Below are 72,089 nucleotides of genomic sequence, written 5' to 3'. Positions count from 1 at the left end.
TAATATGATGATTGAAATTAATTTTCTTTTTTTACTTCTCTTTTGCTGTTTCTTTTTCTTTTTTGCCTTCTTTTGATTTTTGAGTATGTCTTTTATTCTAATTTATCTCCTTAGTTGGTTTATTATATTGAACTGTTTATTTTATTAGTTGTTTTAAGTTTATAATATGTTTCTATCTCAACAAATCTACCTTTAAGTAGCATCATACCACTTTACACATAGTATATGAATCTTAAATACTATATGTACTTTTCTCCTTTCCAAGCATTTGTGTATTATTGCATATTTCACTTCTTCATATGTTCAACTTCTACATTACGTTGTTACTCTTGCTGCTTTAAATTTTCAATTATAATTTAGAAAAGTTGAAAATATATAAAGTTTTATGTTTGCCCTCATATTAGTCCAGTATTCTTTATTGTATATTGTAAATCCAGACTTCTATAAATGATGTCATTTTATTTCCTTCAAGGATTTCCTTTAAAATTTCTTGTACTGTATGTCTAATATAATTTTTCAATTTTGATATTTCTGCAAAGGTCTTTATTTTGCTTTTAGAATATTTTTGATGCATATAGGATGCTAAGAGGGTAATTCTTTTTGTTTATAATTCTTTAAATATACTCCTTGACCGTCTTCTGCTTGCATTACTTCCAACAAGAAATCAGTTACCATTTCTAAATTTGCTTTTCTACACATATGTTTTTTTCCTCCATCTGCTTTTAAGATTTTCTGTTTATCATTGGTCTTAAGAAATTTTATTATGTATGTTGATGTGGGGTTTTTTTCGTGATCCTTGTGCTTTATTTCTATATTCTTGGATCTTTTGGTGTAGAATGTTCATAAAATTTGGAAAATAATCAGGCATTATTTCTTAAGTTTTTTTTCTTTACCTCAGCCAATTGCTAATATACTAGGCCATTTAAAAATGCTCCACATATCACTAATAATCTAGTGTTTGTGGTTTACACCCTTCTTTTCCTGTGCTTTATGTTGGCTAGTTGCTATGGTCATACGTTTAAGTTCTTTTTTTTTTCTTGTTTAGTGTCTAATCTGATAGTAAGCCCATCTACTATATTTTTCATCTTAGCCATGATATTTTTCAGCTCTAGAGGTTGGTATTTTTAAAATATCTTCTATGTCTCTGATACTCTACATAGAAAACCCAAAAGTCTCCACCCCAAGATTGCTAGAACTCATACAGCAATTCGGTAGCGTGGCAGGATACAAAATCAATGCCCAGAAATCAGGGGCATTTCTATACACTAACAATGAGACTGAAGAAAGAGAAATTAAGGAGTCAATCCCATTTACAATTGCACCCAAAAGCATAAGATACCTAGGAATAAACCTAACCAAAGATGTAAAGGATCTATACCCTCAAAACTATAGAACACTTCTGAAAGAAATTGAGGAAGACGCAAAGAGATGGAAAAATATTCCATGCTCATGGATTGGCAGAATTAATATTGTGAAAATGTCAATGTTACCCAGGGCAATATACACGTTTAATGCAATCCCTATCAAAATACCATGGACTTTCTTCAGAGAGTTAGAACTAGGGGTGGTGGAAGGGGAGAAGGGCGGGGGGTGGGAATGAATGGGTGACGGGCACTGGGGGTTATTCTGTATGTTAGTAAATTGAACACCAATAAAAAATAAAAAAAATAAAAAAAATAAAAGAAACAAATTATTTTAAGATTTGTGTGGAATCAGAAAAGATCCCGAATAGCCAGGGGAATTTTAAAAAAGAAAACCATATCTAGGGGCATCACAATGCCAGACTTCAGGTTGTACTACAAAGCTGTGGTCATCAAGACAGTGTGGTACTGGCACAAAAACAGACACATAGATCAGTGGAACAGAATAGAGAATCCAGAAGTGGACCCTGAACTTTATGGTCAACTAATATTCGATAAAGGAGGAAAGACTATCCACTGGAAGAAAGACAGTCTCTTCAATAAATGGCGCTTTGAAAATTGGACATCCACATGCAGAAGAATGAAACTAGACCACTCTCTTTCACCATACACAAAGATAAACTCAAAATGGATGAAAGATCTAAATGTGAGGCAAGATTCCATCAAAATCCTAGAGGAGAACACAGGCAACACCCTTTTTGAACTCGGCCACAGTAACTTCTTGCAAGATACATGCACGAAGGCAAAAGAAACAAAAGCAAAAATGAACTATTGGGACTTCATCAAGATAAGAAGCTTTTGCACAGCAAAGGATACAGTCAACAAAACTAAAAGACAACCTACAGAATGGGAGAAGATATTTGCAAATGACGTATCAGATAAAGGGCTAGTTTCCAAGATCTATAAAGAACTTATTAAACTCAACACCAAAGAAACAAACAATCCAATCATGAAATGGGCAAAAGACATGAACAGAAATCTCACAGAGGAAGACATAGACATGGCCAACATGCATATGAGAAAATGCTCTGCATCACTTGCCATCAGGGAAATACAAATCAAAACCACAGTGAGATACCACCTCACACCAGTGAGAATGGGGCAAATTAACAAGGCAGGAAACAACAAATGTTGGAGAGGATGCGGAGAAAAGGGAACCCTCTTACACTGTTGGTGGGAATGTGAACTGGTGCAGCCACTCTGGAAAACTGTGTGGAGGTTCCTCAAAGAGTTAAAAATAGACCTGCCCTACGACCCAGCAATTGCACTGTTGGGGATTTACCCCAAAGATACAGATGCAGTGAAACGCCGGGACACCTGCACCCCGATGTTTCTAGCAGCAATGGCCACGATAGCCAAACTGTGGAAGGAGCCTCGGTGTCCAACGAAAGATGAATGGATAAAGAAGATGTGGTTTATGTATACAATGGAATATTACTCAGCTATTAGAAATGACAAATACCCACCATTTGCTTCAACGTGGATGGAACTGGAGGGTATTATGCTGAGTGAAGTAAGTCAGTCGGAGAAGGACAAACATTATATGTTCTCATTCATTTGGGGAATATAAATAATAGTGAAAGGGAATATAAGGGAAGGGAGAAGAAATGTGTGGGAAATATCAGAAAGGGAGACAGAACGTAAAGACTGCTAACTCTGGGAAACGAACTAGGGGTGGTAGAAGGGGAGGAGGGCGGGGGGTGGGAGTGAATGGGTGACGGGCACTGGGGGTTATTCTGTATGTTAGTAAATTGAACACCAATAAAAAATAAATTAAAAAAATAAAAATAAATAAAATATCTTCTATGTCTCTATTTAATTTTTATGTACATTCTTATTTATATGAAATCTCTAACAATTGTTTAAATGTACATGTGCAAAAATTCCATCTCATCTTTTTCATTTCTGTTGTTTCATTTTTCTCATTACAGGTTGAATTTTTCTGCTTCTTTGCATCCTGGTAGTCTTTTATTGGAAGGCAGGTATTGTGAATTTTAGTTGTTAGTTATTATCTATTGCTTATATTCCTACACGTATTCTTGAGTTTTGAAAACTATTTTATTTTTCCAGACTAGCTCTCAAAATGCTTTGTTAGGTGGTGTCAGGGTAGTCTATGATGTATTTTGCTATTGTTGCAATAGTAATCTGAGTTATTTTGCAATGTCACATAAATTATGAGGTTTTCCACTCTGGCTGCTGGTATCACAGATATTTCCTGATTTTGTGTGAAGTCTCATGATTTTTTCCTTCTGCTTCTCCTTGGGTATTATTTTCCCCACACTAGGTACTTTCCTCACACACAGACCCTATTTGGAAATTACATGAAAACTCAAAAGTGATCCTATATTGTTTTCTGAAGTTCTCTTTCTCTGTGCAGTTCTCTCCTCTTCAGTATTCTGTACTTAAACAATAGCCATATTGACGTCTTCAAACTTCTGTCTTGCTGTCTCAAACTAATGGAAATTGCTGGGCTTTGTCTGTATTTCTCATCCTTGACCCATAGACTAGAAAATAAGCCTTTAGGCAGTAAGTTAGGGATATCCATGGTCTCAGATTGTTTGTTTTCCCTCTTGCAGGAGTCAATTTTGTGCATTACCTGGAAATATATAGAAAGTGTTATTTTGGAGTGCTTCAGTGGTTTTTTTGGTAAACCTTGACTCTTGTTCTCAACTCATGTCATGATCTCAGGGTCATGGGGTCAAGCCCAGTTTTGGGCTCCATGTTCAGTGCAAAGTCTGCATGGGATCCTGTCTCTCTCTCTGCACCCCCCAAAATAAATAAATAAATAGATAAATAAATAAATAAATAAAATCTGTTTTAAAAAGTGTTATTTCATATATTGTTTAGTTTTTTGTTTGTTTTAGGCAAGATATTAGATCTTACTACTTATTATTCCAATGTGTCTGGAAATTTTAGTCCAATTATCTTTTTAAAAATTTAAAAATTAGGAAAATGTCATTTAAATTTCTCTACATATTTATCCTTTTCAGTTACTTTTATTCTTTTTCTATACAAGTGAATTTCTCTTTTTTTTTTTCATTCCATATTATGGACTTTATCTTTTTGTTTTTGTAGTGGAAGTTTACCAACCATAAATTTGCTCAATTTTTATTTGTTTAAACAGACCTTCTTGAACCTTAATTTTTGAAGGATTTGTTTCCTACATCTACAGTTTAGTGCTTCTAGACTTTTAGTCATACTCCTCCTTTTTTAAAAGATTTTATGTATTTATTCATGAGGGACAAAGAGAGAGAGAGAGAGGCAGAGACACAGGCAGAGGGAGAAGCAGGCTCCATGCAGAGAGTCTGATGTGGGACTCGATCCCGGGACTCCAGGATCATGCCCTGAGCTGAAGGCAAATGCTCAACTGCTGAGCCAATCAGGTGTCCCTAGCCATTCTCTTCTTTTGTCTTCTTATCTTCAGTTATTTTTACTCTAGTTCCTCAGTCCATGATCTCTCTTTTATCTATGGCTACTGTAAGACTTTTTTCTATGACAGATTTCCAGTATGGATTATGATATATCTTCTTGTGGTTTTCTCTTGAGTTACTTTGTTTGAGGTTTGCTGGGCTTCTTTACTATTATATATGTTAAATTTTTTAAATCGAAGTGGAAAAATTTGGTCACTAATTTGGTTTAAAATATAATTTTTCTATAACTTTATTTTCTCCTTTCTTACTAGAACTTTAACTTCATATACCTTATACCAGTTGATATTATCCTACATATCACTGTGACTCTTAGTTTTTGTGTCTGTACTTCTGTTTAGAGAATTTCTCTTGCTATGCTTTTACTGATTGATCATTGTTTGTAGTATCTAACCCACAGTAATAGTCCAATAATAATTTTTACTTATACTCCATCTAATATATTTTTAATCTCTGGGAGTTCCATTTTGTTATTTTAAATATATTACATTTCTCTTTGTTATGTTCATATTCTTCTTTATATACTTCAGCATACTTATACTAGTTCTTTTAGGGTTATTTTTATCCATTTCCATCATCTGGTACTTTCTGAACCTATTTCTATTCAGATTCTGTTGTTGTGATTCAAATTTTTGTGTTTCTTCATATTTCTAATTGTCTTTGAATGGTAGATATTTAAAATTTATATTTCTGAGTATTGGATTGTTTTTCTTTCTTTCTACAAAATACATGGTCTTTGTTTAGTCAATCAGTGAAGTTACAAGTGGATCAGGTAAATTATTTCAAGATTTGTTATTAAATATTTTAGACTCATTTTGTTTTGCTGTTGTTGTTAGTCATTTTCTTAGTTAACTTCTAAAATACTTCTGCATTAGATCTGCTATGAATACCACTTCTCTCTACCCCACGTTTACATTTTTAAAGGTCTTATTGATATAGGTTTTCCCTTCTGGATTGGCATTTCAAATCTATAGAAAAGGTAACATTGTTATTTCTAGTACTATTCTCTGCTTTGTGCCACATATTGAAGTTTTTCAGCTGTAGACATTTTTCTATTCCTAGTTTTTGAAAGTTTTTTCTAACAATGATAGTTAACTATTATTAAACACATATTTGCATGTAGTAAGTTAATCACATGTTCATTTTCTTTTATTTACTTTTAATACAGTGAAGTATATTCAGTGATGGTCAAATGTTAAGTCAGCTTTCCATTTCTAGGTAATCTTAGCTAGATCATTACCTTTTTTTTCTGCTTTTATGAACTCCTGGATTCATATTGTAACATTTTTTAAAAGGAATTTGGCTTTTTATCTTTTTTTTCCAAAAGATATTATTAATTAATTTGAGAAAGCGAGAAAGGGCACGTGTGTATGAGAGAGAGAGAATGAGAATGCACAAGCCAGGGAAGAAGGAGAAGCAGACTCCCTGCTGAGCAGGGGGCCTGATATGGTGCTCCATCTTAGGACCTGAGATCATGACCTGAGTCAGAGGAAGAAGCTTAATGGACTGAGCTACCCAGGTGCTCCTGTATCCTTGAGAGTTTTAAATTAATTTAAAAACTTCAAATAATTAACGTGAGCATTATATTAGTATCAAGTGTATAATATGATTCAAAAATTCTGTATATTACTAATAGCTCATGATGATAATCCCCTTCACCTAGTTCATGCATTCCCCCCATTCACCCATCTCAGGTAATCATCAGTTTGTACTCTGTATTCAAGACTCTGTTTTCTCATTTATCTCTTTTTTATCCATTTGTTTTATTTATTAAATTCCCCATATAAATTAAATCATATGGTATTTTACTTTCTCTGACCTATTTCATTTAGCATTATACTCTCTAGGTCCATCTATGTCATTGCAAATGGAAGATTTTATTCTTTTTATAGCTGAGGAATGTTCCATGTACACACACACACCCACACACACACACACACACCCTACATCTTCTTCACATCCTCTTTGGCCATTTGTCAGTCAATAGACATTTGGGCTCTTTCCATAATTTGACTATTGTTGATAATACTGCTATAGACATCAAGGTGCATATGCTCCTTTGAATTAGAATTTTTGTATTCCTTGGGTAAGTACCTAGTAGTGCAATTGCTGGATCATAGGGTCGTTATGTTATTTATTTATTATTCATTCATTAATTTGTTTGCTTAGATATGAGAGTGACAGAGAACAGACATGTGTGGAAGTGCTCCCTCATGGGGGGACAGAGAGAGGAGGACAAGCAGAATCCACACTGAGCACAGAGCCCAGTGTGGGACCCTGAGACCATGACCTGAGCTGAAACCAAGAGTCAGATGCTTAACTGAGCCACCAGGCACCTAGAGTGGTTTAATTTTTAACTTTTTAAGGAATCTCCATACTGTTTTCCACATTGGCTGCACTATTCGCATTCCCACCAACAGTGTAAGAGGGTTCGCCTTTCTCTGCATTCTCACCAACACCTGTTGTTCCTTGTGTTGTGAATTTTCACCATTCTGACTAATGTGAGGTGATATCTCACTGTGGTTTGATTTATATTTCCGTGATGATGAGTAATGCCGAGCATTGTTTCAAGTGTCAGCCATCTGTATGTCTTCTTTGGAAAAATATCTGTCCATGTTTTCTGCCTATTTCTTAATGGAATTATTTGTTTCTTGGGTGTGGAGTTTGATACGTTCATTAAAGATTTTGGATATTACCCCTTATTAGGAATGACATTTGCAAATATCTTCTCACATTCTGTCGGTTGTGTTTTAGCTTTCTTGAAAGTTTTCTTCACTGTGCAGAAACATTTTATTTTGATGAAGTCCCATTAATTCCTTTTTCCTTTTGTTTCTCTTACCTCTGGAGACATGTCTAGCAAGAAGTTGCTATGGCCAATATCAAAGAGCTTACTGCCTTGTTCTCTAGGATTTTTATGACTTCCCTTCTCACATTTAGGGTTTCATCCATTTTGAGTTTTTGTTTTTGTTTGTATAATGTAAGAAACTGATCCAGTTTCATTCTTTTGGATGTGGCTGTCCAATTTTCCCAACACCATTTGTTAAAGAGACTTTTCCCCCCCCCCACTGGATATTCATTTCTGCTTTGTTAAAGATTAGTTGACCATAGAGTCGTGGGTCCATTTCTGGGTTCTGCATTCTGTACCATTGATCTATGTCTTTTTTTGTGTGTCAGTACCGTACTGTCTTGATGATAACAGCTTTTTAATACAGCTTGAAGTCTGGAATCATGATACCTCCAGGGTTGGTTTTCTTTATCATCATTATTTTTGACAATTTACACATAGCTTGCTTTTGGGCATTATGGAAAGATATCTCAGAGAAGGAGAAGGGCTGAAAAGTCTCCAGAGAACAGCTGACAGAGAGAAAATAGTTAATGTTGAAACACAGAGTAAGTGCCCAGAAAATTTGGTGAGTCTAATAGAAGCCCAGGCTTCTCTGAGTTCTTGACTGGTAGACCAAATCCTTCTCAACATCTCTTTGTATCATTGACATTTCACTTCTACTGTTTCCAAACCTATTTATCCTTTACTCTGACCCATCCCAGCTAATGGCATTTCTGTGTCCTGTGGTTTTGGCCAGAAATTTAGCTCCTTCCTTTTCCTCTATTCCTTTCCAAACCTGCTTTACCTCCTTCTCCAAATATTCCCCATTTATCAAATTACTTCCATTTTCACTCCCTGTTTAAACCTTTATTATGTCTCCCTCTTAACTGTCTCAAAGGCCTTTTTATGGTCTCTACCTTGTAACATTGCTGTTTTCCAATCAGTTCCTCCAGAAAGATGTTTAAAAATAAAAATCAGAATTGGTCAAACAACTGTATTTATTTATTTTTTTAAAAAAGATTTTATTTCTTTATTAATGAGACACACACACACACACAGAGGCAGAGACATAGGCAGAGGGAGAAGCAGGCTCCACGCAGGGATCCCAATGTGGGACTCGATCTCAGGACTCCAGGATCACGCCCTGGGCCAAAGGCAGGCGCTAAACTGCTGAACTATCCAGGGATCCCCAGAATTGGTCAAATAACTTTTAAATGGTGAATACATTACATTGCTCTAGAAATAAAATCAATAGTCTTGCCCAGTGCTTGTCATTTTATATTCCACATGTTAACCTTCACCTCACCTCTTCTCACTCTACTCAGACACTAAACTCCTGCTTTCATATCCTGGAAAATCCCTTTTACATCACTGAGTTTTCCTTTCTCATTCCTCTATCTTAATTTTTTTCTCTGTCTCTTCATATTCTATATCCTCTTTTTTTTTTTAGAGAGAGAGAGAGAGAGATGTTATTCGAGAGAGGGAGCACTAACAAGAGAGCACAAGCAGGGGGAGCTGCAGAGGGAGAGGAATAAGCAGGCTCCCTACTGAGCAAGAAGCCTGATATGAGGTGGATCCCAGGACCTGAAATCATTACCTGAGCTAAAAGCAGTTGCTTAACCAACTGAGCCACTCAGGTGCACCTATATCCCCATTTCTTAAGTATCAGGTGAAAGGTCATTCCACAGAGTGGCCTTATCTGATTACCCTTCCCCTCCGTGTCCTAATTTTTAAATTTTTTCTTCTTGCAACAATATTTTCTCATCTCATAGCACTCATTACAATTTTAATTTTTACTTATGTTTATTTGTGTACATTTTGGTATTTGTTTCTCCTCCTCTCTACCCTAGGAGTATAGGCTTCATGCATGCAAGGACTGAGTCTCTCAGATCATTATTAAATATGGCATGGAACTTAGCAAATGGTAGATGTCCCAAATAATAGTATTGTCCCAGTGAATAATTGAATTACAGTGTGTAATTTCCCATTATTTATTTTAATTTATTTTAAAGAATGCTATAAAGCTTTGTTTTTTGAGAATGTCACATAAATGGGATTATAGGTTTCTTCTTTATACTGGCTTTTTTTTACCCAACATAATGTCTTTAAGATTCATTCATAAATCAATAGTTGCTTCCTTTTTATTCCTGAGTACTATTCTGCACTGACTCTGGACGTGGCGATCTGTCTTGTTCTGTCCAGTGGGATAATAGCACAGAGGTGTTTTGTGTTGGAGCTGCCCTTTCTTGCCTCAAACAACCACAAATAAAAGGCCCTGTGGAGAAAACTGAGGTGCCTGGTATGATAGTCAGCTGGCTCCCACTGCCAAATTGCAACCACCAAATATGTGAGTGAGGTCACTGTTGATTATCCAGTTTCCAGACTCACTAGATTGTATAGCAGAGATTCTACATGCTGGCCCAGACCAGAGAAAGAACCCACTGGGTTTGTGAGTAAATATAAAATTCTTGTTTTATTATTTTTTTTAAATTCTTGTTGTTTAAATTGAATACATTTGGGGATGGTTTGATACAATTTTCTTCTAATTCTCCCTGCCATATCACTAAAGTTCTAGCAATACTTACATTCTTGACTGCTCAATATCCTATAATCCCCTTTATGTCTCCAGCTCTTACTAGTTTCCATTCCTTTCTTTAGTCCTTCAGGCTAAGAGTGGCAAAGACTCCTGCTTCTAGACCCTAGATACTTCATTTAATTCTGCCAGGACTTCTATATATTGCATATTATATTTAAAAATCTCTGCCAAGTGTGTTTTCTCTTTCCTTTTTTGACCTGAATTTGCACACTTCTTGACACATTCTGATTTTAGACTTCATCATTCCATTAAAACCATTCTTATTTATCTCTTATTTTAACTGACTGCCCAAAACTTAGAAAAACTTGCAAAAAAAGTGGCCTGCCAAGATACTTCACTAAATAAAGGCCTCTGGTTTTAGGAGGAATTATATCATTCCCTTGTAAATAGATCGTGCTAGAAGTAGTTACAACATTAAAGCATATTTTCTCTGTATTACATATCCAATTACCTACTGAGTATCTCCACTTCAAGTCCTTTGTGTACAATACTTAATCATCATCTTCCCCATATTTGACACATAATGAATGTTTTAAGAAATTAATGAATGAACTCCTCTTGGAGTATGCGTCTTTTTACTAGTTCCCTAAGCAAGAAATCTGAGAGACAATGCTTACTGTCTCTTACCTTCAGATGCAGCCAATCAATAGGACTTACTTTAGATACCTTTGAATCCCTTCAATTCTGTCTGTCCAACCCTTGTCTCCCATTGTGGGCATCCACTTTCTCTCCTGAAAAGCAGCATACATACTTTGTGCGATTCTTTGATACTTCCAAGGATAATTTATAGATAGATGATAGATAGGTGATAGATGATAGATAGATAAATAGAATTTAAGTATATGTAAATACAAATATGTAATATATCCTATACATTTATATCATTAAGAAAATGGTAACATGCTTTGCACATGACTCTACATACTGACTTTTCAGTAAATGAATACTTTGTGGAGATATTTCCTATTCTCACATACATAATGCCATGATACCCTTTTTGTCTGTAAAAATTACTTATTGCCTTTTGTGACAACATGGATGGATTTAGAGGGTATTGTGCCAAGTGCAATAAGAGAAAGACAAATACCTTATGATTTCACTACATGTATAATCTAAAAACCAATATGAATAAACAAAAAGCAGAAACACATTCTTAACTCCAAGGAACAGACTTATGTTTGCCAAAGGTGGGTGAGGTGAGGGGATGGGCATAGTGAATGAAGGGGTGCTACAGGATTCCAGTTATGGAATGAATAAGTCATGGGGATAAAAGGCACAGCATAGAGAATATAGCAAATGGTATTTTAATAGTATTGTGTAGTTACAGAGCGTAGCTGCACTTCTAGTGAAGATAACATAACATATTGTACATTTGAATCTAATGTAACATTGAGTGTCAACTATATTTATATTTTTAAAAATTATCTTTCATGGTTTCTGTGTGCTTAGAATTCAGTAATGGTTTGACTGGGAAGTTCCAGCTTAGGGTGTCTCATTCTCATAATACTACAGTGAAAGACTGAGCTGGGACTGAATGACACACTTCTATTGCTGGCATTTGGTGCTAGAGGTTGGAGAGAGGCCTCCAATCCTCTCCATGTACTTGCTTGAGTGTCCCCATGATATAGTAAGGGACTTTGACCAGAGCAAGCAGTCTAAAGAGAGCAGATTTTTCTAGGATCAGATCTCAGAGATACCTCCTCATGGGCACTCTTACCATATTCTGTTAGACACAAAATCCAGCTCTAATTTGGTGTCAAAGGGACAAAAGAAAGGCATGAAAGCCATAAGGTTGACTACCACCCCTGCAATATTTAATTTTGGCAGGAATGGGAGTCAATGGGTGCCTTCCAATGCTATTGCTATGTGTAAAAGTTAGTGTACACCCAGCTTGCTGTACTTCATTTAGGGGGAGATTTGATACTGGCTAATAAGATTCAAAATGCACACATCTTTGCATATACTCTGTGTCTACTGCAGCAGTGTTTGCAATGACAAAAAGGGAAAACTAAATATCTGTAAATCAGGGAGTAGGTAAGTAAATTATAGAATACTGTGGAGGAGTTCAACAGACGTCACAGATTTATGACTGACCATGGAAAGATTTCTGAGGCACATGGTTAAGCAACAAACAGAAAGAAAATACATTTCCTTTTACATAAGAAGAAAACACACTAAAACTGATTTTATGTATTGTGTATAAGGAGTGGATACAGAATCCATGGTAAAACTCTTGAAGGGTAATGTAAACATTTTGGCAGTTATTTCTGAAAATGGTGTAGAGTGGGGGTGGGTGGAGGCAGCACTTTTGTTTGATAATATTTTATCTTATTTGAATTTTTTACAAAATGTCTTTAAAAATTTAAACATTTAAAATTGGTAACAGAATGACAATTTAAGCTATCCTCTTCTAGTAAAGAATATGGGGTTTAGCCTTAGACTTTATGATATTTATTTCAGCTTTCAGAAGCCCTTTCTGGCTTGTAGATTTCTAATTGCCGCTACAATTTTATTGATCTCAGAGCAAGTCTTTAGAAAATCAAGGGAGGAGGGTAGGGTTTCAACTTCCAAGTCTTTCACTTGTGGTGTTTTAATGCATAGGAAATGGCTGTTAGATATACGAGCATTCAAATATTGCCTCCCACTTAGCCTCAGTTATATCATCTATAAAATATAGATAAAACATAACATTTTACCTATATAACAAAATATACCTGCCATAAAATGCTACTGTGGTCAAATGTGACTTTGAAAGTTGTTGGCACTTATTAGACATGCAAAAAGGGGCCACTTTAGTTTAGATCCATTCTAAATTTCCTGTAAAAAATAAAGCATTGTTTTCATAAGTACAGAGGATGTGACTGAATACATACCAATCATGACAGGTGTTGGCATACTCTTATACTATCCCCAAGAGTAGTTGAGGAAATACTGCCTGGATCAGAGCTATTGACTTATGAGAATGTATTTTCCTTGACTATAAAACCAAAACATACTCTATTGTGTTCAAGAGAAGAAACTCTTTAAACAATTGTTACACGAATATCTAAGCATCCATAACTAGACTAATTTGTTATGAATTTACAATGAATTTATTTTCCAAAATATTGTAACTATATGGTTAGAAAAATCATAGGTTGTAATACCTCCTCAAATTGAACATTCCTATCAAATTATCTATATTCGTGAAACCTAAACCACATGCAAGTCTACAGTTTCATAACCCTACAACTTAGTTGAAGGCAAGATATATTTCAGTTGAGATATATAATTGAAACTTACCTATGGCATTAATTCATTGAATTGTTTGGAGGTCATTATTCTTCCCTGAGCCTGAAATTCTTTAGTAAAAACTAAAGAGTCTGGGTTAAATTATCTCTAATAACCCTTCCTTTCCCAAAAGGCCATGATAAAGTGTTCTCTAGCCCTCCTTTTATCTGGGCCACTCCTTTTCCTCATAAATTGAACAAATCATCAGATAATCTCTAATTATATTTTAATAGCTGCAAAGCATTGTATTTTATTGATGTAATAATATATTTCAGGAATATGCATTGATGAAGATTTAGATTTTTGTATTTAGATTTTTTCAACATTTTGTTCTTTTTTTATTGGTGTTCAATTTGCCAACATGTAACATAACACCAAGTGCTCACCCCATCAAGTACTGCCCTTAGTGCCCATCACCCAGTCACCCCCACCCCCACCCACCTCCCTTTCCACACGCCTTGTTCGTTTCCCAGAGTTAGGAGTCTCTCATGTTCTGTCTCCCTCTCTGATATTTCCCACTCATTTTCTCTCCTTTCTTCTTTATTCCCTTTCACTATTTTCTATATTCCCCAAATGAACAACACCATATAATGTTTGTCCTTCTCTGATTGACTTATTTCACTCAGCAAAATACCCTCCAGTTCCATCCACGGCAAAGCAAATGGTGGGTATTTGTCATTTCTAATGGCTGAGTAATATTCCATTGTATACATAGACCCCATCTTCTTTATCCATTCATCTTTTGATGGACACCGAGGCTTCTTCCACAGTTTGGCTATTGTGGACATTGCTGCCATAAACATTGGGGTGCAGGTGTCCCGGCGTTTCACTGCCTCTGTATCTGTGGGGTAAATCCCCAGCAGTGCAATTGCTGGGTGATAGGGTAGATCTATTTTTAACTCTTTGGGGAACCTCCACACAGTTTTCCGAAGTGGCTGCACCAGTTCACATTGCCACCAACAGTGCAAGAGGGTTCCCCTTTCTCCACATCCTCTCCAACATTTGTGGTTTCCTGCCTTGTTAATTTTCCCCATTCTCACTGGTGTGAGGTGGTATCTCATTGTGGTTTTCATTTGTATTTCCCTGATGGCCAGTGATGTGGAGAATTTCCTCATGTGCTTGTTGGCCACGTCTATGTCTTCCTCAATGAGATTTCTGTTCATGTCTTTTGCCCATTTCATGATTGAATTGTTGTTTCTTTGGTGTTGAGTTTAATAAGTTCTTTATAGATCTTGGATACTAGCCCTTTATCTGATAGGTCATTTGCAAATATCTTCTCCCATTCTGTAGGTTGTCTTTTAGTTTTGTTGACTGTATCCTTTGCTGTGCAAAAGCTTCTTATCTTGATGAAGATCCCTCAGCATCTTAAAAGCCATCTACGAAAAGCTCACAGCAAATAACATTCTCAATGCGGAAACACTGGGAGCCTTTCCCCTAAGATCAGGAACAAGACAGGGATGTCCACTCTCACCACTGCTATTCAACATAGTACTAGAAGTCCTAGCCTCGGCAATCAAACAACAAAAAGAAATAAAAAGCATTCAAATTGGCAAAGAAGAAGTCAAACTCTCCCTCTTCACAGATGACATGATACTGTACACAGAAAACCTTCATTAAGATAATAAGCTTTTGCACAGCAAAAGAAATAGTCAACAAAATTAAAAGACAACCTACAGAATGAGAGAACATTTGCAAATGACATATCAGATAAAGGGCTAGTATCCAAGACCTATAAAGAACTTATTAAACTCAATAGCAAAGAAACAAACAATCCAACCATGAAATGGCAAAAGCATGAACAGAAATTTCACAAAGGAAGACATAGACATGGCCAACAAGCACATGAGAAAATGCTCCACATCCCTTGCCATCAGGGAAATACCAATCAAAACCACAATGAGGGATCCCTCAGTGGCTCAGCGGTTTAGCGCCTGCCTTTGGCCCAGGGCATGATCCTGGAGTCCCGGGATCGAGTCCCACGTCAGGCTCCTGGCATGGAGCCTGCTTCTCCCTCCTCCTGTGTCTCTGCCTCTCTCTCTCTCTCTCTCTCTCTCTCTGTCTATCATAAATAAATAAAATAAATAAATATTTTTTAGAAAACCACAATGAGATACCACCTCACATCAGTGAGAATGGTGAAAATTAACAAGACAGGAAACAACAAATGTTGGAAAGGATGTGGAGAAAGGGGAACCCTCTTGTACTGTTGGTGGGAATGTGAACTGGTGCAGCCACTCTGTAAAACTGTGTGGAGGTTCCTCAAAGAGTTAAAAATAGATCTGCCCTACCATCCAGCAATTGCACTGCTGGGGATTTGCCCCGAAGATGCAGATGCAGTGAAATGCTGGAACACCTGCACCCCGATGTTTATAGCAGCAATGTCCACAATAGCCAAACTGTGGTAGGAACCCTGGTGTCCATTGAAAGATGAATGGATAAAGAAGATATGGTCTATGTATACAATGGAATATTACTCAGCTATTAGAAACAACAAATACCCACTATTTTCTTCCATGTGGATGGAACTGGAGGGTATTATGCTGAGTGAAGCAAGTCAATCGGAGAGGGAAAAACATTATATGGTCTCATTTTTGGGGGGAATATAAAAAATAGTGAAAGGGAATAAAGAAGAAAGGAGAAAAATGAGTGGGAAATATCAGTGAGGGTGACAGAACATGAGAGACTCCTAGCTCTGGGAAACAAACAAGGGATGTTGGAGGGGGAGGTGGGCAGGGGATTGGGGTGACTGGGTGCCGGGCACTGAGGGGGGCACTTGGCGGGATGAGCACTGGGTGTTGTGCTATATGTTGGCAAATTGAACTTCAATAACAAAAAAATAAAACAACAAAAAATAAAACAAAACTACCTCTCAAAAAACAAAAGGAATATATTTCTTTAGCTGTTATGAGACATAATAGTCAGTCCTGTAAATAAAGGTAATGAAACAATAAAAAAGTAAAAAGATAAAAATAAAAATAAATAATAAATAAAATTTGACTTTGTAATTTCACATCTAATGTTTTATCTTACATATAGTTAGACACATGTAAAACTAAATATGTACATAGTTTGGACTGTAAGCACTGATTCTAAGAACAAAATGTTGAAGTCCCAATGATTCATTATTGCTTTTGTTTCTCTTGCCTTCATGGATGTATCTTGCAAGAAGTAACTGTGGCCCAAGTTCAAAAAGGGTTTGCCTGTGTTCTCCTCTAGAATTTTGAAGGAATCTTGTCTCACATTTAGATCTTTCTTTCATTTTGCGTTTATCTAAGTGTATGGTGTAAGAGAATGGTCTACTTTAGTTCTCCTGCATGTGGATGTCCAATTTTCCCAGGACCATTATTGAAGAGACTGCCTTTCTTCCAATGGATAGTCTTTCCTCCTTTGTCGAATATTAGTTAATCATAAAGTTGAGGGTCCACTTCTGGATTCTCTATTCTGTTCCATTGATCTATGTGTCTGTTTTTGTGCCAGTACCACACTGTCTTGATGACCACAGCTTTGTAGTACAACCTGAAATCTGGCATTGTGATGCCCCCAGCTATGGTTTTCTTTTTTTAATATTCCCCTGGATATTCGGGGTCTTTTCTGATTCCACACTAATCTTAAGATGATTTGTTCCAACTCTCTGAAGAAAGTCCATGGTTTGATAGGGTTTGCATTAAATGTGTACATTTCCCTGGGTAACATTGACATTTTCACAATATTAATTCTTCCAATCCATGAGCATGGAATATTTTTCCATCTCTTTGTGTCTTCCTCAATTTCTTTCAGAAGTGTTCTATAGTTTTTAGGTAAATGATCCTCTACCTCTTTGGTTAGGTTTATTCCTAGGTATCTTATGCTTTTGGGTGCAATTGTAAATGGGACTGACTCCTTAATTTCTCTTTCTTCAGTCTCATTGTTAGTGTATAGAAATGCCACTGACTTCTGGGCATTGATTTTGTATCCTGCCACGCTACCGAATTGCTGTATGAGTTCTAGCAATCTTGGGGTGGAGGCTTTTGGGTTTTCTATGTAGAGTATCATGTCATCGGCGAAGAGGGAGAGTTCGACTTCTTCTTTGCCAATTTGAATGCCTTTAATGTCTTTTTGTTGTCTGATTGCTGAGGCTAGGACTTCCAGTACTATGTTGAATAGCAGTGGTGAGAGTGGACATCCCTGTCTTGTTCCTGATCTTAGAGGAAAGGCTCCCAGTGTTTCCCCACTGAGAAGGATATTTGCTGTGGGCTTTTCATAGATGGGTTTTAAGATGCTGAGGAATGCTCCCTCTATCCCTACACTCTGAAGAGTTTTGATCAGCAATGGATGCTGTATTTTGTCAAATGCTTTCTCTGCATCTAATGAGAGGATCAATGGTTCTTGGTTTTTCTCTTGCTGATATGATGAATCACATTGATTGTTTTATGGGTGTTGAACCAGCCTTGTGTCCCGGGGATAAATCCTACTTGGTCGTGGTGAATAATTTTCTTAATGTGCTGTTGGATCCTATTGGCTAGTATCTTGTTGAGAATTTTTGCATCCATGTTCATCAGGGATATTGGTCTGTAATTCTCCTTTTGGTGGGGTCTTTGTCTGGTTTTGGAATTAAGGTGATGCTGGCCTCATAGAATGAGTTTGGAAGTACTCCATCTCTTCCTATCTTTCCAAACAGCTTTAGTAGAATAGGGACGGTTTCTTCTTAAACGTTTGATAGAATTCTCCTGGGAAGCCATCTGGTCCTGGACTTTTGTGTCTTGGGAGGTTTTTGATGACTGCTTCAATTTCCTCCCTGGTTATTGGCCTGTTCAGGTTTTCTATTTCTTTCTGTTCAAGTTTTGGTAGTTTGTGGTTTTCCAGACATGCGTCCATTTCTTCTAGATTGCCTAATTTATTGGCGTAAATCTGCTCATAATAAATTTTTAAGATTGTTTGTATTTCAGTGGTATTGGTGGTGATCTCTCCTTTCTCATTCATGATTTTATTAATTTGTGTCTTTTCTCTCTTCTTTTTAATAAGGCTGGCTAATGGTTTATCTATCTTATTAATTCTTTCAAAGAACCAACTCCTGGTTTTGTTGATCTGTTCCACAGTTTTTTTGGTCTCTATTTCATTGATTTCTGCTCGAATCTTTATCAACTCTCTACTTCTGCTGGATGTAGGTTTTATTTACTGTTCTTTCTCCAGTTCTTTTAGCTGCATGTTAGCTTTTGTATTTGAATTATTTCCAGTTTTTTTTAGGGATGTTGTATTGTGATGTATTTCCCTCAGGACTGCTTTTGCTAAATCCCAAAGATTTTGAACATTGTAACTTCATTCTCATTAGTTTCCATGAATCTTTTTAATTCTTTTCTAATTTCCTGGTTACCCTTCCATTTTTTAGCAGGATGGTCCTTAATCTCCACTTGTTTGAATTTTTTCCAAATTTCTTCTTGTGATTGAGTTCTAGTTTCAAAGAAGTATGGTCTGAAAATATGCAGGGGACAATCCCAATCTTTTGGTATCAATTAAGACCTGATTTGTGACCCATGTAGGGCTGCCTCATTCTATATACGTGCCAGGTAGGCTCTTCAGCCAGGAGATTGGGTTCCCTCTGAGGAAGGCTTGGAGGGGGCCAGAGGAGAGGGACAGGGCAGATGCTGGGGCAGGGCCAGCAAGCACACATGAGTGACAGCACAGGCATGGGAGAAGAAATGCCATAACTCCGCCACCACACACAAATGACCGCTGTTCATTGTTGATATCAGCACTTTCCAATCTTGTGCATCCACATGCATACTCATGCACATGTGCACCCAGACACATGGATGCTTACATGTAGGTATTTCTGAACAGAATCCTATAATCCATTTTATTTAGTGACCTGCTTTGCCCTTAAATGCAACATGAGCACCTTTACATATCATTAAAATTTCTTCTACAAGGGAGAAGAAATGTGTGGGAAATATCAGAAAGGGAGACAGAACATAAAGACTCCTAACTCTGGGAAACGAACTAGGGGTGGTGGAAGGGTAGGAGGGCGGGGGATGGGGGTGAATGGGTGACGGGCACTGAGGGGGGCACTTGACGGGGTGAGCACTGGGTGTTATACTGTATGTTGGTAAATTGAACACCAATAAAATAAATTTATTATAAAAAAAGACTTCTTTTCTATTCATACTTTTATTTTCCTGTTTTTGTCTCTTTTTTTTTTAGTTTTTATTAAATAAAAGGAACAAGGGGAGGAGGCCTGCAGTCTCTCAGGCTGGAGGGGAGAGCCTCAGGTCCCCCAATCCCTCTGTTCAAGGTGCGCAGTGAGCTTGAGGTGTAAGCTGGGTGGGGAGGGCAGCTGGTAGTGCTAGGTAGTCTATTCTGGAAAAAGTTCCATGTGCACTTGAGAAGAATGTGTATTCAGTTGTGTTTGGATGTAAAGTTCTGTAAACATCTGTGAAATCCATCTGGTCCAGTGTATCGTTTAAAACTCTTGTTTCTTAAGAAATGTGCTTAGAGAATCTGTCATTTACAGAAAGCACCGTGTTAAAGTCTCCCAGTATTAGTGTATTATTATCTAGGTATTTTTTATTTTGGTTATTAATTGATTGACATACTTGGCAGCTTCCATATTAGGGGCATAAATATTCATGATTGTTAGGTCCTCTTGTTGGGTAGATCCTTTAACTATGATGTAGTGTTCCTCTTCGTTTCTTACTACAGTCTTTAGGATAAGCTTTAATTTGTCTGATATGAGGATTGTGACCCTTTGCTTTTTATTGAGGACCATTTGAATGGTAAATGGTTTTCCAACGTTTCATTTTCAGGCTGAAGGTGTCGTGAGGTCTAAAATGAGTCTCTTGGGCAGCCCCGGTGGCACAGCGTTTTAGCGCCGCCTGCAGCCTGGGGTGTGATCCTGGAGAACCAGGATCAAGTCCCACGTTAGGCTTCCTGCATGGAGCCTGCTTCTGTCTCTGCCTCTCTCTCTCTCCCTCCTCTCTCTCTCTCTCTCTCTCTCTGTGTTTCTATGAATAAATAAAAAATAAAAATAAACCCAAAATCTAAAAAAAAAGAAAACTACTAAATAAAATAAAATATAAAATAAAATAAAATAAATAAAATAAAATAAAATAAAATAAATAGTCTCTTGTAGATAGAAAATAGATGGGTCTTACTTTTTTATCCAGTCTGAACCCTGCGCCTTTTTATGGGGTCATTAAGCCCATTCACGTTCAGAGTTATTATTGATGGATATGAATTTAGTGTCATCATAATACCTATTCAGTCTGTTTTTGTGGATTTTTTCTTTGGAGTTCCTCTTTCTTTTACAAAGTCCCCATTAATACTGCTTGCAGAGCTGGTTTGGTGGTCACATACTCTTTCAGTTTCTGCCTATCTTGAAAGCTCTTTATCTCTCCTTCTATTCTGAATGAGAGCCTTGCTGGATAAAGTATTCTTGGCTGCATGTTCTTCTCATTTAGGACCCTCAATATATCCTGCCAACCCTTTCTGGCCTGCCAGTTCTCTGTGGAGAGGTCTGCTGTTAACCTAATACTTCTTCCCATAAATGTTAGGGATCTCTTGTCTCTTGCTGCTTTAAGGATCTTCTCTTTATCTTTGGAATTTGCAAGTTTCACTATTAAATGTCGGGGTGTTGAATGGTTTTTATTTATTTTAGGGGGGATCTCTCTATCTCCTGGATCTGAATGCCTGTTTCCCTCCTCAAGTTAGAGAAGGTTTCAGCTATGATTTGTTCAAATACAGTTTCTGGTTCTATGTCCCTTTCTGTGCTCTCTGGAACCCCAATTAAACATAGATTTTTCCTTCTGAGGCTCTCATTTATTTCCCTTACCTTTTCCTCATGATCTTTTAATTGTTTTTCCCTTTTTTCCCCAGCTTCCTTCCTTACCATCAACTTGTCTTCTATGTCACTCACTCTTTCTTCTACCTCATTAACCCTCATCATTAGGACCTCCAATTTGGATTGCATCTCAATTAAATGAGAGGAAGGCCTGATGAGATCTAAATTCTGCAGTCATGAAGTCTCTTGAATCCTTTATGCTTTTTTTCAGAACCACCAGTAGGTTTATAATTGTGCTTCTGAATTTCCTTTCTGACATCGAATTGTAATCCAAATTCTACAACTCTGCGGGAGAGAGTGCTATTTCTCATTCTTTCTTTCGTGGTGAGTTCTTCTTTCTAGTCATTTTGCACAGTGCAGAGTTGCTAAAAACAAGTTGTACTTGATAGAGGCACAAACTCTTCTCACTGTAGTGTTCCAGCTGTTCTCTTCTTAAATCTCAGGCCAAATTTGTAGGTTTTCAGGATGATTTGAAAGTTATCTAGGTATGTTGGTGGGGACAGGTGACTTGGGGACCCTACTCTTCTGCCATCTTGTCCCATTCCCTAAAGTTTTATCTTTTATTTATTTTTTTGACTGTTTATAAACATTTTGAATTTAAAAAAAAATCAGAACCATGAACATTGTTACCTCTAGAGGCCCTCTTGGTTCTCCACATTGATAGTGAGTATGCTCACAAGGGGTTCCCATTGTTTAGTCTTCTGTTAAACAGCCATCTTTAAAAGAAGGAAAAAAAAAACAGCACATTACCACTTAACTTGTTTCAATATTTCTTCACAAATGGTGAAAAATACTAAAGTACAGACAACATGCTGTGGCCAACATTATAAATATGGAATTATAAATTTAAAACATTTTCCGGTTAAAAAATAAATTTGTTAGTCAATGCAGCTCTCAGGTTCTCTGCATCTAGTAGGGCCAGTCTCTGGACTCCTGAAGGTGCTTGCCTTATCCATTTTTCCAGGTCCTCCATGCCTGCCTCTTCTTCCTCCCATCTGTTCCATCAAAGGTCCAGGGGGCCCACCAGGACCGCCTTGTCTTTCTCCACCAATGCCACCTCAGTCCATGCCCTGGCCACCACGGAAGCCCCCTCTGTCTCTGCCGTGGCCACCTCTGAACATCCCATCAGGACCATTGCAGTTCATGAGGCCACCTCTTCCTCCCTGCATGCCACCAGGGCCACCTCTTCCACGGTCATCCCCCAGGGGTGGGAAGGGTGGTGGAAGGAAGCCTTCAGGCTTCGGGGCCTTACACTGGTTACATTCTGTTATCCAGGCGAAGTTCTGGTTTCCACACCCCGGATTGGTCACTGCCAGTCCCCAGCTCGTGCTAGATGTTTCCTCCTCCGGATGAGTTCCCTCAGGAACCCTAGGGTCCTCTTGGGGGAAAGCCACCTCTATCTCCTCCACGGCCTCCCATGAGACCCATGGGGCCCCCAGGACCTCCTGAGGCCCCTGGACCTCCACAGAGTCGCAGTGGCATCCCTCTGCCCTCAAGGGGAGGCATACCATCCCACATGCTGTTCATCAGAGGCTTCTTCCAAGCTAGAGAAACCTTAAGTTTGCTTCCTTAAAAATCTTTCCCATCAAACCTCTCCGTAGCAGCCTTGGCAGTTGGTGGGTCTTCATAGGACACTGTAGCATCACCTTTGGGCTTTCCTATTTCCTTGTCCAAGTAGATATGGATCATGGGTTGTCCGGTTCTCTTGTTCATCTTAACAACTCTGCACTGGTTAAAGAAGTCAGCCAGATCATCTAGAGTCACATTGTCATTTAAGCCTTACACATAAATTGCATTGCTGTCAGAGTCTTCATCTGGATCTGCAGGTGGGCCTAGATCAAGATCTGGTCCTTCATCCATGGGTCCACCAGGCTTATTGAAGCCACTTCACTCTCTGGCGCTGCCCATTCCACCGCGTCCTCCTCCCCAACCACCTCTGCTCATGCCTCCACGATCAAATCCCCCTCTTCCCCTGCCCTAGTCATCAGGGCCACTCATGCTCCAGTTCTCTCCTGGTCCGGAAAATCCTCCAGACTCTTGCCCATAAACACCCATGCTACTGGGGTGGTCCTGTCAGAATGAACTCTGCTGCCTGTAGCGGCTGCTCTGTTGGCTATATTGACTTGGAGCCTGGCTGTAGGATCCAGTTTGGCGGGGATAATTAGTGGGCGGCTGCTGCCTATAGCTGCTTTGTTGACCATAGCTACTCTGCTGTCCATAGCTGTTCGGCTGCTCACAGGTGTTCTCCTGAGAGTAATTGCTCTGATCATAATTAGTCGGCTGTGTAGAGGAGTATCTGGTAGGAGGATAAGATGGTTGTGCTGTGACTGGCTGCATGGGGTAGCTCCCAGGTACCTGGGGATAACTGTAGTTATTCTGTCCATATCCTAGGATGGGCTGGTTATAACCCCCTGTGCTAGACTGAGGTTGACTAGTCTCAGCAGGTTGCAGGTGCGGTGGCTGCTGCCCATAGGCTGGGTATGCAGGCTGAGTGCCATATGCAGACTGAGCTGCATAGGAGGCCTGGGTGGTAGTGACAGTAGCAGTGGTGGTATCATAAGCACCAGTGCCGTACTCCTGGACAGGCTAACTATATGCCTGGGGGGCAGCTGGAGTAGTATAACCAGCAGGAGGCTGTCCATAAGAAGTTGTATAGATGGTCTGCCCATAGGTCGTAGTGGTCTGAGCCTGGGTATAGCTGACATCAGTGAGCTGTCCATAGGTTCCATAACTTTGCTGCCCATATGCCTGGGTGGTCTGTGCATATCCTTGAGTTAGTTGGTGGTGTATGCACTGTAGCTCTGCTGAGCTGCAGCTTGGCTATAGATATTGTAATCCGTGGATGCCATTTTCTCTTCTTTCTTCTCATTCCCAAAGTCAAAGTTTTAAATTTTAATAGCTATTGAAGATTTTCCTTTATGTATTTTACCAATTTAGAGATTTAATAACAATATTTGAGATTTCCTTTTTTGGTAGGGGGAGGTTTAGTTTTCATGTTTTATCAATTTTGTCAACCTGATATACTATCAGACTTCTGAATCTTTGCCAGTCATATAGGTAAATGAAAGAATTTTGTTATACTTACACTTGTATTTTTTATATGATAGTTTTACTATTTATTAATATGTTCAAGTTTCACTTTCATTATATTAATAATGAATTCCCTATTCATATACTTTGCTAATTTTTCTACTGCCTTGTTGGGCACTTACCAATACACTTTATTCTTTACAAAATAGAGATATAACTGGTACAAATAATACTGCTTTTCACATAGTTTCATTTTTAATATTGTAATATGCTTTTAAAATAACAACGAAAAAAAAATAACAACGAAACAAACCCACTATGGAAAATCATGTCAGATATCAGTCCTTTTTTTTTAACTTTATGACTTTAGGATTTTTTTGGTCCAACTTAATGTGATAGCTTATGTCTGATAACTGAAAACCCAAGTAGATCCAATGGTGAAGAATTTTAAAGTGGAAGAATGTATCCTTGGCAGTACAAAGAATTGAACAAGTCAAATAGCCACTCATAAATTCTCATTTCCCTCCTCCTTCCAGTGCTGTTCTCATTCCCCATCCCCTCCATTTCCCCCATGTCCTTCCCTCTTCCTCAACTAGAATACTCAACTAGTGTTCTCATAGTTGACAATACTGAGGATCAGAATGGCAAAATGACTTGATTTTTCAAGAGTGTTATCAGTACTTCTCCATTTTCACCAGCAAGTCAGTTAAAAGGAAAAAAATTCTATCAACAATGTCATGACTGCATTAATGTTTACTGTGAATTTTTAAGTTTTTGACACTGCATAAAAATATATAAAAAGTAGTCAACTTTAATAGATCATTATCACGTTTGATATTGTATAAATGAACCGAAAACTCTAAATTTCTTGAAATTAGCTGATAAGCATTGTCATGGTTCAAAAAGACTATGTGTTCATATATGAAACTCCAGTTTGCACTAGGATTTAGTATGAAGAGTTCATTTCTATGTGTATAGCCACTAATTTATGTCTTATAATTGAAATACTGAATCCAGAATGATGATAGTTATAAGCCTTCTGTTTTCTGTTAAGCAATTCTTTTCTTCATTATTAAAATACATTTAGTCTTCCTGTTACAAGGCCTTTTTCATGATGTAAATCACAGGAAGAAATATATAAGGAAAATTTGGCTGTTAAATGAAATACTAGTAATAGATTTTTTCATCTTTATTATTAGGTGTACACAAATTTTACTTTTCTTCTGTTTTTCAAGAAATATGACAGGATAGATTTCAGATTTTGTCATCAAATAATTTTTGTCATTTTTTGCATTGATATATTTTAGATACACATGGAACTTTTAAACTTTTTCTGTGAATAACAAAGAAATCATTGTAACAAATTATTTCTACTTAAAAATAAGTAAACTTAGATAATAAATATACAGACATTCTGCAACTTATGATGGTTTGACTTACAATTTTTTTATTTTATGATAGGGTGAAAATGATAAGGATTCAGTAGAAACTGTACTTTGAATTTTGATCATGCCTGGGCTAATGATATGTGGTACAATATTCTTGCATGATGCTGGGCACCCACAGTTCCCAGTCAGCCACATGATCATGAGGATAAACATCCAATATGTTCACCACCATTTTGTATCCATACAGGCAGTCTGTTATTTATTTTCAGTATAGTACTCAATAAATTACGTGAGATGTGAATACTTTATTATAAAAGGCTTTGTGGTAGATGATTTTTCCCAATTGTAGGCTAATGTAAGTGTTCTAAGCACATTTAAGGTAGTTTAGACTAAGCTTTTATGTCCAGTAGCTTAGATGTATTAAATGCATTTTCACCTTATGATATTTCAACTTACAATGGAAGGAAGTAGAACCATCATACTTCAAGGAAAGTCTGCATACACTGTTGATAGCAGTAAATATGTAGAAAAAGCTTTATAATGAGTATAAGTGCATATAAAATGATCTAAAGGAAGACAAAAATAGTATATAGGGAAGATTATAAGTAACCAAATACAATTGACCCTTGAACAATGCAGGTCTTAGAGACATCAACCACCACACAGTTGAAAATCCAGGTATAACTTTTGACTCCCCCCAATTTAACTACTAATAGCTTACTATTGCTGGAAGCCTTACTAGTAACATAACAGTCAATTAGCACATATTTTATATGTTATATATATTATATACTGTATTCTTATAATAAAGTAAGCTCAAGATAAAGAAAATAATAAGGAAGATAAAAATAAATTTACAGTATTATACTGTATTTATATAAAAAATCCACTTAAGTGAACCCATACAGTTCAAATCCATGTTGTTCAGGCATTGACTGTATATCCAACCAAATTATAAATTACTAAAATATTCGATACAGAAAGAAAAGATAAGCTAACAAATGTACATTAATGAGGTGAAATCTATGTTGTAAGACATATTTCTTTTTACTATGTCAATATATGGGGAAAATGTTATTAATAAGTTGAAGGTATCAGAAACTCAATTTGCTTATACATTTTGATTGCAAGGTATAGAAATGCCATGTGTTCACTTGAAAAGAATCACAAATTTAGTGTCATGTGTAGCATTTTATGTAGATTAGAATCTTGAAATTATAAAATATTTAAAAGTATTATTAAATATTTTCAAGAGCATTTATACTTAGAATTATAAGCAATGAAAAATGGGTTAAAATTATACCTAAATCATGACTGATTTTATACAATTCCCTTGCACTTAGGACAAAAATCCAATTCCATAACTCAATAACCCATATCACTAGCAAAAATAATTGGCTTGATGTTGTGATCCAGTAGAGACTCTTCATTCTCATTCAATATTATATTCATTCATGATGATCCCTAGTTTTTCCAGGAGTTCACATGATGGTTTCTCAGCCTTCGCATGGCTGATTTAACATCCTCATTCCTTAGAGAGTAGATGATGGGATTCAACAAGGGTGTACAGACAGTGTAGAATACAGAAAGGAACTTATCCACAGAAAGTCTGCTAAAAGGCCATATATAGAAGTAAATGCAGGGCCCAAAGAAAAGAATCACTACTGTGATGTGAGCAGTTAATGTAGAAAGTGCCTTGGATGACCCACTAGAGGACCGGTGACGAACAGTAATCAAAATTATGGTGTAGGAAATAACTAAAGCTAGAAAACAGCCCAATGATATCAGGCTACTGTTAGTTAGGGTCATAATTTCCATTTCATAAGTATCCATACAAGCCAGCTCTATCACCAGGGGAAGGTCACAAAAGAAGCTATTTACCTCATTGGGGCCACAGAATGGCAGATCCACTGTAAAAGCCAAGTGACTTATAGAATGAAGAATACCCACAGCCCAAGAAATAAACACAAAAATTATACATAGGCTCCGATTCATAATTGTGCTATAGTGTAGGGGCTTACAGATGGCTATAAATCTATCATATGCCATAGCAACAAGCAGCAGCATCTCACTCCCAACAAAACTATGAAGAAGGAATATCTGGGCCATACAGCCCTCAAAAGAGATAGTCTTGTGTTCAACAAAGAAGTCCATAAGCATCTTGGGGGTGGCAAAATTAGATTGGCAGATATCAATGAAAGAAAGGTTACCGAGCAGAAAATACATAGGAGAGTTCAAATGGGAATCAGAGGAAATTATAACAATGATCATAATGTTGCCCAGCACTGATGTCACATACACTAAAGAGAAGATGGCAAAAAAGAAAAGCTGAAGTTCCCAAGAATTAGAAAGTCCCAGAAGCACAAACTCAGACACCACTGATTCATTTGTATGAGCCATGGAGCCAGTCTCCTGTTACCTAAGTAAAAGAAAATCAGGAAAGATCACAATGGTGGTACTATATCTAGTATATATGCAAAATAAATATGATAAGATTTCAACTAAAGGTCAATTTAATTTAATGAAATTGTATAATCAATTGACTAACATCTGGACTGCTGTGGAAAGTAGAAGTATGGGAATTGGGGGATGCTATGGATACTATCATAATTCAGTAAATAAGATACATGTATTAGAAAATAAAAAATTAAATGCAAAACAAACAAATGTAAGCGATACATTAATATTACAATATTAGTAAGATGAAAGAAATTACTTCTAAATGGTGAAGTAAGGTGTCCAAACTTAAAAGTCTGGAATTTGCCAGCCAAAACTGAAGGAAAAGCCTATTTCAAGCAAAGGGAATATCAGGAAGAAAAATACAAAGGTAAAAGTATGAAAGTCATTTTCATGATGCCATGAATTGAATAGCCTTGCTGGAGAAAGGTATGCTAAGGACCAATCAAATCAAAGATGGAAATGATAGATCAGGAGCAAAACACAGTTGCAATTAACACCTTGAAAGGATGGCTAAGTGGACTGCAGCAATATTCTTGAAATTGAAAATCATAAAGTGCTTGACAATGTTTTAAGAAGCTTAGTGGAAGCAGTTTGCCACATTATGAAAATAAGAGGCAATGTTGATACTTTGAAAGTTTCTTTAAAAATCAAGAGTGTTTTTTTCATCTATTTAACACTAGTTTATCAGAGTCCACCTTCTGTCACATAAAGATCAATTTCGAATGAACCACCAGTGTGTTTTTTCAGTGTTTTCTGACTCTGCCTTTTGTCTCTTCCTAAACACAACGGACACACCTGGATTTATCAAAATCTGTGTCACCTTTCATAACTCATCCTTTTGGAAATAATCCATATAACTATACATGATGCCTTCTGCATGCATAATAGATTTTCAGAAGAGTAAAGTTTAGTGTTTAAATTGCCCCTTGAATTTTTTTTTTTTTTTTTGTCATTGAACACCATGTGGCCACTTGATCCCAGAAGAAAATTCTATATAACATCTGGGGGTTCAGGAATCATTTTTGACTTTAGTCCTATGTACCTAACAATACACAGTAGGTATTTATTTATCATTATACTGATTCAAGTTTTGTATTCTGTGTTTGTCCATGACATATATAACTAATATAAATATTTAAAGCTTTAAAAGCAAAATTGTACAGGTAAACATAAATCAATTAAAAATATTTAAACTGTTATAAGCTTTCATTATGGTTGTCGAAGCACTAAGTCTTACCCTTTCAATAATTTCCATCTTTGCATTTGAATTATGATATGTAGTTTTAAGAAGAAGGCCAAAATGTAAATGACTGAAGAATATAAACAGATCAATAAGACATGGACTGACTTCCATATGAGTTTCTCGTATAGGATTCTTATCTCTATTTGAAAGAGTTGAGCCAATGCTAGCATTTCTGATCACATATTTATAATGCAAAGGGGAGAGAAGGAGGCAAATAAACATTGAAAGGAAAAAGATTCCTATTTCTAAGATCTAAAATCCTAAAGAACCTACAGTTATTCATTTTTAAAAAGATAAGATTAAAATCTCAAATCTAAGAGGTTGACATGAGGGATTTCTTTCAGTGTTCAATTCATTGTGTAAAGGATACCAACTACTATGGTAACTTAGTAAGATGACATTAAAGAGTAAGAGGGACAAAAAGGAGGAGGAGGAAGAAGGGAAAGAGAAAGCATAATGATTAAAACATGTTAGATAAAATTAATGGTACTAATAGAATTTTTAAAGATCCTTATTTTTGGAAAAAAAGATACTCTGAAAATAAAAGTTTCTACAAATTCCATCCTTCTAATACCTAATGAATGATAGTTTGTTAGTCTTCATTTTTCAAAATATATAAAACAATTAGAAAATCCTTTCCACACTGATTTCCCATGATTTCTAAATCTAAGTAGACCAGGTTCAACATTATATCTCATTTTCTTTTTATTAATTAAGATAGGTACACATTAGAAAAGATACCTAATATATGCCACTTAGTAGTTATGTGACTGACCTTAGAAAATAGAAGTAGATTATTTCTTTAAGGCTGTTTTCATCTCTAAAATTCTAAATGCAGAGGCAGTTATATTATGGAAATATCTAAAGTTTACACAAGTCACTCAACATTTCTTGGGCTATCTATGCACAGAACACCCAGAAGCTTTTCCATTGATGAGACATTCATGTTTTTATCACCAGAAAATTCCAGAGATACAAATATTTTCAGATCATAAAATATACTATAAGAGAATTTCTTCATTCTAATGTAAGACCAAGTCTGATATATAGAAGTTGATGTTACATCAGTACCCATCTAAAATATCTTGATAGAACTCCAAAACCATAAACAGGCATAATTTTTCTTTTCATTATATTATCTTTTGAAGTTGATTACCTATAAGCCTAGCAGTAAAAAAACAGTCAAAGATATCCTTCTTGATTTACTTTCTGTAGCTACTCCTTCTTCATTCCAGGGAAATTCAACAAATATTTGCTAACAAATGGCTAAATATTCTCTGAATGGAAAGCACAAAAGAAGCAAAGAAGGGACAGATAATTGTTGTAGCATACTTCCCTTTGTTTATCATATGCAGAGCTACCATAAACCAGTATAGTGGAAAATGGAGAAGTGGAGAGCAAGAATTTGCCTCTTTTAGGTGGAGTTTCCAGTTTGACTGAGAGAACAGTGACCTTTCCTTTGAAATCTTCTGGTTGCTGATTTTGCATCTAGAAGACAATTTACAAATTATCTAGTCCAAACACAGTGATGAAATCATGTGTAATATTTATACTTTTAATGATTTTTCCCAGTCCTTTAGTTCTTCCTTATTTTCTCCAAATATGGTGTCCCACTGTTAGTTTCTAAGCTTCCCATCTTTGCTATGAGTCTTCATACCTAAAATATTTGTGTTATAGTCTCGACAATGCATTTTAACTTGTTCTCTGCACTAAGCTGTGCAGAAGCAAGCCCCTCAGGTTGTGCCCTGAGGTAGCGAGGCTCCTCCTCTGCTCCTGACTATACAGTAATAGTATCCTAAGGTAAGGTAATATAAAGCCTCCATCCTTATTCTAGGAAATAGAGTTCATTGGAGAAGTGAGAAATCACTCACTGGAGATCTGATGTCATTCTGCAGTGGGAGTAATTAAGTTTTGCAAAATTACCTTTCCAGGAACAGAATAGGAAAAATTTTTTTTTTTGCCAACCAGTTGGCACATAGAAAAGCAAAATATTATTAGATTTTCACTGACTTCCAGTCAGCAAATACTTTTTCAACCACTGATTTCTGTTAAAATAATCAATCTTACAAACGATCACCTAGCCTCAGAGTGGTTCCTCCCATCACGTGGAACTCACTACTTCCCAAGATAGTTCCATCTATTGTTAAATTGCACAACTGGTTCTACTATTAGTAGTTCAATAGAAAAAATGTATTCTCACTTCAACATGTTGGTTTTGCAGATACTTGAAGGTGCTCTCATTTCTTTTCCGTGACAAATCTATTTCTTCTTAAACGTACGTCAACAGTCTTTCCAACTCTATTTTACATAAGTTTTGTAGCTCTTCAAAGGTGATTTAGATGGCGGTTCCAAATAGTCATCTTTACAGAAGGAAATTGAAAAAAAGTTTCCATATATATATATATATATATGCTTTGTGTGTGCATATATATATACTCTAATAAAGTGTTCACGTACCTAACAATGAATGAACAGTGAGTGATACTGCAGCATTGATTGAAAGAGATAATATGAGACAAATGACATATCTATGAATTTGAGAGTGTAGCATATAAATTTTTAATCTGATGGATATATTCGATGATTAAAATTATTTTTTATATTAAATTTTGCATATGAATTTACATCAGATTATAAAACATGTCAAGAGAAAGTAATTGGAAATTGATAAAATTATTACATGTACATTTTTAGAAACCAAAAAGAATCTGGACAAACTTATGAAAAACAGTTTTAAAATATACTGGTGAGTAATACAAATTCTAAACTGAAATAAAACAAAAGGAACAGGTATGTATAAAGAAATATATCAAGATATGATAAAAGGGACTTAAAGTGAATCTGTAAATATTTTTAAAAATTTAAGCTATGGCCAAATATACTTTATATATAATAGGAAGTTAAGGAAATACTTGTTTTAAAATTTTACTTTTTGTGCTTTTACATCTTCAATATTTGTCAAAAGTGTGATCTTCAAAAAAATTAGAAAAATACATTTAATGAGCAAAACTTTCTCTCTCTCTCTCTCTCTCTCTCTCTCTCTCTCTCTGTCTCCCCCTCCCTCCCTCCCCCTGGGTCCATGCCCAAAGTTGGGCTTGAACTCATGACCTCAAGATTGAGAATCACATGCTCTACTGACTGAGCCAACCAGGTGCCCCTAATGAGCAAAATTTTATAAAATTACAAACAAAATACAGTGAAGGATGGTTTCCATTCACATTACAAGCAAAAATTTAAGCTATAGCCAAATATACTGATGGAGTAGGATTCGATCCCAGTAAGGACAAATCACTGATATAATTGACTTGCCACCACTTGATGTGGTCTCACTGGGGAATGACATTATATCAGGTTATCAGGATCAGTCCCTTGTGCTAATCAAGTGTTCAGGAGCAGCAGCAGCACTTAGGAGACTAACCTTAATAAAAGGGATTCCATGGCTTTGGTCTCAGGTGGACACTGATGTGAGATACAAAAATCCACACACTTTGTGCCTACTCACCTAGAGCTATCCTCATTTTTCCAATTTTGATCTTTTAAGACCTCTACCAAACCAGCAAAACTATTTTTCACTGTCTAGGAATTCGTATTTATTCTTACTTAGGACCAATTTTCCATCCCAAATTTGATAATTGAGTGAAATATTTATGGCTTTTCCCAGTAATAGAATTTTCCTTTGCCAGTTTCCAGTAGAGTCATCTGAGTGGGCAAGAATGCAGCAGTTGTCCATTTTTCAGCTTGCATCAAGACATAGAATCAAGCCACTTCTAGAAATCCTTCTATGACACCATAAACTTAATCTGAAGTAAAGGTACTGATGCAACAGAAGGAGATAGTATAGAATTCTGGACTACTTAATCGTGCCAATTACCTGTGCTTTTTTACCTGCTTCAGTCTGGCCCTAGATTTACCAGTTGCAATACATGACAGCTTACTACTGTGACAGCTAGAAATTGTGACTTGCTATACTTGGTTTATAACAAGCGGTGTTAGTCACGTAGTTACCTGAAAACCCATGGTCTCTGTCAAAAGAAAACTCATTCTCTGATAGGGACCTGCAGCACCCTAGGATTTGCTTTTCAGCCAGTGTGTAGTTCTCTGCTGCAGGATGCAGGGTGTCTTTTCCAGGATCCTAGGAGTTAGCATCGTCATTCTTCTAAGTGACTTTGCCAAAGAATCTACACAGTGCTCTTATTTATCATCCATATCTTTATTTCATTGGTTTTCCTGGCTTATGAAGCCTGAATACCAGGGTAGCTTGCACTCAAGACTGGACTTAGTACAGAAGATTCATTGTAAGCTGGAAATCCTGTGTGAGTCAAGCTAAAATTATGCTAAAGATCTGTGAGCCTGTAAGCATTGTGTCTCTTTCTCAGTGGTAAGGATACAAAAGAAATTACATGTCTTGTATGCTATGAAGGAATTACGTATCATGCCCCAGAGTATTCAAACCTTTAAAACCTGAATGATTTGGCAGATCCCTGAAATGGTAGGGATGATCTCTTACCCTCTTTTGTGTCAATTTCTGTTCACAGGTCCAATCACTGTGTGCTTTTAACGTAGTGGACTAGTATGATGATATATAGATTCCTGGACCATTGTTTCCTAAGGACTGTATTGTGACAAAGTACAAGAACCAATATGGAAATGGGTCAACTGCAAATATTTCAGAGGGCTAGGGAGTGACTGAATTTTTTTTAATTGTGAAAACTCTGGCACAATATAGAGTTGAAGGTTTTCTTCTTTGACATTTCAGTTACTTTGGGCAATCTTCATGTATTGGGTCCCTATATAGTTTGGAATTTTAAGATACTGAAAATACAGCATGTTATATGGCAAGGATCTTCTCCAAAGGAAAGTTTTTATGATGAAATATAGTTTTTGTCAAAAAAAGTAAAAATACCTATCATGAAATATTAGATCTCAACTCTGCTGTTAGATTCTTCTTTCCCATTTTCAGTCTTCTAAAAACCATTGGGAAGTGTCTCGACATCACTTAATGTGTTTCTCCTGAAGGTTTCTGTTACTCTGCATTTTTAGAAATTATTCTGCTAATGCTTTCCTTTTACCCTGTGGCTAACTTGAAACAGATTATTTCCAGTTATTCAGACTTTAATGGAGCTAAACCTTCTTCACTTTTTATCCCAAGCTAGCATCTTGAGGTACACTTTCCTCTGGCCATATTGTCTTTTATCTTGAGTCTGTTCCATCACTTGAGCTCTCTCGGCTATGCATTACATTTCTGTACCTTGTCTAAAGTGTTACTCATCTACTTAGCTTATACACATAGCAGAAGTAATTTAAATTCTGAGAGCTGAGGGAGGGAACAAACAAGTCTCCCCTGGTTTTTGGTATTATATCTTCTACTTTTTAAATAGTCACATTATGAAAACACTTTGGGAATTTTATCACCTACCATAGACAAAGTCCCTGTTCTTATGAAGCTTAGTTCTGTCAGGGAGAACTATATTAATCAAATGAGGATATAGGTTAGTGTGGTATATGAGTAGAGAGCCAAGAGCCTTATTAACTGGGTTAGTGAGGACTTTTTTTTTTCCTTTTGTCTCAAGAGTAATGGATAAGAATTGAAAGATTTTAAGGAGGTGACCTGATCAAAAGCAAGTAATTTGTCCAAGATCACATAAAAATAATTTAGTCTGTACTTGGATTTGACAAGTGTTTTGACAAGCATTACCAAAGTTATTTTCAGATCTCTAAAATATACATTTCTGATTTCCCCATTTTTATGCAGTTTAATTTCTCTACCAGTTTCTCAAGTGGTATAGGAAAAGTCTACAGAAATCTGTGAAGCAGATAGAAAGAAAAGATAATTTCAAATTATCATTTTGAAATACCTGTAGAAAAAAATATACCAAATTAGATTAAGATTTTTTTAAGATTTATTTATTTATTTATGAGACACACAGACTGAGAGAGAGAGAGAGAGAGACAGGGACATAGGCAGAGGGAGAAGCTGGCTCCTCGCAGGAATCCCAATGCAGGACTCCATCCCAGATCTCGGTATCATGACTGGAGCCAAAAGCTGGTGACCAACCACTGAGCCACCCAGGCATCCCTAAAATTAGTTTTAAACAGAATATAACATCAGCTTCTACTGCACTAAATGTCACATCCAGCTGAAATATATTGCTAGTTACCTTGAATAGTTGATAAAAAGTAAATTAAAAATGCATTGGTTTCAGTATTATGAATGTCTTTGTTTACTTGGAACTAGAGTAATTTGAAATATTTATGAAAAAAACTTATTAAAGTCTATAACTCTTGGCTTTATAGTTTGTTTTTTATCATTGAATGTATGACACACAAATGCAGGAGCAGAGTGGTGTTGCTTCTGCCTTGGTAATGATGTTAAGGCCTACAGGGTAAAGAAAACAAGCAGATTTATCTTTTCAAATTGAAAGGACTTCAGTAAGATATTTCTATAAAAACCAGACTGATGATTACAATTTTAACACAAACCTTAAGGATTCAGTGTCATAAATACTTGAATTATCCATTTTCCCTTGTTACAGAGCACTCTACAAGGTTTCCTATCACATTAAAAAAAAGTCCATGAATGGGGAAAAACAAACAAGCAAAACAAAACGATGGGGGAAAAAGTGCTGAATCAATGGAAAGAGTCACATTGGCTTGGAGCAGAGACTGAAATTTTATTTTTGTATTATTTTTTTAAGATAGCAAATACTTAATTTGTTGTCTTACCAAGAGAAAAACATTTAAATAGCTTGCAAAATGATATAACATACTTCATAGATGCAGGATTCTGCACCTTTTGGAATATGCTGTGGATGAATTTCACGTCAGTATATAAACAGATGAAAACGCTAACATTTTTTGGTTCACCCAGCTCCTGAATTTCCTCATTATGTGTCATATTTTATGAACCACTTTTAGATGCTTCTGATTTTTCAGTATCTTCAAAATACTTAAATGTTTCTGTATCTATGAGTCCAGTCAGGAGACAGAAACCACACTGGTATTTTGAACAACGAATATTGAATAAACACTTATTTAAATGGTAATAAGAGGTTACAAAAAAGATGAAAGAGAGCTCTAGATAATGTGCCAGGGCTGAAAGAGAGAACCCAAGCAAAGAATACACTTGGAAGGGGGTTTCAGAACTCTCTGGGAAGAGCATATGACTAGGCCCCTGGATAGCAAGTTCCCTAGATTGCCTTGTGGCAAAGCTGGTCCATAGATGGAGAGGATGAGGAGCAGGAAATTAAGGCTGAGGCTGGCAACAAAACTTGCTGGAGGCTGAGTGCCACTGGGTGGGCCATTGCAGCTGCACTGTAGGAGAAAGAAATTAAGGACACTGGAAGTGGGAAGAGAAGCCTCTTTTTTCTGTAGCTATTATCAAGCATCCTATCCTGACAAAGGTAAAAGGTTTGAGTCCAGGTATGGTATCATAAAGCAGGCCAATGAAGGGTGGACGTGATGTCAAGAGACAGCAAATAGTATAAAATTAATAAATCTATAGAGCTACTTTGTCAAGAAGTACACAGAGGGAAAAATATGATTCGTTTTTATTAAATGGAATATTTCATTTTTAGCAATTTATCTGCTCTTGCTACTCTTTTGATGAGAGGAAACTCCACACACTATTGTGACCATTGCTTTTTCTTGGCATGCATTAGCTAGAAATTCTTCTAACAGCTCTGAAATTGTGTCTAAGAAAATAGTCAATTTCATCAACATTCAAAATGTAGGACTTGGAATATCCAGCTTGTCAGGAGATTATACCAAGATTTAAGAATAAAATGTGTTTTTCTTTATCCATTCATCTTTCGATGGCTCCTTCCACAGTTTGGCTATTGTGGACATTGCTGCTATAAACATCGGGGTGCACCTGTCCTGGCTTTTCATTGCATCTGTATCTTTGGAGTAAATCCCCAACAGTGCAATTGCTGGGTCATAAGGCAGATCTATTTTTAACTCTTTGAGGAACCTCCACACAGTTTTCCGAAATGGCTGCACCAGTTCACATTCCCACCAACAGTGCAAGAGGGTTCCCTTTCTCCACATCCTCTCCAACATTTGTGGTTTCCTGCCTTGTTAATTTTCCCCATTCTCACTGGTGTGAGGTGGTATCTTTTTGTGGTTTTGATTTGCATTTCCCTGATGGTAAGTGATGTGGAAGGGGAGGTGGGCGGGAGGTGGGGGTGACTGGGTGATGGGCACTGATGGGGGCACTTGATGGGATGAGCACTGGGTGTTATTTTATATGTTGGCAAATTGAACACCAATAAAAAATAAATTTATAAAATAAAAAAATAAATAAATATAAAAATAAATAAAAGTATTTAAAGAGAAAAAAATGTGTTTTTCTCTATTACATGAAAACTTGCTGGCCTTCCAGGCATTCTTTAGAAGAACTTCACTGAAATATAAACAACATTTCATTTTATCTTGAATGAGACCTTGCAAAAGTAATTTGTTTGTAAGGAACATAAGTGGGACACCTGGGTAGTTCAGTGGTTGAGAGTCTTGCCTTTGACCCAGGTCATGATCCCTGGGTGCTAGGATCGAGTCCCGCATCAGGCTCCCTGCTTCTCCCTCTGCCTATGTCTCTGCATCTCTCTGTGTGTTTCTCATGAATAAATAAATAAAATAATTTTTTAAAAAAGGAACATAAGTGATACCTGGGAAAAAATTCAATGAATTTGGGAAAATTTGGGTTCTTTGACTCAAACATTTCCTCTTCTGTAAATATTAGTTTTGAGAGTTCAGATTCCAGTTCTTTTTTAAAATGTATTTATTAGAGAGAGCACACATATGTGAATGGGGGAAGGGACAGCAGGAGAGGGAAGGAAGCAGACTCCTGGCTGAACTGGATCCCAGGACCCTGACATCATGACCTAGCCAAAATCGAGAGTGTGATGCTTAATCGAATGAGCTACCCAGAGGCCTCCTGATTCCATTTCTTAATACTTATTAAATTTCAAAGATTCCATTAAGATAAAAGTCTAATTCAGTATCATAGGGAGCATATATTTTCCCCATTAAAGAGCACTATACATTTTTTTATTGGAGTTCAATTTGCCAACATATAGCATAACACCCAGTGCTCATCCCATCAAGTGCCCCCCTCAGTGCCCGTCACGCAGTCACCCCCACCCCCCGCCCACCTCCCTTTCCACCACCCCTTGTTCATTTCCCAGAGTTAAAGGTCTCTCATGTCTGTCTCCCTTTCTGATATTTCCCACTCATTTTTTCTCCTTTCCCCTTTATTCCCTTTCACTATTTTTTATGAATGAGACCATATAATCAGTTCTTTATAGATCTTGGACACTAGCCCTTTATCTGATAGGTCATTTGCAAATATCTTCTCCCATTCTGTAGGTTGTCTTTTAGTTTTGTTGACTGTATCTTTTGTTGTGCAAAAGCTTCTTATCTTGATGAAGTCCCCATAGTTCATTTTTGCTTTTGTTTTTCTTGCCTTCATGGATGTATCTTGCAAGAAGTTACTGTGACCGAGTTCAAAAAGGGTGTTGCCTGTGTTCTCCTCTAGGATTTTGATGGAATCTTGTCTCACATTTAGATCTTTCATCCATTTTGAGTTTATTTTTGTATATGGTGTAAGAGAATGATCCCAGTCATCAAAAACATCCCAAGACACAAAGTCCAGAGCCAGATGGCTTCCCAGGGGAATTCTATCAAACGTTTAAAGAAGATACCATACCTATTCTACTAAAGCTGTTTGGAAAAATAGAAAGAGATGGAGTACTTCCAAACTCATTCTATGAGGCCAGCATCACCTTCATTCCAAAACCAGACAAAGACCCCACCAAAAAGGAGAATTATAGACCCATATCCCTGATGAACATGGATGCAAAAATTCTCAACAAGATACTAGTCAATAGGATCCAACAATACATTAAGAAGATTATTAACGATGACCAAGTGGGATTTATCCCTGGGATACAAGGCTAGTTCAACACTCGGAAAGCAATCAAAGCGATTGATCATATCAGCAAGAGAAAAAACAAGAACCATATGATCCTCTCAAGAGATGCAGAGAAAGCATTTGACAAAATATAGCATCCATTCCTGATCAAAACTCTTCAGAGTGTAGGGATAGAAGGAACATTCCTCAGCATCTTAAGAACCATCTATGAAATGCCTACAGCAAATATTCTCAATGGGGAAACACTGGGAGCCTTTCCCCTAAGTTCAGGAACACGACAGGGATGTCCACTCTCACTACTGCTATTCAACATAGTACTAAAGGTCCTAGCCTCAGCAAATAGGCAACAAAAAGAAATAAAAGGCATTTAAATTGGCAAAGAAGAAGTCAAACTCCCCCTCTTCACATATGACATGATACTGTACATAGAAAACCAAAGACTCCACCCCCAAGATTGCTAGAACCCATACAGCAATTCGGCAGTGCGGCAGGACACAAAATCAATGCCTAGAAGTCAGTGGCATTTCTGTACACTAACAAATGAGACTGAAGAAAGAGAAATTAAGGAATCAATCCCATTTACAATTGCACCCAAAAGCATAAGATACCTAGGAATAAACCTAACCAAAGACGGAAAAGATCTATACCCTAAAAACTACAGAACACTTCTGAAAGAAATTGAGGAAGACACAAAGAGATGGAAAAATGTTCCATGCTCATGGATTGGAAGAATTAATATTGTGAAAATGTCAATGCTACCTAGGTCATTTATACATTTAATGCAATCCCTATCAAAATACCATGGAATTTCTTCAGAGAGTTGGAACAAATTATTTTAAGATTTGTGTGGAATCAAGAAGACACCGAATAGCCAGAGGAATTTTAAAAAAGAAAACCATAGCTGGGGGCATCAGAATTCCAGATTTCTGCTTGAACTACAAAGCTGTGGTCATCAAGACAGTGTGGTACCTGCACAGAAACAGACACATAGATCAATGGAACAGAATAGAGAATCCAGAAGCGGACTTTATGGTCAATTAATATTCGACAAAGTAGTAAAGACTATCCACTGGAAAAAGACAGTCTCTTCAATAAATGGCGCGGGGAAAATTGGACAATCTACATTTTTTAAACTGAAAACCAGCTGCCTTCTCATTAAAATGTAGAAATGAAAAAAATTAAAATTACTTAAATGAATTGTATTTATATTACCTTTAGTAAACCGTACCTATTCTACTAAAGCTGTTCAAAAAGATAGAAAGAGATGGAATACTTCCAAACTCATTCTATGAGGCCAGCATCACCTTAATTCCAAAACCAGACAGAGACACTACCAAAAAGGAGAATTATAGACCCATATCCCTGATGAACATGGATACTAGACAATAAGATCCTACAACATATTTTTTTTAATTTTTTAATTTATTTATGATAGTCACAGAGAGAGAGAGAGAGAGACAGAGACACAGGCAGAGGGAGAAGCAGGCTCCATGCACCGGGAGCCTGATGTGGGATTCGATCCCGGGTCTCCAGGATCGCGCCCTGGGCCAAAGGCAGGCGCCAAACCGCTGCGCCACCCAGGGATCCCAGATCCTACAATATATTAAGAAGATTATTCACCATGACCAAGTGGGATTTATCCCCGAGATGCAAGGCTGCTTCAACACTCGTAAAACAATCAGTGTGATTCATCATATCAGCAAGAGAAAAAACAAGGACCATAGGATCCTCTCAATAGATGCAGAGAAAGCATTTGACAAAATACAGCAACCATTCCTGATCAAATCTCTTCAGAGTGTAGAGATAGAGGGAACATTCCTCAGCATCTTAAAAGCCATCTACGAAAAGCCCACAGCAAATATCATTCTCAATGGGGAAACACTGGGAGCCTTTCCACTAAGATCAGGAACACGACAGGGATGTCCACTCTCACCACTGCTATTCAACATAGTACTAGAAGTCCTAGCCTCAGCAATCAGACAACAAATAGAAATAAAAGGCATTCAAATTGGCAAAAAAGAAGTCAAACTCTCCCTCTTCGCAGATGACATGACACTCTACTAGAAAACCCAAAAGCTCCACCCCCAAGATTGCTAGAACTCATACAGCAATTTGACAGTGTGGCAGGATACAAAATCAATGCCCAGAACTCAGTGGCATTTCTATATACTAACAATGAGACCAAAGAAAGAGAAATTAAGGAGTCAATCCTATTTACAATTGCACCTAAAAATAAAGGATATAGTTTTATAAATTATGTTTATGCTTGATTTATATGAATGAAATAGGTTTTTGAAGTAAAATAATAATGTATATTCAATCTTATGTTTAAGAGTTTATGCTGTTGTTTGGGAAGGAGATTTATGATATTTATCATATTTTCAAAAAAATCCATAGTCAAAGAATGTTATGAGTAACTGAGTAGCTATAACTGGTGCAGTTAACCAGATTACATACTTTCTGAATTTCTTAACACATTCATTTTCACTATTTATTATATTTAACATAACATTTTTATAAAATACCCAACAAGAAATTCAGTTTCATAGTAGGATAATCAAATCACCTACCATTGAAAAAAGAATGAAATTAATAAGCCTTTTAATGAATTCCACCTCCCTAATATTTTGGTACTGCCAGATGGTTAAGAGAAAATCATGCAGTGCTTAGTCTTTTATTCAAGAAGAGGAATCATAAGGCTGGACCTCATTCCTTGAATAGAATACAAGGCAGCCTGCATGGTATAGAGTCAGGAAACATCGGAAAGATCTCTTATTTGTGCCCCTGTTTTACATCTAGTCTGCGAAGTCTCCTTTCTCACTATTGATGGTATTATATCCTAAAATTAGAAAGAAGTGTGTATATATTCTTGGAAGAGGTAACTGATGTATTTAAATTTAGACATCAGTATAAATTACTGTTATGCTTTGCTTAATGGAAAGTAAACTTTGAGAGTAGAAAAGAGCAAAGAATATCAGGTCTCAGAAGAACCAGAATGCTATGGAGAGAGTAAAGATTGAGGGGTGGGAAAAGGGGAAATTCCCAAGGTTTTTTCAATATTTTACTTAATGATGCTTTATTATGTTTGGGTTCAGAAAAGGTGAGATGGAATTGGGAAGATAAGAAGGCAAACAACAAAAAGTAAATTTAGTGTTTTTATCCTTGGCATAAAGGAGAGAGTAATGTTTATGTCTGTCTAATTGCCTTTTATGAATTGAGGAGTTTGTGGGGGGAAAGACCTAAAAACTTTGATCAATATTAATAAATCCCCTAGTCATCCCTAGAAATCAGGGTAGAGCTCCAGAGGTATTTCAGTGTCCAGGTTACAGTTGAGTTGTATGTTTATCATTGATTCATTGTCACTAAGAACTCCATGTTTGGTCCCAATGCAAAGACTTGCATAGCTTCTTATAGAACGGGCTAAAGAGTCTGTGTTTTCAGAGTAAACTGATCACAGAAAGATCATTAAGTGAAAGATTTAAAATGCAAGCTCCTGATTATGTATAATTCATTTTAAAGCATTGTTAGTTATTAGGAAACAATATGGGATAGGCATAATGTTGGGGGAGGGATTTCATAATCTAAGAATCTCCACTTAGGTATACACACTTAAATCAGTGAAATGGCTATTTTCTGGGTGGGTAAATTCAGTTTCACATTCCTAAGTATTATTTATCTATCTAGATTCTTCAGGCATATAAATGAGGAAACTCATAAGACCAGGAAAAATACTTAAATTCATGCTCACCAAAGAATCAGGTACTCATTTTTTCCCTATCATATTCCTATTTACCAGCAACTAAGGCCATATTTACCTGCAACTAAGGCAGTGAAAGCATTTATACTATCCACATATCGTCATTCTACATTTTATTTCCAAAACCAGTAATCATGATACATTTTTCCGTATTTTTTTACATTTAGCTTTTGCTTAGATGATACCTGGAAAGGGCCTAGTTAATATCCATCAGATATTCTCTATTTCATCTTCTTCATCACTTCCATCATAGTTGAGATATGGCACAAGAATACATTGAAAATATTTATAGACAGAGTATTGATTTGAGGAATTTGAAGGGATTGTGTATTAATAAAGAGAACTCCTCACTGCTAGTGGAATTTCAGAAATTTTCTTGGGCCTCAGGTAATAGGTCATAATATTCCTCATGGCAGCCTTCATATCCCTGTTCCTTAGTGTATAGATAATGGGGTTTAGAATGGGAGTGAACACAGTGTAAAATATGGCAAGAAGTTTATCCACAGGGTAAGTGGTAAAGGGCCACACATAGATGAAAATGCAAGGTCCAAAGAACAAAATTACTACAGTGATATGGGCAGCCAGTGTAGAAAATGCCTTGGCCATTGCAGCGGAAGACTTAAACCAGACAGTGACAAGAATAATGATGTCAGAGCCAACTAAGAGAGAGAAAGTGCTTACGGAGAGAATACCACTATTGACTACAATGAGTATTTCAATGATGTAAGAGTCCAGGCAGGCAAGTTTGGTCACTCGAGGAAGATCACAAAAAAAGCTGTCTACTACATTAGGTCCACAAAAAGGTAGGGTCACGGTAAACGATAACTGACTTAATGTGTGCACCAAGCCCACAGCCCAGGAGACTATTACCAGGACAGTGCACGTCCTTTGACTCATGATGACTACATAGTGTAGAGGTTTGCATATGGCTACATATCTATCATAGGCCATGGAGACAAGTAGTACCATCTCTCCTCCAGTAAAAAGGTGAATGAAGAATATCTGAGCTATGCAGCCATTGAAGGAAATGGTCTTATGTTCACTCAGGAAATCTACAATCATCTTAGGGGTAGCAAAAGAAGCCTGACAGATGTCCACAAAGGAGAGATTTCCTAGGAGGAAGTACATGGGGGAGTGCAGACTGTTATCAGAAGTTACTGTGATGATTATGAGAAGGTTTCCCAGCACAATGATGACATATAACACAGAGAAAAAAACAAAAAAGAAAAGCTGGAGCTCCTGAGAACTGGAGAGTCCCAGCAATACAAATTCAGACACCACTGAAGAATTGACCTTATCCATGGATCCAGGCTGTAAACAGGCTCTGCCACAATCCTAAGGGAGGAGAAATAGGAAGGGATCAGAATTCTGAATCACACAGACTTTTAATGCAAAAGATTCTAAGATCCCAGATGTAATATGCATTTGCTGAATAAAAAATTGTCAAGAGATCATGATAATATATCTGGAGAGAAGGAAGGAGCTTAGGACAATGTTTAAATAACACTGAAATTTTTTGTCTTCTCATTAGAACCCCTTGAGTTTTGGATAGTCTTAATAATCTGTCACACAATAGTAAACAGGCTTATCTATGAACTTATTCATGATCACAAGACAGGAAGAGTCACTCAAAGCCAGTTCTGTGGGCTCTGTAGATTGGCAAAAATAATTTGCATATATTGTTTTTGTGGTCATCTTCCATAATTAACTGTAGTAAATCCTTAAGTATAACATTATCTTTAACTCTTCAAGAGGTATTTGTGGCTTAGTGTTTATTGTGTGATGTAAAGTCACACTGATTGTTTGACTGTAGACCGTTTTTTTTGAGCTTTGATTCTACATGTCAAAAAAGATAGGAGGGTAAAAATGCCTACTTTATGGAAGGTTTTGAAGTTTAAAAATGGTAGTTTATGACTTTCTTGTATCAAAATAATTATAATACAATAGATGTTCTTAATATGTTAATACCCCCATAATAACAAATTTTTACCTTACTGCTATTGTAGGAATCATAAAGAATTGAGACAATTCCTACTAAGAGATACTGGTATATATTATCCAGGTCTATAGTTAAACAACTCAGTTTGTCAGTGACTCATCATGTAATTTCTTAAAATGCATATTATAACTTTACCTTAATTATCTAAAACTAATTTCTACTCAATTATTTAGAAGCAGTACCTAAATTTTCTTATGCATTTTCTTTGCAGATCAAACTTAGGCTGAGGCCAGAGAATTGTTAAGAGAATAGATCCTACAAATTCTAATTGTAAGGAGAATTTTTTCCTTTTATTTTTATTGTGTCTGTATAAGATGGTGGGTATTAACTAAATCTATTGTAATAATTATTCCAAAATATATGTAAATCAAACCATCGTGCTGTATACCTTAAACTTATACAGTGATGTGTATCAGTTATTTCTCAATAAAACTGTGAAGAAATTAGATTTAGGCCAATTTATGCTTCCTTGTTTTACTATTATCAATGGCCTTATTAATACATCTTTATAACTGATGAAAGAATAGTTATTGTAGGGGTTTTTGCATAAAGAGATAAAAAATAATTGAGTTAAAATGTCTTATACTCCTAAAAATATTTTTTGGGGGAATCAGAATAATCCTAATAATCCTAAAAAGTAATCCTGCATCTCTTTTTTTTTTCCTATAAGGATGCAGCTCTGCTATATAAATCTAATTTCATTGAACCAGAAAAACTTTCAAGAAGCTTTCTTAGGAAACCATATTCTGACAATTAATTTGACTATAGTTTTAGTAAGGAACCTGAATGTTATGTAATCTTAGTCCCATGTAAGGACACAAATATCTTTTACTGCCTGTTTATTTCATACATGAAACCAGTCTTCTTAAGTCCCTAGGATACACCCTCAAGTCTTTTTTTCACCAGCTTTATTGAATTATAATTGACAAAAGTTGCATACATGTGATATTTTGACATACATATACAGTGTGTTGTGACTATGACAATCAAGCTAACATATCTATTACCTCAAATAGTTTCCTTCCTTCCTACCTTCCTTCCTTCCTTCCTTCCTTCCTTCCTTCCTTCCTTCCTTCCTTCTTTCCTTCCTGTGAGAACACCTAAGATCCACTCATAGTAAATTTCAAGTATATAATATAGTATTAGCTGAAGTCACCATGCTGCACACTAGATCTGCAGAATTTATTCATCTTGCATATCTGAAACTTTATATCCTTTGATCACCATAGCCATTCATTTAGATGGATGTTGGAGGGAAGCAGAATATACAAGCCCAAAATATATCACTTTGGCATATTGATTATTTTGAATTAAAGTTACTTGAGAAATAGCCTGTGCAAGAACAACTTTGACCCTCCTTTGTTTCCCTGAAAGCAGGAGATAAATGTCTCATGTGAGAGGTACCTTCCCTATACTACAAGGCTAGAAGGCATCCTTATCACCAATGTAGGGAGTTTAGGGCTGAGAAGTCCATATAAACAAATATTATTACTTCTTCACTGATTTAATATCTTAAGCCCAAACCTCATTGTATTGTCAATGCTTCACAAACTTACTATTTCTTTTTTAAAAGATATAAAACCAGGGCAGCTCCAGTGGCCCAGCGGTTTAGCACCGCCTTCAGCCCTGTGGTGTGATCCTGGAGACCTGGGATTGAGTCCCATGTCAGGCTTCCCGTGTCTCTGCCTCTCTCTGTCTCTGTGTCTGTCATGAATAAATAAATAAAATGTTTTTTTAAAAAAGATATAAAACCTTCCTACTTTGGCCAGTTTTTTGAGTCTCATATTTTTTATGGGACTTCCAGGCATACGAAATTAAATTCGCTTTTCTCCTATTAATCTGTCATATGCCAATTTAATTATTAGATCAGCTAAAGAACTTAGAAGGGAAGAAGGGAAAACTGAATATTTTCCACTCCTACAATGTAATTTACATGCCATACAGGGAAGCCCTCAAGTACAGAATCATTTCCTGTACTTGCTAGAATGTTCAGAAAACTACATTTAGTCCACATACACCTTTTGCAGACTCTGGAGTCAGAGGAAAAAATTAAGGTGATTCATAAAAATTAAGTGAATTCATTAACAATAATGAATCAGTATTTATAATACCATTAAGAACAATAATTGAGAAGATTCTGAAATATACTGTAAATTATATTATTTCTTTATCTTATGTGTGATTCTTTCTGTTTTCCCCACCTCATTTTTTTTTAGATTTTATTTTTTCATGAGAGACACAGAGAGAGGCAGAGACACAGGCAGAGGGAGAAGCAGGCTCCCTGCAGGGAGCGTGATATGGGACTCTATCCTGGGACCCTGGGGTCACGCCCTGAGCTGAAGGCAGACCCTCAACCACTGAGCTACCCAGGTAGCTTTCCCCATTTCTAAAATAAAGTTGTTCTTCCTCAGATTTATGGATTTGTCATGTAAAATGAACCCTACTTAATGAAAATGTTTATTGTATAGATGTAATGTATATAAATTAACAAATGAAGTAGATTTTTTAGTGAATGATAAATAATAACTTTAAAATCTGAAAAATAATGGAAAAGAAAGCTTGGACTTGTTGAAACCCTGCTAGGCAGCATCAATTGAATTAGATGTTTGTGTTTTTGTTATATCAAGCGATCTGTACAATAGACCTAAAGGGAAATCATTATTTTCCAGAGCTACAGAGGAGAAAACCAAGGATCAGATAAATTTAGTAATCCCTGAGCAATTTATGTAAATTAATTAAATTTTCCCATAATATTACATGGTAAACACAATCCCATTTTGCAGTAAGAAATCAGAATAACAGAGATGATAAATAACTTACCTAGAGTTTTGTACCTGGAAAGTCAATGAACTAGAAATTGAACCCAGACCTTTGACTTCAGGGCTAGCTCTCTGAGTCTACATTCTACAGGTTTATATCTGAATGATGTGAAACCCATACCATTTGTACTGTGCTGTAATTGAACAGTTCCTCAGTATATGTTCTTGGTTCTCATCTTTCTGCCAACTATGAAATACTGGTTCTTCAGGCAGCCCCGGTGGCCCAGCGGTTTGGCATTGCCTTTGGCCTGGGATGTGATCCTGGAGAACCGGGATTGAGTCCCATGTCAGACTCCCAGCGTGGAGCCTGTTTCTCTCCCTCTCCCTCTGCCTGTGTCTGTGCCTCTCCCTCTCTCTCATGAATAAAGAAATTAAAAAAAATACTGGTTCTTCACTTAGCCAGGTTCCTCAACCTGGGCACTACTGACATTTGTGGTTGGATAATTCTTTGGTTCTGAAGCAGTCTTGTGCACTGTAAGATGTTCAGTAGTATCCTTGGCCTTGCCCACTAGATGCCAATGGCATTTACCTCCCCGTTGTGATGATCAAGACATATCTAAGACATTGCAAAGTATCAGGGAAGGCAGGGTCACCTTGAGTGAGACTATCTGACTTAAGCCATCTTTAGCTGGCATTTTTAGTTTCAGCCACTGTCTTTTAATCTTTGCATTTGCTGACAAAGAACTCTGACTCATCCGAGAAATAAGAAAAAAAGATTTCCTAATTCTTCTGCCTTTAGCTGCTTTTCTGACTATTGAGACCTTACCACCCTCAATTATTCCTTTTGATGCCACAATAAGGAAAACTTTTTTATTTATAAATTTATTTTTTATTGGTGTTCAATTTGCCAACCTGTAGAATAACCACCCAGTGTTCATCCCATCAAGTGCTCCCCTCAGTGCCCGTCAACCAGTCACCCCCAGCCCCCGCCCACCTCCCCTTCCACCACCCCTAGTTCGTTTCTGAGAGTTAGGAGTCTCTCGTGTTCTGTCTCCCTTTCTGATATTTCCCACTCATTTTTCTCCTTTCCCCTTTATTTCCTTTCACTATTTTTTATATTCCGCAAATGAATGAGATCATATAATGTTTATCCTTCTCCGATTCACTTGTTTCACTCAGCATAATACCCTCCAGTTCCATCCACGTTGAAGCAAATGGTGGGTATTTGTTGTTTCTAATGGCTGAGTAATATTCCATGTATACAAAGGAAAATTTTTTAAATCAAATGTTTTGAAAGACCTGGTTATGATAGCTAATTTTGTTTTAAGTGAGGCAACTCCTGGTATTCCTCTTGAAATTTTTATATTATATATTTTAATTAATACTATTAATTTATTATTTGCTTAATTTATATTATTATTCCTTCATCCATGCACTGCTCCTTATGAATAGATTTCCATTGAGGACCTAGCATAGCTTTCCAGATTTAGTCCTTCCCCTTCTGCATACGTTGTACTTGTTCCCTTTTACTTTATGTTCTTTTTATAATAGATTTTATTTATTTATTCATGAGAGACACAGAGAGAGAGAGAGAGAGAGAGAGGCAGAGACAAAGGCAGAGGGAGAAGCAGGCTTCATACAGGGAGCCTGGTCTCCAGGATCACGCCCTGGGCTGAAGGCGACGCTAAACCGCTGAGCCACCCGGGCTGCCCGAAACTTTATGTTCTTTTCTTTTCTTTCTTTTTTTTTTTTTAAAGACACATTTATTCAGTGTCATGATCAGACTATTACATTTAGCAATCAACAGCATGGGTACAAAAAAAATCTACATTAAAACCCTTTGTTGGAATGCTTTATACTTTCCACAGAACAGAAACTAAAATAACCTGTTATACAATTAGTCACAAATACAGTCCTTGAGTTTTTTGCCCATACACATGAGTATTGTCTAAAACACGTCTTCTTTGTGGCAGCTAGGCCCTGCCACCACTGTGCTTGGCTGAGTTCACAAATCTGTTGTAGCCTGTAGTTTCCCTGTCACTTCTCTGGCTCTCCTCTCCTGCTAAGCTTTGTTTCCTGGCAGTAATTAAAACCTTCTGCCACTGCTATAGCTGCTGCTGCTGCTGCTGGAACCGCCATAGCCACCTTGGTTTCATGGTTTGGCAAAATCTTGGCCTCCACCACCATAGGGGCCTCCCTAGGAGCCTCTGCCTCCAAAATTTCCTCCTTTCATGGATCCAAAATTTGAGGATTGATTGTTGTAATTGCCAAAATTGTTATAGCTTCCGCCACCTCCAAAGTTGCTTCCATCATTACCAAATCCGTGATAGCCATCCCCACTGCCACCGTATCCACCACCACCTCGACTGCCACCAAAGCCACCTCGACCACTGAAGTTCCCTCCAGGACCAAAGTTGTCATTCCCACCAAAACCACCTCCACGACCACTTTATGTTCTTATTCGTCTCTTTGTTCCCTCTCTTCCTTGGCATTCTATTCACCACTGTGTGATGACCACTGATTTTGCAGTACCATTTCTCACTATACTCAGTAATCTAAACATGTTTCTGACTATTGCATAGCCGTCTCAGACCATAGCTCACAATTTCTCTCCTCAGGTCAGCTATTTCCTCTTTAAACTTTTCTTCACTATGTAACTGTCACTATTATTCTCCAGGTTGTGAAGTTTTACTTTTTCCTGGATCTCATTCTCCCACTTGTAACATCTCACCACTCCTCAAAGTAGAAAAGCTAGTAAAACTTAAAGTCCTTAGCATGACAGCCAAGCATAGAATATGGTCTGGGTTTACTTATACCCCTTACTACTCTCTAGACAAAACCAGACTATTCAACATTTACTAAGGTGGGGGACAGTTTCTGTTCATTTTCTGATACCCTTCACAGATAACCTTTGAAGGTTTGAAAGCCTTCCTTGAGGCATAAGTTGAAATTTCTCTTCTTGTTAATGTCATATCACTTTGCTTATATGTAGATTATGTGCTCTCCCAAAGTAAGAGTTTTTGTATAGACATTCTTCCCCTGCCATATTCGGTGCTCCTTGTATTCTCATGCTCCTTTTGTATCTTTCACAGGATTTGGTATATAGATGTGATTGGAATATTTTTCATATATGTATTTTAGTATTAGCTGAAATATGTATCACTTTATATCTATCATTTATTTGAGCTTTCACCTTATAATCTAACGGAGACTTTCCCAGTGAATGACTGAACTCAGCAAACCGTAGGCCATGTACATAAACTTCATTTCTATATGGAACAAGAATATTTTATCTCATTAGTAATATAAGCTCATACTTAAGTCATTAAAACCAGTGCAATAATCAAGCCAACAAATGCAAAGGGGACAAAATAAACCTTTTGAATCATAGCATTAGAGAAAATTGATTATTTGTTGTATTAAAAGTAAACCACATTTTGTTTACCAACTTTCTACTAAGTGATATAAGTGAGATACATAAAAGGGAAGAAAATTTCACTCTAGTTCTATTAAGTTAGATTCTATCTGGTCTACTTCAAATGCAGAGTAAGTAAAATAAATCATTAATGAAAAGATATACAACTATACACCTATGACCTGATTTTGGTATTTAACCTCCCATGATTTTTTGGGTTAGCTTTACTGCATAGGCATATGTCCACAAAGAATTATATGGCCTTGATTTACATGTTTATTTGGTTGCTTTAGGTGATAGGTGAGACTGTCATAATGGATTTTTTTAGGTACAGACTCTGTCATAATCTCCAAAGGTAACTCCAGCTTCATACATAATTTCTCACAAATTCTTTTAATCATGCTGAGATGCACGAACATCCTCACCTTGATTCACTTCCTCTGACTTCTAATACATTTTTCTCTCATTTATAGATCTTCTCTAAGGTACAAGCTTCATAACTTAATATGTAACTGGACACAGTCTATTTCTGATGTTACCTTTTTCAGATATAGCCTACCTGATATAATGCATGTCAGAGATGTAAATTGAATTCTTCAGTTTTTCTGTTGTGGGATTAGTCTCTGTTGAGTACTGGTATTTATAGATGCCTTTTTCTTTTGTCAGATTGGAGTAGTACTATGGTTTCATCTAATTGATCAATTGAAGTTTGGAGAGCTAGTAATAGATGGCCAACTTTCATTTACCAATGGGGATTATTATTAATACCTTCAACTACATATTCCCAATGGAAAAAAGTAAGTAATATCCCACATTGTTGACAGTTACAAAAAGGATCCACAGGAGAAAAAGGCAGGGTCATTCAACCCTTGTGTAGAGTAAAATATCTTCTGTGAATTCTGTACAATTGAACCAGCTACTCTAGGGGAAATGTGTGCTAAAATACATTATTCTTGCCTCAGTGAAAAATGTTTTGGCTTTAATGGAAGACATGCTGTGTCCTTGTTACCTGAACATGTGATAGGTATGGAGGAAAGGGTAACTAATTGGAACTCAGAGGACATGGATCCTTTTTCTCAGTTCTGTCAAGAACTAAGAATAAGTTATGGGACAAACTTAACTCTCTGATTCTCAGTTTACCCTTGTATAAAATTATTTTAAATATTTCAAGTATACTGGGATCCCTGGGTGGCGCAGCGGTTTAGCGCCTGCCTTTGGCCCAGGGCGCGATCCTGGAGACCCGGGATGGAATCCCATGTCGGGCTTCTGGTGCATGGAGCCTTCTTCTCCCTCTGCCTGTGTCTCTGCCTCTCCCTCTCTCTCTGTGTGTGACTATCATAAATAAATAAAAATTAAAAAAATATTTCAAGTATACTGAAAATAAAGATAACTATGAATTTAATATCTTTATTTACAATGTTCAACTTTGTGAAATTTTAATGTTTTACCATATTTCCTTTATTTTTATTAGGAATAAAACATTGTGAAAAGTATTAGGATATACTACCCCAAAATATGCCACTTTGGCATATGAATTATTTTGTGCTGAGGCAACTGAGAAGAAACAGATATAAAAAAAGCTCTCTACCTTCCACCTATTTGCCTAAAAGCAGGACATAAATTTGTAAAGGTGTTCCCCTGTCCCTCTCTATCAGGGAAGGACAGAAGTTAATCATCACAGACAACCCTAGATCATGTTCAGTCCAGAGAGGGAACCAAAGGAATCTCTATAACAAAACTGACTAAAAGGCTAGTGGGATTATCTTTTACTCATTCCTCCATATATTCTCCTTTCCACAATTTGCTGTCCTGGGAGCTCAGAGACATTTCCTTTTTCTTGTCACTTCTTTAAAATGTCTACTTCTAACCTGAGGGTTGTTAGAGAGAAGTGGATGGGAGATGGACTAAATGGGTGATGCATGTTAAGGAAGGCTCTTGTCGACCAGAAGAACTGCGGAACAAAACAACAAAATCAGGAGTTAGTTCTTTGAAAGAATTAATAAGATAGATAAACCATTAGCCAACCTTATTAAAAAGAAGAGAGAGAAAACTTAAATTAATAAATTAATTAATGAGAAAGGAGAGATCACTACTAACACCAAGGAAATACAAACGATTTTAAAAACATATTATGACCAGGTATACACCAATAAATTGGGCAATCTAGAAGAAATGGACGCATTTCTGGAAAACCACAAACTACCAAAACTGGAACTGGAAGAAATAGAAAACCTAAACAGGCCAATAACCAGGGAGGAAATTGAAGCAGTCATCAAAAACCTCCCAAGACACAAAAGTCCAGGGCCAGATGGCTTCCCAAGGGAATTCTATCAAACGTTTGAAGAAGAAACCGTCCCTATTCTACTAAACTGTTTGGAAAGATAGAAAGAGATGGAGTACTTCCAAACTCATTCTATGAGGCCAGCATCACCTTCATTCCAAAACCAGACAAAGACCCCACCAAAAAGGAGGATTATAGACCAATATCCCTGATGAACATGGATGCAAATTCTCAACAAGATACTAGCCAATAGGGATCCCTGGGTGGCTCAGCGGTTTGGCGCCTGCCTTTCGGCCCAGGGCACGATCCTGGAGTTCCGGAGATGGAGTCCCACTTCAGGCTCCCTGCATGGAGCCTGCTTCTCCCTCTGCCTGTGTGTCTGCCTCTTTTTGTCTACCATGAATAAATAAATAAAATCTTTAAAAAAAGATACTAGCCAATAGGATACAACAATGCATTAAGAAGATTATTCACCATGACAAAGTAGGATTTATCCCCTGGATTCAAGCCTGGTTCAACACTTGTAAAACAATCAATGTGATTGATCACATTAACAAGAGAAAACACAAGAACCATATGATCCTCTCAAGAGATGCAGAGAAAGCATTTGACAAAATACAGCATCCATTTCTGATCAAAACTCTTCAGAGTGTAGGGATAGAGGGAACATTCCTCAACATCTTAAAAGCCATCTACGAAAAGCCCACAGCAAATATCATTCTCAATGGGGAAACACTGGGAGCCTTTCCCCTAAGATCAGGAACAAGACAGGGATGTCCACTCTCACCACTGCTATTCAACAGAGTACTAGAAGTCCTAGCTTCAGCAATCAGACAACAAAAAGAAATTAAAGGCATTCAAACTGGCAAAGAAAAAATCAAACTCTCTCTCTTCACTGATGACATGATGCTGTACATAGAAAACACAAAAGACTCCACCCCCAAGATTGCTAGAACTCATACAGCAATTTGGCAGTGTGACAGGATACATAATCAATGCCCAGAAATCAGTGGCATTTCTATACACTAACAATGAAACTGAAGAAAGACAAATTAAGGAGTCAGTCCCATTTACAATTGCACCCAAAAGCATAAGATACCTAGGAATAAAACTAACCAAATAAGGAAAGGATATACCCTAAAAACTACAGGACACTTCTGAAATAAATTGAGGAAGACACGAAGATATGGAAAAATATTCCATGCTCATGGAATGGAAGAATTAATATTGTGAAAATGTCAATGTTAACCAGGGCAATTGACACGTTTAATGCAATCCCTATCAAAGCACCATGGACTTTTTTCAGAGAGTTAGAACAAATTATTTTAAGATTTGTGTGGAATCAGAAAAGACCCCGAATAGCCAGCGGAATTTTAAAAAAGAAAACCATATCTGGGGGCATCACAATGCCAGATTTCAGGTTGTACTACAAAGCTGTGGTCATCAAGACAGTGTGGTACAGGCACAAAAACAGACACATAGATCAATGGAACAGAATAGAGAACCCAGAAGTGGACCCTGAACTTTATGGTCAACTAATATTCGACAAAGGAGGAAAGACTATCCATTGGAAGAAAGGCAGTCTCTTCAATAAATGGTGCTGGGAAAATTGGACATCCACATGCAGAAGAATGAAACTAGACCACTCTCTTTCACCATACACAAAGATAAACTCAAAATGGATGAAAGATCTAAATGTGAGACAAGATCCCATCAAAATCCTAGAGGAGAACACAGGCAACACCCTTTTTGAACTCGGCCACAGTAACTTCTTGCAAGATACATCCACGAAGGCAAAAGAAACAAAAGCAAAAATGAACTATTGGGACTTCATCAAGATAAGAAGTTTTTGCACAGCAAAGGATACAGTCAACAAAACTAAAAGACAACCTACAGAATGGGAGAAGATATTTCCAAATGACCTATCAGATAAAGGGCTAGTTTCCAAGATCTATAAAGAACTTGTTAAACTCAACAGCAAAGAAACAAACAATCCAATCATGAAATGGGCAAAAGACATGAACAGAAATCTCACAGAGGAAGACATAGACATGGCCAACAAGCACATGAGAAAATGCTCTGCATCATTTGCCATCAGGGAAATACAAACAAAACCACAATGAGATACCACCTCACACCAGTGAGAATGGGGAAAATTAACAAGGCAGGAAACCACAAATGTTGGAAAGGACGGGGAGAAAGGGGAACCTTCTTGCACTGTTTGTGGGAATGTGAGCTGGTGCAGCCACTTTGGAAAACTGTGTGGAGGTTCCCCAAAGAGTTAAAAATAGATCTGCCCTACGACCCAGCAATTGCACTGTTGAGGATTTACCCCACAGATACAGAGGCAGTGAAATGAGTCAATCAGAGAAGGACAAACATTATATCTTCTCATTCATTTGGGGAATATAAATAATAGTGAAAGGAATAGTGAAGGGAAGTGAAAGGAATAGTGAAGGGAAGGGGGAAGAAATGGGTATGAGATATCAGAAAGGGAGACAGAACATAAAGACTCCTAACTCTGGGAAATGAAGTAGGGGTGGTGGAAGGGGAGGAGGGTGGGCGGTGCGGGTGAATGGGTGACGGGCACTGAGGGGGGCACTTGAAGGATGAGCACTGGGTGTTATTCTGTATGTTGGCAAATTGAACACCAATAAAAAATAAATTTATTACTAAAAAAATTGGTGATAGTAGACATTTTCATCTTGTTCCTGATCTTAAGAATAAGTTCTCAGCTTTCTCCCATTGCATATGTTGTTAACTGTAGTTTTTTTATATGGTTCTTTTATATGGTCCAATATATTGAAGTATTTTCCCTCTAAACCCACCTTATTGAGAGTTTTTATGAACAGATGTTGAATTTGGGCTAGTACTTTTTCTGTTTCTACTGCAATTATATGACTTCTACCTTTCCTTTTGTTGATATGGTTTATCACATTCATATTCAACCATCCTTGCATAGCCAGAATAAATCCCACATAATTATGGTGAATGATCCTTTTTTTTTAATGTATTTTTTATTGGTGTTCAATTTACTAACATACAGAATAACACCCAGTGCCCGTCACCCATTCACTCCCACCCCCCGCCCTCCTCCCCTTCTACCACCCCTAGTTCGTTTCCCAGAGTTAGCAGTCTTTACGTTCTGTCTCCCTTTCTGATATTTCCCACACATTTCTTCTCCCTTCCCTTATATTCCCTTTCACTATTATTTATATTCCCCAAATGAATGAGAACATATAATGTTTGTCCTTCTCCGACTGACTTACTTCACTCAGCATAATACCCTCCAGTTCCATCCACGTTGAAGCAAATGGTGGGTATTTGTCATTTCTAATAGCTGAGTAATATTCCATTGTATACATAAACCACATCTTCTTTATCCATTCATCTTTCGTTGGACACCGAGGCTCCTTCCACAGTTTGGCTATTGTGGACATTGCTGCTATAAACATTGGGGTGCAGGTGTCCCGGCGTTTCATTGCATTTGTATCTTTGGGGTAAATCCCCAACAGTGCAATTCCTGGGTCGTAGGGCAGGTATATTTTTAACTGTTTGAGGAACGTCCACACAGTTTTCCAGAGTGGCTGCACCAGTTCACATTCCCACCAACAGTGTAAGAGGGTTCCCTTTTCTCCGCATCCTCTCCAACATTTGTTGTTTCCTGCCTTGTTAATTTGCCCCATTCTCACTGGTGTGAGGTGGTATCTCATTGTAGTTTTGATTTGTATTTCCCTGATGGCAAGTGATGCAGAACATTTTCTCATATGCATGTTGGCCATGTCTATGTCTTCCTCTGTGAGATTTCTGTTCATGTCTTTTGCCCATTTCATGATTGGATTGTTTGTTTCTTTGGTGTTGAGTTTAATAAGTTCTTTATAGATCTTGGAAACTAGCCCTTTATCTGATATGTCATTTGCAAATATCTTCTCCCATTCTGTAGGTTGTCTTTGAGTTTTGTTGACTGTATCCTTTGCTGTGCAAAAGCTTCTTATCTTGATGAAGTCCCAATAGTTCATTTTTGCTTTTGTTTCTTTTGCCTTCGTGGATGTATCTTGCAAGAAGTTACTATGGCCGAGTTCAAAAAGGGTGTTGCCTGTGTTCTTCTCTAGGATTTTGATGGAATCTTGTCTCACATTTAGATCTTTCATCCATTTTGAGTTTATCTTTGTGTATGGTGAAAGAGAGTGGTCTAGTTTCATTCTTCTGCATGTGGATGTCCAATTTTCCCAGCACCATTTATTGAAGAGACTGTCTTTCTTCCAATGGATAGTCTTTCCTCCTTTATCGAATATTAGTTGCCCATAAAGTTCAGGGTCCACTTCTGGATTCTCTATTCTGTTCCACTGATCTATGTGTCTGTTTTTGTGCCAGTACCACACTGTCTTGATGACCACAGCTTTGTAGTACAACCTGAAATCTGGCATTGTGATGCCCCCAGATATGGTTTTCTTTTTTAAAATTCCCCTGGCTATTCGGGGTCTTTTCTGATTCCACACAAATCTTAAAATAATTTGTTCTAACTCTCTGAAGAAAGTCCATGGTATTTTGATAGAGATTGCATTAAACGTGTATATTGCCCTGGGTAACATTGACATTTTCACAATATTAATTCTGCCAATCCATGAGCATGGAATATTTTTCCATCTCTTTGTGTCTTCCTCAATTTCTTTCAGAAGTGTTCTATAGTTTTGAGGGTATAGATCCTTTACATCTTTGGTTAGGTTTATTCCTAGGTATCTTATGCTTTTGGGTGCAATTGTAAATGGGATTGACTCCTTAATTTCTCTTTCTTCAGTCTCATTGTTAGTGTATAGAAATGCCACTGACTTCTGGGCATTGATTTTGTATCCTGCCACGCTACCGAATTGCTGTATGAGTTCTAGCAATCTTGGGGTGGAGACTTTTGGGTTTTCTATGTAGAGTATCATGTCATCGGCGAAGAGGGAGAGTTTGACTTCTTCTTTGCCAATTTGAATGCCTTTAATGTCTTTTTGTTGTCTGATTGCTGAGGCTAGGACTTCCAGTACTATGTTGAACAGCAGTGGTGAGAGTGGACATCCCTGTCTTGTTCCTGATCTTAGGGGAAAGGCTCCTAGTGCTTCCCCATTGAGAATGATATTTGCTGTGGGCTTTTCGTAGATGGCTTTTAAGATGTCGAGGAATGTTCCCTCTATCCCTACACTCTGAAGAGTTTTGATCAGGAATGGATGCTGTATTTTGTCAAATGCTTTCTCTGCATCCAATGAGAGGATCATATGGTTCTTGGTTTTTCTCTTGCTGATATGATGAATCACATTGATTGTTTTATGGGTGTTGAACCAGCCTTGTGTCCCAGGGATAAATCCTACTTGGTCATGCTGAATAATTTTCTTAATGTACTGTTGGATCCTATTGGCCAGTATCTTGTTGAGAATTTTTGCATCCATGTTCATCAGGGATATTGGTCTGTAATTCTCCTTTTTGGTGGAGTCTTTGTCTGGCTTTGGAATTAAGGTGATGCTGGCCTCATAGAATGAATTTGGAAGTACTCCATCTCTTTCTATCTTTCCAAACAGCGCTAGGAGAATAGGTATGGTTTCTTCTTTAAACGTTTGATAAAATTCCCCTGGGAAGCCATCTGGCCCTGGACTCTTGTGTCTTGGGAGGTTTTTGATGACTGCTTCAATTTCCTCCCTGGTTATTGGCCTGTTCAGGTTTTCTATTTCTTCCTGTTCCAGTTTTGGTAGTTTGTGGCTTTCCAGGAATGCGTCCATTTCTTCTAGATTGCCTAATTTATTGGCGTATAGCTGTTCATAATATGTTTTTAAAATCGTTTGTATTTCCTTGGTGTTGGTAGTGATCTCTCCTTTCTCATTCATGATTTTATTAATTTGAGTCTTCTCTCTCTTCTTTTTAATAAGGCTGGCTAATGGTTTATCTATCTTATTAATTCTTTCAAAGAACCAACTCCTGGTTCTGTTGATCTGTTCCACAGTTCTTCTGGTCTCGATTTCGTTGAGTTCTGCTCGAATCTTTATTAACTCCCTTCTTCTCTTGGGTGTAGGATCTATTTGCTGTTTTTTCTCTAGCTCCTTTATGTGTAAGGTTAGCTTTTGTATTTGAGTTCTTTCCAGTTTTTGAATGGATGCTTGTATTGCGATGTATTTCCCCCTCAGGACTGCTTTTGCTGCATCCCAAAGATTTTGAACGGTTGTATCTTCATTCACATTAGTTTCCATGAATCTTTTTAATTCTTCCTTAATTTCCTGGTTGACCCTCTTATCTTTTAGCAGGATGGTCCTTAACCTCCACGTGTTTGAGGTCCTTCCAAACTTCTTGTTGTGATTTAGTTCTAATTTCAAGGCATTATTGTCCGAGAATATGCAGGGGACAATCCCAATCTTTTGGTATCGGTTCAGACCCGATTTGTGTCCCAATATGTGGTCTATTCTGGAGAAAGTTCCATGTGCGCTTGAGAAGAATGTGTATTCAGTTGAGTTTGGATGTAAAGTTCTGTAGATATCTGTGAAATCCATCTGGTCCAGTGTATCATTTAAAGCTCTCGTTTCTTTGGAGATGTTGTGCTTAGAAGACCTATCGAGTATAGAAAGAGCTAGATTGAAGTCACCAAGTATAAGTGTATTATTATCTAAGTATTTCTTCACTTTGGTTAATAATTGATTTATATATTTGGCAGCTCCCACATTCGGAGCATATATATTGAGGATTGTTAAGTCCTCTTGTTGAATAGATCCTTTAAGTATGATATAGTGTCCTTCTTCATCTCTCACTACAGTCTTTGGGGTAAATTTTAGTTTATCTGATATAAGGATGGCTACCCCTGCTTTCTTTTGAGGACCATTCGAATGGTAAATGGTTCTCCAACCTTTTATTTTCAGGCTGTAGGTGTCCTTCTGTCTAAAATGAGTCTCTTGTAGACAGCAAATAGATGGGTCCTGCCTTTTTATCCAGTCTGAAACCCTGCGCCTTTTGATGGGGTCATTAAGCCCGTTCACATTCAGAGTTACTATTGAGAGATATGAGTTTAGTGTCATCATGATATCTATTCAGTCTTTGTTTTTGTGGACTGTTCCACTGAACTTCTTCTTAAAGGGGAATTTTAAGAGTCCCCCTTAAAATTTCTTGCAGAGCTGGTTTGGAGGTCACATATTCTTTTAGTTGCTGCCTGTCTTGGAAGCTCTTTAACTCTCCTTCCATTTTGAATGAGAGCCTTGCTGGATAAAGTATTCTTGGTTGCATGTTCTTCTCATTTAGGACCCTGAATATATCCTGCCAGCCCTTTCTGGCCTGCCAGGTCTCTGTGGAGAGGTCTGCTGTTACCCTAATACTCCTCCCCATAAAAGTCAGGGATTTCTTGTCTCTTGCTGCTTTAAGGATCTTCTCCTTATCTTTGGAATTTGCAAGCTTCACAATTAAATGTCGAGGTGTTGAACGGTTTTTATTGATTTTAGGGGGGGATCTCTCTATTTCCTGGATCTGAATGCCTGTTTCCCTTCCCAGATTAGGAAAGTTTTCAGCTAGAATTTGTTCAAATACATATTCTGGCCCTCTGTCCCTTTCGGCGCCCTCGGGAACCCCAATTAAACGTAGGTTTTTCTTCCTCAGGCTGTCGTTTATTTCCCTTAATCTATCTTCATGGTCTTTTAATTGTTTGTCTCTTTTTTCCTCAGTTTCCCTCTTTGTTATCAACTTGTCTTCTATGTCACTCACTCGTTCTTCCACCTCGTTAACCCTCGTCGTTAGGACTTCTAGTTTGGATTGCATCTCATTCAATTGATTTTTAATTTCTGCCTGATTAGCTCTAAATTCTGCAGTCATGAAGTCTCTTAAGTCCTTTATACTTTTTTCTAGAGCCACCAGTAGCTGTATAATAGTGCTTCTGAATTGGCTTTCTGACATTGAATTGTAATCCAGATTTTGTAACTCTGTGGGAGAGAGGACTGTTTCTGATTCTTTCTTTTGAGGTGAGGTTTTCCTTCTAGTCATTTTGCTCAGTGCAGAGTGGCCAAAAGCAAGTTGTATTGGGAAAAAGAGAAAAAGAGAGGAGAGAAAGAAGGAAAGAAAAGAGAAAGAGAAAAAAAAGGGAAGAGAAAAAAAAACGAAAGAAAAAAAAAGAAGAAAAAGAGAAAGAAAAAGAAAGGAGAAAAAAAAGGGGGGTGGGGGAGGAAACAAATCAAAAAGCAAAACAAAACAAAACAAAAAAAAACAACAAAAAAACAACAACAACAAAAAAAAAACCAAAAAAAAAAAAAAAAAAAAAGAACCACAGGGGAGTATCTTCTGATTCTGTGTTCTTTAAGTCCCTTGGCTTCTCCTGGAAGTTGTCCGTCTAGCTGGTCTTCTGGGGGAGGGGCCTGTTGTGCTGATTTTCAGGTGTTAGCAGTTGGGGGAGCTGCTGTGCCCCTGCCTGGTGCAGGGCTCAGTGGGGGTTGTTTACCCCGTGAGGCCGCAGGAGGAACAGCCCCAGTGGCGGGGCAGCTCTGGAAACCTGGATTCAGCTCCGGCAGGAACTCCGTCTGCAGGGCCTGGAGGCTCCGGGCGGGGCCGCTGATCTGCTCAGCTCGGGGCAGGAGCGTCCTCGCTGTCCTGGGCCCTCCCGGCCTCTGCCTGTCCCGGGGAAGGCGGGATCCTGGGCTGTGTCCCGGCGCCCTGTGCTCCGGGGCCTGCGCTGTTGGATTCGCGCTCCCGGGCCGCGCAGCCCCCTCCGCGGAGCCGCCGCCCGAGCCCCTCCGAGCTGCTCCTGGAACCGCGCAGCCCCCTCCGCACGGAGCCTCTTCCTCTGCCCGAGCCCGGCGGAGCTGCTCCCGGGGCCGTGCAGCCCCCTCCGCGGAGCCGCCGCCCGAGCCCCCCGAGCTGCTCCGGGTCCCGCCGTGCGCGCTGCAGCCCTTAGGGAGCTCGGCGCACTCTCCCGGGGCGCAGGTGTGTGTTAGTGTCCCCGGGAGCCCGAGGGCATCCCCGCCCTCCCGGGTCCTGCTCCACCTCCCCGCGAGCCCCTTTCCCCCGGGAAGGTCGGTGCAGCTCCTGCGTCTCCGGGACGGGGCTCTCCTGTCCTGGGGACACTCGCCCCGACCTCAGCCCGGCTCCTCGCGGGCCCCTCCCCCTTGGAGGTCTTTTGTGTCTTTATTTCTTTTTCCCCGTCTTCCTACCTTGATAGAAGCGCGAACTCTTCTCACTGTTGCATTCCAGCTGGTCTCTCTTTAAATCTCAGGCCGAATTCATAGATTTTCAGGATAATTTGAAGGTTTTCTAGGTAGTTTGGTGGAGACAGGTGATTTGGAGACCCTACTCTTCCGCCACCTTGCCCCTCCTGAATGATCCTTTTAATGTATTGTTGGGTATGCTTTGCTAATACTTTTGCATATCTGTCCATTAGGAATATTAGCCTATAGTTTCTTTCTTTGTGGTGTCTGTGTCTGGTTTAAGTATCAGGGTAATGCCAGCCCATACAATATATTTCAAAGCTTTCCTTTCTTTCTATTTTTTGGAACGGTTTCAGGAAAATGGGCATTAACTTTTTTTAATGTTTGGTAGAATTTACCTTTGCATCTGGTCCCAGACCTTTGCTTTGCGTAGTTTTTTATTTTATTGATTTAATTTGCTAACAGAAATTAGTATAGTCAGGTTTTCATTCTTGATTCAGTTTTAGGAGATTTCATGTTATGAGGCATCTATCCATTTCTTCTAGGTTGTCCAATTTGTTAGCATATAGATTTTGTTGTATTGTCTTACAATGTTTTGTATTTCAATAGTATGAGCCATTAGTTCTGGTTTTTCATTTCTGATTCTGTTTTGGGGATCCTTTCTCTTTTCTTGATTTGTCTGGCTAAGAGCTTATCAGTTTTGTTTATATTGTCAAAGAACCTGCTTTTGATTTCATTTTTTTTCTTTTAATCTGTCATTTATTTCTGCTCTGATCTTTATCGTCCCTGCTTTCTACTTACCTTGGGCTTTGCTTTCTTTTTCTAGTCCATTAGGTGTAATGTTAGGTTGTTTGGGATTTTCCTTTTTTCTTGAAGTCGACCTATATTGTTATATATTTCCCTCTTAGAACAGCTTTTGCTGTGCTCCAAAGATTTTTGGACTGTTGTGTTTCATTTTCATTTTTCTCCATGTATTTTTTAAATTTCTTCATTAGTCCCTTTATTCTTTAGTAGCATATTGTTTAGCAACCATGTGTTTCTGGTTTTTTCCAGTTGTTTACTTGTGATTCATTTCCAGTTTCATACTGTTGTATTTGGAAAAGATACATCAGTATTTTAAATTTTTTGAGATTTTTTCTTTTTGTGGGCTAACAAGGATTCATTCTGTAAAATGTTCCATTCAGCCTTGAAAAGAATGTATATTCTGTTGTTTTGGAATGGAATGTTCTGTTTATATCTGTTACATCCATCTGGCCTAATGTGTCATTCAAATACACTGTTTCGTTATTGATTATCTGGATGATCTATCTATTGATGTCAGTGGGGTGCTAAATTCCCCTATTATTATTAATATATTACCATCAGTTTCTCTCATTTTGCCCACTAATATTTGTTTTATATATTTAGGTGCTCTAATGTTGGGTACATAAATATTTATAATTATTATGTCCTCTTGTTGGATTGATCCCTTTATCATTATAAAATGCCTTTCTTTATCTTTTGTTACAGTGTTTATTTTCAAGACTATTTTGTCTAGTATAAGTATTGCTGCCTTGGACTTATTTTTTTTTCACTTGCATTTGCATGGCTCATGTTTTTCCAACCTTTCATTTTCAGTTTCTCTGTGTCTTTAGGTCTGAGGTGAGTCTCTTGCAGGAAGCATATAGATGGGTCTTGTGTTTTTTATTCATTCTATCATTGTATGTATGTCTTTCAATCAGAGCATTTGGTTCATTTAAATTCAAAGTAATTATTGATGGGTTATGTACTTAATACTGTTTTGTACTTTTTTTCTAGTTGTTTTGTGGTTCTTTACTGTTCCTTTCTTCCCTTGGTCTCTTTCTTTGTATTTGATTAGTTGCCATAGTGTTATGTGTTCCTTTTTTTGTGTATCTATTACAGTTTGGATTTGTGGTTACTATGATGTTCATTTATAGTATCCTAAATATATAGCCATATATATAAGTTTAAAATCATTTAAGTTTAAACACATTCCTAAAAAATTTATTTTACTCCCTCCTCTACATTTTATGGGAAGACAGTCATATTTTACATATTTTTATCTAAATTCTCTCACATTTAATTGTGACCATTTCTTTTGCACTTAAAGAAGTCCCTTTAACATTTCTTACTAGGCCAGTTTAGTGGTGATAAACTCCTTTAACTTTTGCCTGGGAACCCTTTTATTTCCTCTTCAATTCTGAATGATAAGCTTGCTTAATGTAGAATATTTTTGATGTAGATTTTTTCCTTTCAGCTCTTTGAATATATCATGACACTCCCTGCCAGCCTACAAAGTTACTGCTGAAAAATCAGCCAATACCCTTATAGGGTTTCCCTTATACATAACTTATTGCCTCTCTTAATCACTTGTAAAATTCTATCTTTAACATTTGACATTTTAATTATTATGTGTTAATCTCTGTACCTCCTTGGGTTTGTCTTGTTCGGAACTTTCTGTACTTCTTGAACCTGAATGTCTCTTTTGTTCTCTAAGTTTGGGAAGTTTACAGCTATTATTTCTTTAAATAAGTTTCATCATTTTCCCTCTCTTCTTCTGGGACCCCTCTATTGTGAATGTTTTTGTTTTGTTTTGTTTTGTTATGCTTTATGTTTTCTAAGAGATCCCTTAACCTGTCCTCATTTTTTTTTCTCTTTGATTATGTGCCTTACTAATGAGATATAGGTAAAACAGACATAAAGGGCAGCGTCTGTCCCTTTGGAGCTAGTTCACAATATATTAAAGTAATAGTCATGTAATCTCTGCATCATAATTATTTTAATGGTTTCAGCAAGTTTCATTCTCTCTTCGTATGTTAAAGCCTGTGTGAAATGAGAAATGGGGATAGCAGATGCAAAAAGCCTATAGGATATTTATAGGAATTCTATTTTATAAGAAATCAGGGTACCTATAAAGCTATACATTCCTTGAAAGAAAATTAGAAAACTTAAATAGATATACTGATAATAACCCAATTATATGTTATTCTTGAACATTTTAATTCAGATTTATTTAAGATTTTTAAAGAAAATTTATAAATTTAGGTATTTAGGTGTCCTAAAATTCTCTCAAATGCAATGGAATCCTATTTGATTGGTTTAGAGAGGCCACTAATAACTACCAGGATGGGATTTGAGTGCTTCCCTTCAAAAATTATAAGATTAGTCCCAAATTCCTAACTTGTAATGTTTTCGGGTAATATAGAAAAACACATGTTTTTCAGGCTCCTGAGTACTTAAAAAAGGAGTCATAATTTAAATTTAAGGTACTCAAGAAAATAAAGGGATGGCAAGAATTTACAGCAAAAGTGACTTTCAAGTTTAAAGAACCAGAGAAACTGTTATCAATATGCCAGAATTTAAGGAATATGGTTCTCAAGAAGCTGTTCTGAGGAATATAGAAAATACACTTTTGACAAGAAAAATGACTAAAGACATTGAGTACAAGCTGTGGCATTGAATAATAATAGCTGCTCTGATTCCAAAACGAGAGGAAGATATTAGTGTCCTCCAAATGAAAGAACGTAATACCATCCCTAGTCTGTCTTGTAAAGGATATCAAACCAAATATGATAAAGTTTCTGGATTTGTAAATTGCCACAAATATAAAGAGGACAGATGTATATGTTGAGCTCTACTATATGCATGCAATCATGCATTCCAGATGGGGGAGACACTGCCTAGTGAATAGCTGTGATTCCTCAAAAGATAAATTATACAGAAATGTAAGAGATGGTGGGAGGGAGAGTTGTACATTAAAAGTAAAGGAAAAAAACACGGACAAGATGAAATTCAAGTGTCTCAGGATGCATATTTGGGTATACATGAATACATAAAACTATAAAGAAATGCAAATAATTTTTAATGTCAAAGTACAGTGGTTAATTTTGGATGGGGAGAGAGAAAAAATTGTACTTGAAATGGACAAATGTAACAATTTCCAGGTGACTGTCAGAGTTCTATTTTGTAACTTGAGATGTGGTTATAATGGTATTTGCCTTCTAGTTCATTAAACTATAAGCTCTATGTATTTTTATTTACCTTGGTTTTACTCTACAGTAAAAAGGCTATAATAAAAATGAATGTTAATATAATAGATATCATTGATGACTCAGACTCTACTCTCCTTTAGTATGTTTTCTGTTACATAAAACACTTGGAATCTGTGAATTGATTTTTTAGCCAAGGTTTTCTTTGCAAATTATGTTCCACCAATTAGATGTAACAATATTAGCTTTAGAATTTGGGTTAAAGCAGAAGACATGTACTGATATAATCACTGCTGGTGAGCAAGATGATGAGATGTAAGGGAGAAGCAATTGTGGCAGCCCTCCTGTATTCCACTGACTGTACAGAGCAACAAGGGTGTTGAGGATGGTGAGGCAGTGGCAATAGCATCAAGACCCTTTGACTTTAAGATCGCACTATTGGGGTCTATTCTGGATTCCAGAAAGTCTAGTAGTGGCCCCCTGAGTCCCACTTCTCCAGCTCTTTGGATGATTTTATGAGCATCCAAAGCACTCTATTAAATCTTAATATACACAGTGTGTTCTGTTTTCATCACTGAGGGTCAACCCATATAATTATACTCTGACAAAGAGAATGATTGAGGTAGATACATAATTATGTAAAATAAAATTTCTAGCTTAAGTGTCAATTCTAGCACTAGCATTTCAGTCTAAAATACATTTTCTCCTTTAAATTTGCCCTGGTAGGTGAGGGAACTGGGATAATGAGCTTTTATTGGTGGCCTTAGAGTTCTAGCAAAGTTACAAGGCAAAATCAACAGTAAGCTAGCATTTAGTAATCATAAAATGGCTACTATGGAAAACACATGAAACCTCCAGGCCTGAACATTTTCCTCAATAAAGTAAATTTTAGGGATGCCTGGGTAGCTCTGTGGTTGGGCATCTGCCTTTGGTTCAGGGTGTGATCCCAGAATTCTGGGATCAAGTCCCACATTGAGCTCCTGGCATGGAGCCTGCTTCTCCCTCTGCCTGTGTCTCTGCCTCTCTCTCTCTCTGTGTGTCTCTCATGAATAAATAAAATCTTTTTTAAAAAGTAAATTTTAAAGAGACAATAAAATATAAGTAGGTATACATCTTCTTATGTTGGCAGTGTAAATTATCATAGTAATAAATAAAAGTGCAAACATGATATTTTGGTACATGATAGATGTTGGGATGTATGCATGTATTTAACAAAAAATCAGAAAGAAAAAGATAAAAAGTCAAGTTATACCAACAGCCATATAGACAGAATACATCAACCCATGATCCCAGTTACAGTTCCAGCCTCATTTGGTTGTTAGCCCTCCAGACATATTTACCTCTTAGGTATAACTAATACCACTAAAAATAATTCAAAACAAAAACTACTCTGATCTTTAAAAAATTAATCATCCTATCAGAAGCATATAAACTGAAAGACTATCAAATTGCTCAATGTATTTCACTGGACTCTAAGAGTAAATGCAAAAAGTTCACATGATTTAGGTTTCCATGGTTGGTTTTTTGTTTGTTTTATTTTTTTTTGTTTTTTTGTTTGTTCGTTTGCTTGCTTGTTTTGCCTAGTTTTAAGTCTGGATACACACAACCAAAATTCACCATTCAAAAATAGTAATAGAGAATGAACAGGAAGAGAAGAGTTTATTCAGTTCTCTTGTCAACTTTTTTTTTAAATTTTTTATTGGTGTTCAATTTACTAACATACAGAATAACCCCCAGTGCCCGTCACCCATTCACTCCCACCCCCCGCCCTCCTCCCCTTCTACCACCCCTAGTTCGTTTCCCAGAGTTAGCAGTCTTTACGTTCTGTCTCCCTTTCTGATATTTCCCACACATTTCTTCTCCCTTCCCTTATATTCCCTTTCACTATTATTTATATTCCCCAAATGAATGAGAACATATAATGTTTGTCCTTCTCCGACTGACTTACTTCACTCAGCATAATACCCTCCAGTTCCATCCACGTTGAAGCAAATGGTGGGTATTTGTCATTTCTAATAGCTGAGTAATATTCCATTGTATACATAAACCACATCTTCTTTATCCATTCGTCTTTCGTTGGACACCGAGGCTCCTTCCACAGTTTGGCTATCGTGGCCATTGCTGCTATAAACATCGGGGTGCAGGTGTTCCGGCGTTTCACTGCATCTGTATCTTTGGGGTAAATCCCCAATAGTGCAATTGCTGGGTCGTAGGGCAGGTCTATTTTTAACTCTTTGAGGAACCTCCACACAGTTTTCCAGAGTGGCTGCACCAGTTCACATTCCCACCAACAGTGTAAGAGGGTTCCCTTTTCTCCACATCCTCTCCAACATTTGTTGTTTCCTGCCTTGTTAATTTGCCCCATTCTCACCGGTGTGAGGTGGTATCTCATTGTGGTTTTGATTTGTATTTCCCTGATGGCAAGTGATGCAGAGCATTTTCTCATATGCATGTTGGCCATGTCTATGTCTTCCTCTGTGAGATTTCTCTTCATGTCTTTTGCCCACTTCATGATTGGATTGTTTCTTTGGTGTTGAGTTTAATAAGTTCTTTATAGATCTTGGAAACTAGCCCTTTATCTGATATGTCATTTGCAAATATCTTCTCCCATTCTGTAGGTTGTCTTTGAGTTTTGTTGACTGTATCCTTTGCTGTGCAAAAGCTTCTTATCTTGATGAAGTCCCAATAGTTTATTTTTGCTTTTGTTTCTTTTGCCTTCGTGGATGTATCTTGCAAGAAGTTACTGTGGCCGAGTTCAAAAAGGGTGTTGCCTGTGTTCTTCTCTAGGATTTTGATAGAATCTTGTCTCACATTTAGATCTTTCATCCATTTTGAGTTTATCTTTGTGTATGGTGCAAGAGAGTGGTCTAGTTTCATTCTTCTGCATGTGGATGTCCAATTTTCCCAGCACCATTTATTGAAGAGACTGTCTTTCTTCCAATGGATAGTCTTTCCTCCTTTATTGAATATTAGTTGCCCATAAAGTTCAGGGTCCCCTTCTGGGTTCTCTATTCTGTTCCACTGATCTATGTGTCTGTTTTTGTGCCAGTACCACACTGTCTTGATGACCACACCTTTGTAGTACAACCTGAAATCTGGCATTGTGATGCCCCCAGATATGGTTTTCTTTTTTAAAATTCCCCTGGCTATTCGGGGTCTTTTCTGATTCCACACAAATCTTAAAATAATTTGTTCTAACTCTCTGAAGAAAGTCCATGGTATTTTGATAGGGATTGCATTAAACGTGTATATTGCCCTGGGTATCATTGACATTTTCACAATATTAATTCTGCCAATCCATGAGCATGGAATATTTTTCCATCTCTTGTGTCTTCCTCAATTTCTTTCAGAAGTGTTCTATAGTTTTGAGGGTATAGATCCTTTACATCTTTGGTTAGGTTTATTCCTAGGTATCTTATGCTTTTGGGTGCAATTGTAAATGGGATTGACTCCTTAATTTCTCTTTCTTCAGTCTCATTGTTAGTGTATAGAAATGCCAACTTTAAATGTTTTGTCCAAAAGCCCATTTGAAGAGAAAAACAGTTATCATACAGTTTCACTCATATGTGGAATTTAAGAAACAAAACAAGACCATAAGGGAAGGGAGGGGAAAATAAAATAAGATGAAATCAGAGAGGGAGACAAACCATAAAAGCCTCTTAACTTACAAAATAACCTGAGGGTTGTTGGAAGGGAGGTGGTTGGGGGGATGGGGCAATTAATTGGGTGGAAGGCATTAATAAGGACAAAATTGTGAGTAGGTGGTTGTTAGGGTCCATTCTAGGACCTTGGAGGAAACACAGGCAAAGGAGGTCTAAAACAGGATTCGCTATATAAATCCACCACCATTACACTATATCGTATTCTGAAATTTTCCTCAAATATTTTTGGAAGTATATATCATGTGCAGTTTTTATTGCTATTACAGATATCCAGTTCCTTCACATATTATAATTTACATTTTATCATTTCAACTAGACCTGATTTTTAACATTTTCACCTACATTTTACTATTCCACTTAATTTTACAAGATAGTTTTTTAAAATTTTGAAAGCATCAATTTGTCATTTCCAGTCTTCCCAAATACCTAAAGAGGGAATTGTTTGTTAACAAAGTCTTCTTATAGATTATCCTAATCACAATACTCTCTCAATTGTGTTATTGGAAATTTAGACCAGTTAAAGCCATTCTTGACCTGGTATGTTTATATTATCTGTTTTATATTAGCTGATTAATAAATATCATCTAGAATACTTTGAAAACATTATTTTTGGCTTTGGATGCCCTAGTAGCAAATGGCACCATCATAAGGTGTAGGGAGCCTGTGAATTTCATTGTACTTACCTTTGTATAAAAGAATGTCAGCAGTGCAATGAGGAGTCATGGTGATAATATAACCCACCAGGAGCTCCTAATTAAAATTTAAGTTTTATGCAATACATAGAGATAGCCTGTACCTTACTTTTCATGCTGGGCCACCAGGATAAGTAGTAAGTAGTTCCAGAGACCATCTGTAGTCCTTTTCATTCTCAGCTGCAGAGTCTTACTATAATTCCAACTAATCAGTCTCATTATTGACTTGCCTTACAGATGAGTTTCACCTTTGAGACTTTTGGCAAATGTCCTGAGCTTTAAAGTTCTCCACACAAGTACTGAAGTATGACAACATTCCTATGAAAAGGCTTGACATGACGGGCACGGGGGGTTATTCTGTATGTTAGTAAATTGAACACCAATAAAAAATAAATTAAAAAAAAAGAAAAGAAAAGGCTTGACAGTTTTATCTTGCAAAAAGCAGTTCTTAAAATATATACATATATTCCCTGTTCAAAGAAATATATTATTTGAAAGAATTATTTATGGAATTTATAAAACACTGGCCAGAAAATTTTTATAAATTAATTCCTTAATCCTGAACATATTTGCACATGTAGCTGAGAGTTCACTCACACAGACACCCTCAATTCACCCATTTTATCCCTATTTCAAATAGAATTATTGCTATTATTCTGGGGTTATACCCATTTCAGACTAATGTTAATACTGTAGACATTTTTACCCAACATTTTCAACCATTCCTACATTTTTAAGACAAAATCATACATTATTAACTGTAAATGTGTTTCCTTATTTAATACATTAATGAATAAACACACACTGATGAAGAAGACACATTTATCCTATAATTTGGCTTAAAATGAACAGTTAGGAATTTCCTTTTCTTACCTTCTCTTTCAGCAATGATAATTAATGCATATATAATTCTTGTTTGTTTTTTTCTTAATAATGCCAAAGAGGAACAACTTGATATTTATCAAATACTGTCGTTTTAACAGATTTTTTT

The 72,089-nt window shown here is 37.1% G+C and overlaps 2 protein-coding genes, 2 long non-coding RNA genes and 1 pseudogene across 5 annotated transcripts; 1 reads left to right on the top strand and 4 right to left on the bottom strand.

Annotated features, from left to right (window-relative positions):
* Nucleotides 1-22,261: 22,261 nt before the first annotated feature.
* LOC100686945 lies at nucleotides 22,262-24,201 on the bottom strand (annotated as a pseudogene).
* Nucleotides 24,202-27,234: 3,033 nt separating this feature from the next.
* OR4K1B (olfactory receptor family 4 subfamily K member 1B) lies at nucleotides 27,235-28,170 on the bottom strand. Its single transcript, NM_001389087.1, has one exon. It carries the CDS (start codon nucleotides 28,168-28,170, stop codon nucleotides 27,235-27,237), a length of 936 nt encoding a protein of 311 aa, NP_001376016.1.
* A 2,402-nt stretch (nucleotides 28,171-30,572) lies between these two features.
* Nucleotides 30,573-33,194, bottom strand: LOC111093407. 2 transcript variants are annotated; one of them, XR_005381327.1, is made up of 3 exons: nucleotides 32,976-33,194; nucleotides 31,674-31,833; nucleotides 30,573-30,961 (listed from the first exon to the last, which is right to left on the bottom strand). It is a non-coding gene; the product is annotated as an uncharacterized LOC111093407 (long non-coding RNA). The 2 variants fall into 2 exon arrangements; XR_005381326.1 differs by having other exon boundaries at nucleotides 30,618-30,961; nucleotides 32,892-33,194.
* Nucleotides 33,195-43,488: 10,294 nt separating this feature from the next.
* On the bottom strand, nucleotides 43,489-44,460 carry OR4K5B (olfactory receptor family 4 subfamily K member 5B). The gene is given in 1 exon segment (NM_001389101.1): nucleotides 43,489-44,460. A coding segment is annotated over 1 exon segment (972 nt).
* A 7,251-nt stretch (nucleotides 44,461-51,711) lies between these two features.
* On the top strand, nucleotides 51,712-71,466 carry LOC119866820. Its single transcript, XR_005381325.1, has 3 exons — nucleotides 51,712-51,816; nucleotides 51,998-52,128; nucleotides 71,336-71,466. It is a non-coding gene; the product is annotated as an uncharacterized LOC119866820 (long non-coding RNA).
* Nucleotides 71,467-72,089: the final 623 nt, after the last annotated feature.

Source organism: Canis lupus, chromosome 30, assembly GCF_011100685.1.
Source record: "Canis lupus familiaris isolate Mischka breed German Shepherd chromosome 30, alternate assembly UU_Cfam_GSD_1.0, whole genome shotgun sequence".
Classification (NCBI taxonomy): Eukaryota; Metazoa; Chordata; class Mammalia; order Carnivora; family Canidae; genus Canis; species Canis lupus.
The sequence above is the reverse complement of the archived record's forward strand: the minus strand, read 5'-3'. Positions and strand labels throughout refer to the sequence as shown.

Bases quoted from the DNA above. Each gene is read 5' to 3' on its own strand.
- OR4K1B (NM_001389087.1), bottom strand. From the start codon at position 28,170: ATGGCTCATACAAATGAATCAGTGGTGTCTGAGTTTGTGCTTCTGGGA.